At 39.2% G+C, this 72,089-nt stretch overlaps 1 protein-coding gene across 1 annotated transcript; it reads left to right on the top strand.

Annotated features, from left to right (window-relative positions):
* The first annotated feature begins 30,095 nt into the window (after window positions 1-30,095).
* LOC131601619 (uncharacterized) lies at window positions 30,096-55,549 on the top strand. The gene is made up of 2 exons (XM_058873485.1): window positions 30,096-30,614; window positions 32,910-55,549. Exon 2 carries the CDS (start codon window positions 41,302-41,304, stop codon window positions 44,428-44,430), a length of 3,129 nt encoding a protein of 1,042 aa, XP_058729468.1. The 5' UTR covers window positions 30,096-30,614; window positions 32,910-41,301; the 3' UTR covers window positions 44,431-55,549.
* The last annotated feature ends 16,540 nt before the right edge of the window (window positions 55,550-72,089 follow it).

The raw sequence follows: 72,089 nt of genomic DNA, 5'->3' as shown, positions 1-72,089 counted from the left end.
TATAACATCATCTTCATCATTCGTCACAGGCTGGACTCTCACTCTCTGCATCTTCTCTGAACCGAATCACTCTCAAAACATTCACGATTCATCTTCAATGCTCCACCATTTTTCATAATCGACCTTCACTTCATCTCCACTTCTCCACCATTTTCACACACACCTTCCACAATCTCTTCAATCCTCTCTTCCATCCACCATTCTTCATCTTCATCATACATTCTGAACCGCACTCCACTCACTGCAACCTCTCCATTCATTCTCCATAATTCACTTCATTCATCATCTTCACCATTGCTCATATTCACTCTCCACCACTCTTTGCGAATTCAACAATCATCAAAGTCCACTTCTCCTCTTATCATCTTCATCAACCTTCGGCCTCAATCATCAACGATCCTCCATCGCACGTACAACAATAACAAGATCCATCACTCCCCTGCATCGACGATTATTCAATCCGATTGAACTCAAAGAAGATTGAGAAGAAGAATCAATAGCAAGAAAGAGTTCAGAGCCCACATACCGGAGGGATTCCTCGTCGCCATCTTCGCGTAAGCTCCAAATCAAGGTCCAGCGCACTTATGTTGCCAATCGCTCATCAGAAACTCACCTTCAGCGTTCTCAATCCCCAATCTCCATTCGCGAATTCATAAAAGGTCAAAGAGAGTGAGAGAACTGGCCGAAATTTTGAATCGAGTTGAAGCCGAGAGATTCAAATCGGAGACGAACTGAGTTTAGACGCGGAGAACGAACCGGACAGGGTGTGTCCTACTGGTGGCGTTTTTGAAACTTGATCGTAGGGAGAGCCTCGTTCCGGTGTCGCCGTCAAGAGCTCGTGAAGAAGGAGGAGAAATGCTTCAGAACTTGAATCGTCACATTTCACAGAGTAACCCTAAATCCCCTTTACTTTTTTATTTTATTTTTATTATTCTTTTAATCCATTCTTTTAATTTTAATACCAGAAATCTGAATAATCATATGGATCAAGCACACAATTATCTTGGGCTCACGAAATTTGCTAACCTCGCCCCCCTTTTTCCCTTATTTTTAATTTAGGTTTTAATTATATTTTTATCATTTCTATTAGTAATAAAAATGCTGAATTTTCTTATTGTCTTTAGACTTTAATACAAATTTTGTCATATAAAAATCATAAGAAATAAATAGTCCTTTAATTCGATTTTGTACAATATTTTGAATCATTTGTTTTCATGTTTTGTGCTATATTTCCAAGTCATTTCTTTTAGTCAATATTGTACTAATTTTATATCATGCTTACTTGTGGTTTTTACTTGAAATTCTACTTGTATGTTCCCATGGATTTAGGACCTATAATCTTCATGACCATTAGGCTTAGTCTTTCCCTTTAAATCCTAACATTTAGGTATAATCATAACATTAAGCTAGTTGTTCATTTTAGGCTAGTTTTCTTCTCCTTTTTCTTTTCAACTTCAAAACATTAATAAAGGACGACGCGAATCATGCTAATGCCTTTTTTAGTGTGAAAGAAATGATTGAGGCGTAGGCCCCGATGAATGTTCTTTCCCACTTAGCGGAAGAGAAATGATTGAGGCGTAGGCCTCGGTGTATTTCTTAACTGTTATTTAGAGAAACGATTGTGGCGTAGGCCTCGATGTGCATTCTCTAAATATTCAAAAACTGTATTTCATTTAGAGAAACGATTGTGGCGTAGGCCTCGATGTGCATTCTCTAAATGTTCAAAAAACTCTTTTTATGGCATGATTCAAGTCACAAATTAATTTCCCTTAAAAGACACTTAACCAAAAATATTTCAAAATATCTAATAAAGGCTCAGAGCTAAGCAAAGTAAGGAAGTGATGCGAAGCCTTGTAGTGGGTTTTTGTCCATCATGGAATTACACCTAAAAGACACAAACCAATTTTTATATTCTCTCTCTTGCCTCCGAGGCAATCTTTCTCTTGCCTTCAGGGCATTCTCTTTCCTCCTAATCGGACATGTTATTTCCGCTCCATTCCCAGCTTAAGACTCCAGAGGTCGAGCAGCGGAGTGCGAATGTAACTGTTCAACTAAAAAACACAAAACAAACAAAAACTAAAGAGCCGAACTACGGCGCTCTGATTCCTGAAAAGGATACGTAGGCATTAGGTCGCGGGGCCTAAGCGAGCACAGTTATTTAAAAACCTTATTTTCCCCGTGTTTCTTTTCTTTCATTTGCATGCATTCCCTTAGTAATTAAGCTTTAGATTTATACACCCTTAGAATAGAACAAACATAGGTGGATACCATCGAGTACGATGGGCGTGAGGGGTGCTAGTACCTTCCCCTCGCGTAACCGACTCCCGTACCCTATCTCTGGTCGAAAGACCTTTTCTTATCCTTTCTTTATTCCAGGTTTTCTGATATTCCTTTCCCTCTTTGGGATAAATATATTGGTGGCGACTCTGTCTGTTCACATTTTCGCGAGCGTGCGACACTCAAATAGTTATGTTACTTTTGGAGACTGAGCTAAAGGAAGAATCAAGAGCAATATGCAAACTGTCAGTCCAGGTTTCCCTTGCCTTGAAGATGTGTTGCTAGTAGAAGGTCTGACTGCAAATTTGATCAGCATCAATCAACTACGTGATCAAGGTCTTAATGTAAAATTCAACAAGTTTAATTTAAATTTGATATGCATCAATCAACAAGTTACGTTATTTATACATCTCTTAGAGTTTCGTGAAGAAAAGATTGGTATTTTGATCCTGGTTGTTCCAGGCACAAATTGGAGAAAAGACATGTCTTGAAGAGTTAAAACCTTACTCAAAAAGTTATGTTACTTTTGGAGACTGAGCTAAAGGAAGAATCAAGAGCAATATGCAAACTGTCAGTCCGGGTTTCCCTTGCCTTGAAGATGTGTTGCTAGTAGAAGGTCTGACTGCAAATTTGATCAGCATCAATCAACTACGTGATCAAGGTCTTAATGTAAAATTCAACAAGTTTAAATTTAAATTTGATATGCATCAATCAACAAGTTACGTTATTTAGGTGCTTTTATTTTGTTTCTTTAGCCTTTGTATTTGGGTATGTTTTGTTTCTTTATTCTGGATCTATAATGGCTTGATAGCCTTATGGTTTTTTTGCCAATAACAAAGACTATATGTTTTGACATTATGTTTAACATTTGTGTTCTTGGTTGATGTTTGTCTAGTTCTAACTGATTGTGCTGACTCGCCGTGCTTAGTATGTTAACTACAAGCTTAACCAAATTCTGGCAAAAAGAGGGAGTAATGGTGTGTAGTGGAGTTGTGTGACTACTGACTACAAATGTGTGGTGTATGAGTGTTGCACCCCAAAATTTGCCCACTTATTTATTCCCTTATTGGCTTTCACATCACATCCATGTGCATACCTCATGTAGGTCATCCACTCAATGCATTCATTCACATCACAGTTACTGTTCGAAAAAATTGACAAAAAAAGGGAAGCTAAGGCTGAAGAAATTCCTGATTAAAAAAGAATCAGATCTGAGGTCTTATTGAAAAGGATCATTTCCATTGATATACTCCTAAAATCAGAGTCTCGTTCTCTCCGAGTCAAAGCTCTGATTAAAACACACAATCTTCAGGTTCATCAAGATTTCCAAATTAGGGTTTTGCCCAAAGTCAACCCTGTTGACTTTGTGGTCAAAATTTAATCAAGAGATGATTTTTGAATGTGAAATGTGGTTATCCTGAAGAAACATTCATTGGAGCTTCTTTGATTGAAAACTGATTGAGAATTGGATCGGAAACTGATTAATTAGGAAATTCATTTGGAATCAAAAAAATCAGGAAATGTTGACTTTTGGGTCAAAATCAAGGTCAATTATCAAATATCGACTTTTGTGGAAAATCAATCAAAGAAAATAAAAGAAATAAATAAAATCAAGAAAATGTCAAATTTACCAAAAAATGGAAAGTTAGTTGAAATGTGAAAGTTTCCAAAAGAGGAAAGATTCCAACATTTAGTTTTTTTTGAAGAGTTTAAGATTGGGTGAGCAGTCGACTTCATGCCATGACTACACGTGTCACAAAGCATTATTTCAGAAAAGGTTCAACACCAATATTTCTTATTTCATTAAGATGAAAAACTTTGTAGTTGGAATCATTTTCCAAAGATGCTTGGATCAAAAGTTATTGAGGTCTGAAGTTGAACATTCATTGGAACACAAGTTAAGTTGCAAGGCAGATTTCCGGGCAAGCAGTAGGCAATTGATCAAGCACATGGCGTGCCATATTCAAGATGAGTTCTGGAGGGTTATAAGCATATCATGAACTCAAATTTGGTATCAAATTACCCACCTCCATGTCCTATATCCAACAAGACAAAAATTATGAAACTTGGATAAGTGTGGAGCCAGATACGCATTATCAAAGTCACGCCCTGACAAAAGTTATGTGTTGGTTTGGGCATGAGTCAAACTCCAGGTTACGCGGAGGCACATCCACAAACACGTGGTATGCCATATGTAAACCCAATTTTAGATCATTGTGAGTGTCTCCCTGAGTCAAATCTAAGGTCAACATGTTCTCTTCCATGTCCCCTTTCCATTGTTATCCTGAACACAAGATTTGATCAATAAAATAATTGCTTGTGAGGTCTCAAAGTCGTGTCCTGACCAAGTCACGTTTTTTGCCAAAATTCCATGTCTAAGCTAGGGCACGCGCACAACTTACTTGCAAGGTTGACGCCATTAGTTTATGACCATTTTGCTCTTACATCTACATATCCATTTAAGTATTTTCCAACATCAAATTTCCTCAGTTCCATACCCCCTCTAATTTGAGCATGAGTTTGAAGCGAATAGTGGTTCACGGAAAGAAATTCAGACACACAAAGTCAGCATGGCAAGCATTCAGTTTGGCAAGGCATTTGAAGTTGTTGCATACATAAAAGGCATTCAAAATAGTGTCACTACAACAGACATGCACGTACCACATTGAAAGAAAAAGGAAAAAGCTTACCTAAATAAATCAAACAAAAGGTGACATATGAAAGAAGCAAAGGAGGTTTACTACAAGCGAAAAAGAACTTGCTCATTAGGGTTGAATGGGAAATAGGCATGCTACAAATGACCACACATACATACACATGCACCATTGTCTTTAATTGCCATGCATGGTGATATGCCCAAGAAAGTACAAGAGACTGTTACAACAAGTAGAAACACTTATTCATTAAGTTTAAAGCAAAAAATGATATGCTACTACACTACAAGTCCCACTCCTAAGAGTACACACCATGAGCCACTCCCCTCATTCTATATAAGTCCACCATCCTTCACAAACTCGTTTTACACACACACACACACACTCATTTCTTCCATTCTTTCTAAAAGCTCTCTTCTCACTCTCAAAACTCTCTTCTCTTTGCTCTCGTTTCCCTCATCTCCACCACCCACTGCCACCGTAACAAACCTCAACAGACTTTTCCGGCCACCCTAACCGACTACACAAACTAACTCCGGCCACCACACTTCATCATCAATCATCATCGGCCTCCTAAACTTCAGACAAGCTCTCTGATCCTGAAAAATCTTCGCAAGCATCGACGAAGCTCTGAGTTTATTTCTCAGAGCGTGCAGATCTTTGTACATCCTCGAATTTCATCATCATCTTCAAAGAATCAGAGTTGAGTTGCAGAGGATTGAAGTTTTCCGAAGATATCTGCTCAAGAATCTCTCCAGGTAGGATCTAATACTCAGCATCATGATTTATATGAATCTTGCATACCTGGAACTTGTTCATTAGTTGATTCTTTCCTATGGAACTTTGATTTTTGTTTGCAATTTGCTTGAATCTGTTGCTTATTTGCGTGTATGCAAGTTAAACATTCGAGTGTGGAAGATGAATAATCATCATACTGTGGTTAGATCTTGTTTTTGGTAGATATTAGTTATACTTCGGTGTTACAAATGGTTTCGGTTTAATGTTTAGAGGAAGAATTAGATGGATTGGAGCATAAATTTGAACTCAGTGCGAAAAACCGAGTGGACCGGTAGTATCTTTTTCATTTTCTGGGCACGATTTGCTATCGCCGGCGATACGCGCGGCTGAGGAAGATGACCGGAGGCGGAGCTCCGGCATCTGAGTTTTGTTTTTGTTTAGATTCCGTTTGCGTACGTGGCATATTGTTGTTGGTTTGTTTTCCCATTATTTGGAACTTTCGCTTTATTTTAATCATTGGTTGAATGAGTGTCACGCTGTGATTGGATGATGCGTTGTTTTGTCCTTATCCCACTTAAATCTGCATTGACCAATTGATGTTAGTGTGTGGCTCCTTCATGTCACGTTGCTAGCATCTGAGAATTTCATAATAAATACCATAGTATAAAATAAACATGCATGCTGAAGTGAAAAATATAGAATAAAGAGAAAAAGACCGGGCCTCGTGTTCGTTGTGGGCCTTGCACCACTTTTCTTATCTGCACCCATGTAATTGTAGGCCCAATGCGCCACTCAACTAGTTTCAATTCATTTGATTACTGCTACTGCACCCCACTGAATGCTTGCCTTTTAAGTTTGTTCTTAAATTTAGTTCTTTTAATTTTTGCCTAATAAACTAACTTCTTTTTAAATAAAAATAATAAAAATGTTTTTTTACTCAATTAGAATTTTAGGAACGCTTAGTTTTTTTTATTAGAATTTTTTATTGTTGTTTTTTTTAATTTTTGATTGGATGATAATAATAAAAAATACATAGTTTTAGTTTTAATTCTTAAAAGTAGTTTTAGGTTGAATGAAGAATATAAATTTGCTTGTGAATATTTTCATGGTTAGTTTAGATTTTAATTCTTTCTTTTTGTGAATATTTTCATATTTTGAAAAATGTCTAAAATACCCCTAGTTGTTAAAGTTGACTTTAGTCAACTTAAACAACTTTCTTCTTAGTTAATTCCCTTTAGATTTTAGTTTAGATCTTAAATAGGAATTAGAATAACAATTAGGCTAGAAAATAGGTTAGTCTCCCCTCTTTCGTTCTTTTTTCTTTTCAACATTAAAACACTAATAAATAAAGATGCGAATCACACCTTACTAAAAGTGAGAGAGAAATGAGTGGGATTTAATCCCTAATCTGTTTCTCACTCACTTAGTGGGAGATAAATGAGTGGGATTTATTCCCTAATCTGTTTCTCGATCACTATATAATGGCAGAGAAATGAGTGGGATTCATTCCCTAATCTGTTTCTCAATCATTATACATTTTTATGTGATTCAAATCGAAAAATAAATTCCCTTTAAAAAATACCCAACCAAAAACATTCAAAACAGTTAATAAAGGTTCAAATTAAAACAAAATAATGAAGTGGTGCGAAGCCTTGTATTGGGTTTTGTTCATCATGTAGTTACATAAAAAACACAAACCCAATTTCTCTTCTCTTAAGAACATGTTGAGTCCAGTCCAGAATTAGGCGTATAAGTCTCCAAAGGTCGAGCATCTTGGATTGTGACCTTAACCTCTGTTCAACTAAAAAACACAAAACAAATGGAAACTGTTGAGCCGAACTATGGTCGCTCTGATTCCTGAAAAGGATACGTAGGCATTGGGTCGCGGGGCCTAAGCGAGCACACTTGTAAATAATTCCTTCTTTTCCCCGTATTTCTTTTGCATACATTCGCATTTAGGTTTAGACATAGATACACCCTTTAGATAGAAACAAACATAGGTGGATACCATCGAGTACGATGGGCGTGAGGGGTGCTAACACCTTCCCCTTGCGTAACCGACTCCCATACCCTGTTCTCTGGTCGAAAGACCTTGTTCTTATTCTGAGTTAGGTTATCTGGTATTCCTTTCCCTCAATGGGATAAATATATTAGTGGCGACTCTGATTCCATTTTTCGCGGTAGCGATAGCTGGCGACTCTGCTGGGGAATGTAATAGACCTGTGCTCATCCATTCTTAGCGAGTCGATCCTAGCCTTTGTTTGTTCCTTTTCTTTGGGTGTTTTTCTTTGTTTATTTATATGCTTACATCCTATGTATATATGTTTGAAGGATAGAAAAACACTTAGAAAGGGGGGGTTTGAATAAGTGTAGTCTTAAAAACTTGAACGATAAAAATAAATTGCACAGTTATTTTTATCCTGGTTCGTTGTTAACTAAACTACTCCAGTCCACCCCCGCGGAGTGATTTACCTCACCTGAGGATTTAATCCACTAATCGCAACAGATTACAATGGTTTTCCACTTAGTCCGCGACTAAGTCTTCCAGAGTATCCTGATCACAACCTCATCACTCCAGGAACAAATGCTTAGACACAAGCTAAGACTTTCTTAGAGTATCCTGACCACCACGTGATCACTCTAATTACAACTGCTTAGACACAAGCTAAGACTTCCTAGAGTATCCTGATCAACACTTGATCACTCTAGTTACTTACAAATTAATGTAATCAATTCTAAGAGTATTACAATGCTTCTTAAAAACTATAATCACAACAGTGATATTTCTCTTAACGTTTAAGCTTAATCTCACTAATATATTACAACAGCAATGTAGTGAGCTTTGATGAAGATGAAGTTTCTGAGCTTTGACTTGAACAGCGTTTCAGCAAGTTAATATTCACAGAATTTGGTTCAGAGTTGTTCAAGAATTCGTAACCATGCTTCTCATCAGAACTTCATATTTATAGGCGTTTGAGAAGATGACCGTTGAACGCATTTAATGCTTTGCGTGTTCCGTACAGCTTTGCATTTAATGTTTCACGCTTTTGCCAACTACCTCGAGCCTTGTTCACACTGTGTCTACTGACGTTGCCTTTAATAGCTTCCAACGTTCCTTTTGTCAGTCAGCGTAGCCTGCCACCTGTACTTTCTTCTGATCTGACGTTTGAATATAATATTTGAATATCATCAGAGTCAAACATCTTGGTGCATAGCATCTTCTTGTCTTCTGACCTTGAAGTGCTTCTGAGCGTGATACCATGAGAACTTCATTGCTTCTGCTTCTAACCTCAAGTTCTTCTGATGCTTTCATAGACCCATGTTCTGATTCTGCCTTGACCATCTTCTGATGTCTTGCCAGACCATGTTCTGAAGTTGCATGCTGAACCTTCTGAGACAAAGCTTCTGAGCGCTGATTTGTGCATACTCTTTATATATTTCCTGAAATGGAAATTGCAATGTATTAGAGTACCACATTATGTCACACAAAATTCATATCCTTGTTATCATCAAAACTAAGAATATTGATCAGAATAAATCTTGTTCTAACAATCTCCCCCTTTTTGATGATGACAAAAACATATATAAATGATATGAATTTGCGATCAGAAAGAGCAGACGGCTAAAGACAAATTACACAGCTATAAATGATATAAACTAAACGACAAAAGTCAGCATGAATGAGTTAGAACATAAGATGTGTATCAGAACACAAAATATGTATCAGAGCCATATAAGCCATATAGACTATATCAGATCTAATAGACAATGTATTAGAGCAAATAGACAATAATTTGGATCATATTCTACTATCAGAATTTCTGATCATTCTTGCTTCTGATTCTGAAGTTTCCTAGCACTCAGCTTGCTTCAAGAATCCAAGAACTATCTCTGATCATTTCTTCTTGCTTCTGATTCTGAAGCTTCATAGCACTCAGCTTGCTTCAAGAATCCATGAGCTTGATTCATCTTGTTGCTCCTCATGTTGGTCTTGAATCTTTGATTCCTGCAACAACACAACTTAAAAACATATGAAGCTTGCAGCTTCTGTTAGTAAATGTGGGGTCTTTTTACTCGGTAACTGATAATATTAATCAGATCATTTATCATATATTTTCCCCCCCTTGTTGTCATAATCATCAAAAAGCATAAAAGATTCAGATGTAAAGTAAGAGACAAAAGGAAAGAAACATAAATAATCATTGATAAAAAAGCAGAAGTACAGGAGTTATGCCGAATAAGCTTTTCATTGATTAACCAAGTAGGATTACAAAAGATGTATGCTGATACACAAGTGCAATAAGCAACGAAAAATACAAAGACTTAAGAGCTACAACTCTAACTTAGACATAATCCTAGCTAACATATCATGAATCCCTGCGGTCTTCTCAGTTTGTTCAGCCATGAAGGCTTGAAACTCTGCATGCCTGAGCAGCTCCCAAAGAAAGAAGTAAATGAATACAAAAGAGGAACTGAGAACAGTTCACCAGGAGAGAGCGTATTCTCAGATGGGCTTTCCCTTAACATAGAAGTTAAGTCCTTAGGGAACCTTACTTCATCCAATATCTTAAGAAAGTCTTCTTCCTTTGGACAAAGGTTAATAACAGCATCAAGGAAGAAATCTGTCTTGAGAAAAACCTTGGAATGCCATCCTGAGAGATGTTTCTCATCCTGTAACCGATTAACCCTTCCATCCGTTCTATTCAAATAGATCAGCCACTGTTGAGACTTAGTTTCTTCAACTGGTTTAAAGTTTTGATGAAGAGAACTAGGCGAAGGATTCATGATGAATGCTAGATCGATGAAGAGAGAACTAGGGTTATCACAAAAGATATTCATAAACAAAGGAGAGAAAGAAAGCGAGAGCACAAAGATTGATTGAAGAATGCAAGGAAATGGAGAAATAAATAGAGGGAATGTGGGGAAGGAAAACATTCTAGGGAAGGGAAACGTTTGACGGATATAAAAACGTAAAGGACCATAAAAGAAATGATGAATGGCATTTAATGTTATTTGACGCGAGGAGAGATAATAATGACAAAAGACGAGATTAGCACAGTTACCTAAGTAGACGTCCCCTCAACTGCACGCACGCTTGTCCAGGAATAGTGAACACGTGTTTACCATCTGGATAGCCAGTTACAGCTGTTTTGCTTTTAAAGAGATTCTGAATCAACTTAGACAATGAAACGTTAGTAATAACTGAATCACAATTTCTAATTGATTTCAATCAGAACATCTTATAAACAAAAAATCCAATTTCATTTCAGAAGATACTCATACATAAGATCTTCTCGTCTTCTCATTCTGGGCATAAATCCATACTGATATTCTTCAGAATGAACTTAAACCTATCTTCAGCAAGGGGTTTTGTAAAGATATCAGCCCATTGATGGTGTGTATCCACAAAGTTTAAGGATATAACACCCTTCCGAACATAGTCCCTTATGAAATGATGTTTAATCTCAATATGTTTAGCTTTTGAATGTAAAATAGGATTCTTAGATAAACATATAGCAGAAGTATTATCACAGAAAATAGGAATGTTACTCTCATATATCTGGTAATCTTCCAGCTGACTTCTCATCCAGAGTATTTGTGTGCTACAACCAGCAGCAGCAACATATTCTGCTTCTGTTGTTGAGAGGGCAATAGTAGCTTGCTTCTTGCTGTACCATGAGATCAGATGACTTCCAAGAAATTGACAACTTCCAGAAGTGCTCTTTCTTTCTATTCTATCTCCAGCGTAGTCAGCATCACAGAATCCTACTAAGTTGTAATCTTTAGATCTTCTGTAAACTAAACCAACATTAGTAGTACCTTTCAGATACCTTAGAATTCTCTTAACCGCAGTTAAATGAGATTCTCTTGGATCTGATTGGAATCGAGCACACAAACAAACACTAAAATGAATGTCAGGTCTAGAAGTAGTTAGATATAGAAGAGATCCAATCATACCTCTGTACAACTTCTGATCTACCTTCTTACTTACCTCATCCTTACCCAGTACACATGTTGGATGCATAGGAGTTTTGGCTTCTTTGCTTTCAGAAAGATTAAACTTCTTCAGAAGTTCTTTCACATACTTCGTTTGATGAACAAAGGTTCCATCGGAAGTTTGGTTAATTTGAATCCCAAGGAAATACTTGAGTTCTCCCATCATGCTCATTTCAAATTCAGCCTGCATAGACTCAGCAAACTCCTTTCCATGTGTAGCATTAGATGTTCCAAAGATAATATAACATATATTTGACAAATTAAAATATCCTTTTTAAATGTTTTACAAAAGAGAGTAGTGTCCACTTTTCCTCTAGTGAAACCATTTTCCAGAAGGAAAGAACTCAAACGTTCATACCAAGCTCTGGGAGCTTATTTCAATCCGTATAATGATTTCTTTAATTTAAAAACATGATTTGGAGACATGGAGTCTTCAAAACCAGGAGGTTGATGGACATAAACTTCTTCATCTATGTAACCATTTAAGAAGGCACTCTTGACATCCATCTGATAAAGAGTGATGTTGTGTTGAGGGGAAAAAGAAATTAATAGACGAATAGATTCTAACCTGGCCACTGGTGCAAAGGTTTCTGTGTAGTCAATTCCTTCTTGTTGACTATAACCTTGAGCAACCAGTCTGGCTTTGTTTCTTACCACTTCTCCTTTCTCACTTAGCTTGTTTCTGAAAACCCACTTAGTACCGATGATGTTAAATCCTTTTGGTCTAGGAACCAAGTCCCATACATCATTCCTTGTAAACTGATTTAGTTCTTCTTGCATGGCAATTATCGAGTCTGGATCTTCTAGAGCTTGATCAACAGAAGTTGGCTCGATCAAAGAAACAAGACCTAATTGACATTCTGCATTGTTCTTAAGGAATGCCCTTGTTCTGATGGGATCATCTTTCTTCCCAAGGATCACATCTTCTGAGTGAGCTGAAGCAAGTCTAGGTGATCTTCTGATAGTTGGTTCTTCAGAAATCCTAAGATTCTATAAAGATGCAGCAACTTGATCTTCTGATCCATTGCTTCTGAGACTGCCAGCTTCTGCAGCTTTGCTTCTTGGTTCTTCAACTTCTGATATATCAATATCAAAATCTGCAAAATTCTCAAACTGCTTTGGTTTTTCAAGACCAAGCTTATCATCAAATCTGATATTGATTGATTCTTCTACAATCAATGTTTCAGTATTGTATACTCTGTAGCCTTTAGAGCGTTCAGAATATCCAAGAAGGAAACACTTTTGTGCTTTAGAATCAAACTTACCAAGATGATCTTTAGTATTCAGAATAAAACATACACATCCAAAAGGACGGAAATATGAAATATTGGGCTTTCTATTCTTCCACAATTCGTAAGGAGTCTTATTTAGAATAGGTCTGATAGAGATTCTATTCTGAATATAACACGCAGTGTTTATTGCTTCTGCCCAGAAATGCTTAGCCATATTGGTTTCATTGATCATGGTTCTGGCCATTTCTTGTAGAGTCCTATTCTTTCGCTCTACAACTCCATTTTGCTGTGGAGTTCTAGGACAAGAGAAATCATGGGCAATACCATTTTCTTTGAAGAACTCTTCAAAGAATCTGTTCTCAAATTCACCACCATGATCACTTCTGACCTTTATGATCATGCACTCTTTCTCAGATTGAATCTGAGTGCAGAATTCAAGGAACACTGAATAAGACTCATCCTTGTGTTTCAAGAACTTTACCCATGTCCAGCGGCTATAATCATCAACGATGACTAATCCATATTTCTTCCCTCTGACAGATGCTGTTTTGACTGGGCCAAACAGATCAATGTGCAAGAGTTCTAACGGCCTTGAGTTAGAAACAACATTCTTAGACTTGAATGCAGGTCTGGAGAACTTTCCCTTCTGACATGCTTCACAAAGAGCATCTGATTTGTATTTCAGATTTGGGAGTCCTCTGACCAGATTTAGTTTGTTAATCTGAGAAATCTTTCTCAAACTAGCATGACCTAATCTTCTGTGCCAGACCCATTGCTCTTCAGAAACAGACATAAGACAAGTCACCTTCTGCTTCTCAAGATCAGAAAGATCAATCTTATAAATGTTGTTCTTCCTCTTGCCTGTAAATAGGATCGAGCCATCCTTCTCACTTACAGCCTTGCAAGACTTTTGATTGAAGATTATATCATAACCATTGTCACTTAATAGACTTATGGACAATAAGTTATGCGTTAATCCTTCTACAAGAAGTACATTAGTTATGGAAGGAGAGTTACCAAGACTTATGTTTCCAGAGCCAATGATTTTGCCCTTCTGATCTCCTCCAAACTTGACTTCTCCACCTGGTTTAAGCACCAGGTCTTGGAATGTAGACCTTCTTCCCGTCATGTGTCGCGAGCACCCAGAGTCCAGGTACCATGACATTTTGCTTTTTGTCCTCTTTTCCACCAAGGATATCTGCAATAGGAATAATCTTTTCCTTAGGTACCCACAACTTCTTGGGTCCTTTCTTGTTAGTTCTCCTCAAGTTCTGATTGAACTTGGGTTTAGCAAAATATTTAACAGGAGGAACAACATGATATTTCTTATTCTGAGTTCCATGATATTTCTTAGGTTGTGTCACATGCTTCTTGGTGTGTGTTATGTGAAAACTTTATGCATGTGATGTGTGCTTAATATCATGGGAGTGGCCAAATTTAAATTGGTTATACAGAGGCTTGTATGATATTTTCATATCATCCACAGATTCAAGCTTGTATGAGATTTCACCCTCATAACCAATGCCAACTCTCTTGTTTCCAGACACAGCATATATCATAGAAGCTAGCTGACTTCTGCCAATACTTCTAGATAAGAACTTCCTGAAACTTAAATCATATTCTTTCAGAATATGATTCATACTGGGAGTGGATTTTTCTGAATCAGAAGGAGATCCAACATTATTGGATAATTTTAAAACTTTTTCTTTTAATTCAGAATTTTCCAACTCAAGCTTCTTAGTTTCAAATTCAAATTGCTTTTTCAGCTTTTTGTATTTGATACTAAGATGAGCTTTTAATTCAAGTAGCTCTGTTAGACTGGAAACTAACTCTTCTCTAGATAGTTCAGAAAATACCTCTTCATAATCTGATTCTGATGTAGATTCTGATCCATCATCTTCTGTCGCCATCAGCGCAAAGTTTGCCTGCTCTCCTTCAGAGTCTGATCCTGATTCTGATTCAGAATCATCCCATGTTTCCATAAGACCTTTCTTCTTATGAAACTTCTTCTTGGGATTCTCCTTCTGAAGTTTCGGACACTCATTCTTGTAATGTCCAGGCTCATTGCACTCATAGCAGACAACCTTCTTCTTGTCAGATCTTCTGTCACCAGAAGATTCTCCACGTTCAAATCTCTTTGAACTTCTGAAGCCTCTGAACTTCCTTTGTTTTCTCTTCCAGAGTTGGTTTACCCTTCTGGAGATCATGGACAGTTCATATTCTTCTTCAGATTCTGATTCTTCAGGATCTTCTTCTCTAGCCTGAAAAGCGTTAGTGCATTTTTTAACGATAGATTTTAATGCAATAGACTTACCTTTCTTCTGAGGCTCGTTTGCGTCCAGCTCAATTTCATGGCTTCTCAAGGCACTGATAAGCTCTTCCAAAGAAACTTCATTCAGATTCTTCGCAATCTTGAATGCAGTCACCATTGGGCCCCATCTTTTGGGTAAGCTTCTGATAATCTTCTTTACATGATCAGCCTTGGTGTAGCCTTTGTCGAGAACTCTCAATCCAGCTGTCAGAGTTTGAAATCTTGAAAACATCTTTTCAATGTCTTCATCATCCTCCATCTTGAAGGCTTCATACTTCTGGATTAATGCAAGAGCTTTGGTCTCCTTGACTTGAGCATTTCCTTCATGAGTCATCTTCAAGGACTCATATATGTCATGGGCCGTTTCCCTGTTAGATATCTTCTCATACTCAGCATGAGAGATAGCATTCAGCAAAACAGTCCTGCATTTGTGATGATTCTTGAAATCTTTCTTTTGATCATCATTCATTTCGCTTCTCGTGAGCCTTACACCAGTAGCTTTAACAGGATGTTTGTAACCATCCAACAGAAGATCCCATAGATCAGCATCTAGACCAAGAAAGTAACTTTCCAGTTTATCTTTCCAATATTCAAAGTTTTCACCATCGAATATTGGTGGTCTAGTATAACCATTGTTACCATTGTATTGCTCAGCAGAGCCAGATGTAGATGGAGTTGAATTTGTTGGAATTTCACCAGCCATCTTTTACTAAAGCGTTTTTCTCTTCCTGAATCTTTTCTAAACACGGTAAAGTGCTTGCACCTTAGAACCGGCGCTCTGATGCCAATTGAAGGATAGAAAAACACTTAGAAAGGGGGGTTTGAATAAGTGTAGTCTTAAAAACTTGAACGATAAAAATAAATTGCACAGTTATTTTTATCCTGGTTCGTTGTTAACTAAACTACTCCAGTCCACCCCCGCGGAGTGATTTACCTCACCTGAGGATTTAATCCACTAATCGCAACAGATTACAATGGTTTTCCACTTAGTCCGCAACTAAGTCTTCTAGAGTATCCTGATCACAACCTGATCACTCCAGGAACAAATGCTTAGACACAAGCTAAGACTTTCTTAGAGTATCCTGACCACCACGTGATCACTCTAATTACAACTGCTTAGACACAAGCTAAGACTTCCTAGAGTATCCTGATCAACACTTGATCACTCTAGTTACTTACAAATTAATGTAATCAATTCTAAGAGTATTACAATGCTTCTTAAAAGCTATAATCACAACAGTGATATTTCTCTTAACGTTTAAGCTTCATCTCACTAATATATTACAACAGCAATGTAGTGAGCTTTGATGAAGATGAAGTTTCTGAGCTTTGACTTGAACAGCGTTTCAGCAAGTTAATATTCACAGAATTTGGTTCAGAGTTGTTCAAGAATTCGTAACCTTGCTTCTCATCAGAACTTCATATTTATAGGCGTTTGAGAAGATGACCGTTGAACGCATTTAATGCTTTGCGTGTTCCGTACAGCTTTGCATTTAATGTTTCACGCTTTTGTCAACTACCTCGAGCCTTGTTCACACTGTGTCTGCTGACGTTGCCTTTAATAGCTTCCAACGTTCTTTTTGTCAGTCAGCGTAGCCTGCCACCTGTACTTTCTTCTGATCTGATGTTTGAATATAATATTTGAATATCATCAGAGTCAAACAGCTTGGTGCATAGCATCTTCTTGTCTTCTGACCTTGAAGTGCTTCTGAGCGTGATACCATGAGAACTTCAGTGCTTCTGCTTCTGACCTCAAGTTCTTCTGATGCTTTCATAGACCCATGTTCTGATTCTGCCTTGACCATCTTCTGATGTCTTGCCAGACCATGTTCTGATGTTGCATGCTGAACCTTCTGAGACAAAGCTTCTGAGCGCTGATTTGTGCATACTTTTTATATATTTCCTGAAATGGAAATTGCAATGTATTAGAGTACCACATTATCTCACACAAAATTCATATCCTTGTTATCATCAAAACTAAGAATATTGATCAGAACAAATCTTGTTCTAACAATGTTTGCATATCATGTTTATTTCTGTTTGCATATCATATTTACTTTCCGCATGCATCTGGACTAAATTATGGGTCCCCGTGGGGACCACATATTTTCTCTGTTTGCAGGTTGGGTGGGATGTTCTATGAGGTAAAAGGCACAATACCCAGGCCATGAGTGATACCTTAGGAACTAGGAATAGAGTGGCCATGACAGACAGAAGATGTATGTCTGATTGCTCCGATCATGTATCCACGGGCAGAGCTTGGTTGAACGAGGCAATATCGTATGATTGCGCCTACTTTCAATCCTTTGTTGGATTTTTTGACCTACCCAGGCCTAGATTCACCTGTGAGTGGGGAGGGATATACGTGACAGGTACTGTTGGTGACTGTTTTGTTCTGATGGTGACTACTGTTCTTATGGTTTTGTGGTACCTATGTCGGACTTTTGATCCTGTGATGTCCGATCTTGTCCAGAAGCAACATACACTTCTCCTATATGGGGAGGGGCCTTCATTGCATCATACTCATCATAGCATGTTTAATTTCAAAAAAAAAAAAAAGAGAAAAAAGAAAAAAAGGAAAAGAAAAGAAGTAAAAAAAGAAGAAAAAAGAGATTAATCTTCATATGCATGCCATTTTTCAGGGTATTCAAAGTCAACACTTCTCATCAAGAACGGATAACAGTGTGACCGTCAACAAAAAGGCTACAAGACATACCTTCACTTGCAGTTTCTTTCGTGAGGATGCAACACCTTTGGTTCAGTTGAGCACCCTGGTTACTGGGCACAATCTGGATGAGTTCAGAAAGACTTATGGCCACATTCTGCTTATGTTGACTACTCGTATTGATGAGTGGGGTCTCTATACTCTTCTTCAGTTCTATGATTCTGAGTTGCGCTGCTTCACCTTTCAAGACTACCAACTGGCTCCCACCCTTGAAGAGTATGCTAACATTCTCAAGATTAAGGTTCAACGTAAAATCCCTTTTGTATGTGTACCTGAGAAGCCAAAAATGGATCGCATTGCCGGTGCTCTTTATTTGAGCTTGAAGGATGTTACGGACAACTGGAAGCCTAATGGTGGAACCCATGGATTCTATGTAAGATTTCTGATGAAGAAGGCTGAAGCCCTTGCTGTTGAGGAAAAATGGAAAGAATTCAATGCTCTCCTAGCTGTCATGATCTATGGATTAGTGTTGTTCCCGAATATTCTGAACTTTGTTGATCTTACTGCTATTTGTCTTTATGGATCAAAATCCTGTCCCCACTCTGTTGGCCGACACTTATTATGCCATCCATTCTAGGTATGGGAAGAAAGGATCAGTTGGGGGTTGTTTACCACTACTATACGAATGGTTTTCTTCACATTTTCCTAAAAGTGGAGCGTTCGTCACCACAAGAGACTCACATAAATGGCCTCAAAGGATCATGGGGCTTACTGCAAATGACATCGTCTGGTGTCACATTGGAATGGGCATAGAGGAAGTTATAACTAGTTGTGGAAGTTTTAACAACGTTCCCCTCATAGGAACGAAAGGTGTTATCAATTATAACCCGAGGCTCGCGTTACGCCAGTTGGGATTCGTGCTTAAAGACAAGCCTTTGGACAAAGAGATATTCGAATCCATTTGCTTTGAGAAGGGAACTAATCCAGAGGGTTTGGAAAAAGTAAGAAGTGCTTGGAATAGCATCCATACAGATGATCAGACTACCCTAGGTGAGAAGAGGGCCGTTGCGAAACAAGCTTATACAGATTGGGTCAAAGATAGAGTTAAAGATCGCCTTTTGCCTTTCTCGAAGGTTAACCCATTGTACGAGCAACCACCTGAGGTTCTAACTGACACTATGCCTGTTTAGAATTGCATCCAAGTGGATATGGAAAGCACCCAATTGCATGAAAAGAGGTCAGACGCGCAACTAAAACATTATCTTGTGGACCAGAAAAGTGTTGAGTTGACACACGAAACCGAGATGCTGAAATGGGGATCTTCCAGAGTTCGAAAGAGGACAAGAACTGAAAAAGGTGAAAGGGTTACTACTGTTGTTATCGAGGATCACCAGAAGATCATAAAAAAGGCAATAGAAGAGGCAGAAGAGAAACTCAAGCGAGAGTATAGAGAAGACTTGAAGGCTTATAAACTCAAGATAGAAAAGGAGGCTAGAGCTGAAGTGAAGAGTCTGAAAAAGAGACTAGAAGAAGAAACTACCCAAAGGATGGCGGCTGAGATTCAACTTAAGGGTAGCCATCTCCGCACCTCTCGTGTAACAGAAGAGAATGCGAAACTAAGAAACCAGATAGCCGAAATGGGAAGTACGTCTGAGAAAGACTCTCTCCCTGACTGCAAAGGATGTGATACCCTGGTAGCCCACAGTGAGAAGTTAGATAGTCAGTTATTTCAAAAAGATGTGGTAATTCAGAGTCTCCTCAAAGGAAGAGAGAGAGAGAGAGAGGTAACCAAGAAACTGTTCAACAAAACCAAGAAGTGGAGTGATGAACATTTCAGACAAGGAGGGCCTCTATTTTATATTCAGATGGATTGATGTTTGAGTCTGTATGTCTCGACCACCACCAGACTTGTTGGATGGGGTCTTTTATTTCCCTTGTTGAACTATCTTGTTGATGTACGGACTTGCTCAAGTTTAAATTTCTGTTATGAATAAAAAAGAACTAGTTCCCTTGTTTCTCTTGATGCTTATCCTTTGTCACATTGTTAAGCATTCTTGATTAATACTAAAAAAAAATTGGATACTCTGAAAATGGCACCTCACATCATATGCACACATGCACCTCATGGACATCATTCATACATTTATCATGCAGGTGCACCAGATGGTATTCTTATTATGACTGATCAGGTTTTCTCTTTCAGCAATTGCACCTCCACCTACACATCGCTACTACACAAGGGCTAATCAATCACTGCAAATGGATCAGTTAAGGGATGATCTTATCCAGATGAGAGCTCAGGTTACTTCTCAGATGGCTCAGTTCATGGAAGTCATGCAAGGCATGGATGATCGTCAAGAAGAGCTCAGAATCGGGATGGACACAGTTGCTCAGGTTGTTGCGGACCCCCCGCAAAGAAATTCTGCTGATATTCGTGTCAATGGTGAGCCTGTGAATGGAGAACCTGGTGTAATTCCTCTTGCTGCCAATCAAAGTAATCCTCGTGGGCCTCCTCACCCTACTCCTGAGGGACAACCTACACAATAAATCAGAAGGACCGCTGCTATCCCCGTGTTGGAAGAGGACCGACACGAGGATTTGTTTCCTGAAAGTGAATGGGGACTTCCACATGATGCTGGAAGGATGTTTAGAGGTCTGGAGGAAAGGATGAGGGCCATGGAAAGCCAAGGACTAGGGATGGATATCAGTGACTTGGGTTTAGTTCCTGGCGTCCGTGTGCCACCGAAGTTCAAGGTACCTGATTTTGAGAAATACAAGGGGAATACTTGTCCTAAGACACATGTCCGAGCTTACTATCGCAAAATGCATGTGTACTCCGAGGACAAAGGATTGTTGATGCATTTCTTCCAAGATAGCCTGACTGGGGCATCCTTGGAATGGTACATGAGATTGGAGAGGGCTAACATCCGAAGTTGGAGGGACTTAGTTGAGGCCTTCATAAAGCAATATCAGTATAATGTTGACATGGCACCAAATCGCACTCAGTTACAGAATCTAGCCCAGAAAGCTAATGAGTCCTTCAAAGAATATGCGTAGAAATGGCGCGAGTTGGCTGCTAGAGTCCAACCACCTATGCTGGAAAGAGAGATGATGGATATGTTCACCAATACTCTGGAGGGCCAATATTACTCCGCCTGCTCTGCATCCTCGAGTTTCGCCAATTTGGTTATGATTGGTGAACGAATTGAAAGTGGAATTAAGGCTGGTAGAATACAGAATCCAAGTGCTGCTAGTTCCTCCTCTGGGGCTGGTGGAAAGAAGCCATACAATGGATTTGCCAAGAAAAGAGAGGGCGAGACTAGTGCTGCTTACTATGGGGGAGGCGGAAACCAGGCTTATCAACAAGTAGCCGCTGTGACTATACCAAATGTTCCTTTCCAACATCAACAACAAGGGTATCCGCCACGTCAGTATCAACAACGGCCGAAAATGCAAGAAAGGGTTTTTGATCCGATCCCGATGACATATGCACAAGTATTGCCATATCTCCTCGATTTGAAGTTGGTCCAATTAAGGACTCTGGCCACTCCTGCTATGTTGCCTGCTAGTTGGGATGCCAATGCAAGATGTGAGTTCCACTCTGGTTCACCTGGACATAATATTGAAAACTGTAAAGCATTGAAGCATAAAGTCCAGGATCTTCTCGACTCTAAAGCCATCGAGTTTACTCCTACTCAAGGACCTAATGTTGTTCAGAATCCTATGCCTTCCCATGGAGCTCATGCAGCAAATGCCATTGAGGTTGTTGAAGATGCTCACTTGGTCAGAGATGTGATCGAATTGGGCTCTCTATTGCCATTATTGAAGGAGGAATTATTGAGGATGGGTCTATACTCTGGTTGTGGAGAATTCTGTACTGATTGTATGGCCATTTCCTCAGTTTGTGATAAGGTGAAAAGTGGGGTTCAACAGTTGATAGATAGTAAGTATCTACAGTTTGAGCGTGTGCGACGTCCTGAAATGGTTGAAAACAAAGTTAATGTGGCATCCATTTCGTATACTCCTGCCAAGATTCCAATTCCTGCCAGAGCACCTCCTCTGGTTATTACATTGCCTGGTCCCGTCCCGTATACTAGTGAAAGAGCAATCCCATGGAACTATGGGGCAGAAGTTTTCTACCAAGGGGCCAAGTATGAGATCAAGTCACCGATTGAGAAAGAAGATGTGGATAATGTTGTTGGCATTGGAAGAATGACAAAGGGTGGTCGTATTTTCAATCCTCCCCAGAATACTCGCGATGATAATGCAGAAGCTCTAGCTCAAGCTAAAGGGAAAAGAGTGGTAGAAGATACAGTGGATCAGGGGCAAAGCTCTAATTCTGAAGATACTGTGGCTAAAGAGATGAAAGAGTTCCTAAAGATCATCAAGAAAAGTGAGTATAAAGTGGTTGACCAACTGAGTCAAACTCAATCAAAGACTTCAATTTTATAGTTGCTCCTGTGTTCGAAGACACATCGAAATGCTTTATTGAGACTTCTAAGTACTACCTTTGTCCCTCCGGAAATCTCAGTGAATCAACTTGAAGGAGTGGTGTAAAACATCAACGCTGGTAATGGACTGGGATTTACTGATGAAGACTTGCCTTCCGAAGGTAGAAACCACAGTAGAGCTTTGCATATATCAGTGGAGTGTAAAGGGACTATGTTATCACGTGTTCTCGTGGATACTGGATCTTCTTTGAATGTATTACCGAAGTCGTCTTTGATGAGGCTAGATTATTCTGGTGTTGAGATAAGGCCGAGTGAATTGACGGTGAGAGCCTTTGATGGCTCGAAGAGATCAGTGTTCGGGGAAGTTGACTTGCCAATATTGATAGGTCCCCAACTCTTCACCATTACTTTTTTCGTGATGGACATCCACCCATCCTACAGTTGCCTCCTGGGACGTCCATGGATTCATGCTGCTGGGGCCGTGACTTCCACATTGCATCAGAAACTCAAATTTGCGACTCAAGGAAAGATAGTCACCATATGTGGGGAAGAAGAACACGTGGTAAGTCATCTCGCGTCTTTCGGGTATATTGAGGTGGAAGGAGAGGTCCACGAAACACCATGCCAAGCTTTTGAGGTTGTCCAGACTGTCAAGATCCCCTATGTTGACAATAAGAAGTTGGAGGCCCCCATGTCTTCACTAAAGGAAGCTAAAGCTGTGGTTGAATCTGGTCATCCTGAAGGATGGGGCCGAGTCTTGGACTTACCGGTCAAGCAGGATAGGTGTGGGATTGGTTATCAGTTGGGTCAGAGTTCATCTAATGAGGCCCCCATGAAGCCCGGAACCTTCGTTCCGATCAAGTTCTCTAGTGTTGGCATTGTCAAAGATCATGTATGTGCTACTGATGATGATATGGATAGCGATTATGACATCGAGGAATGGATCAAGCCGTGTGTTCCAGGACAGAAGCTTCTCAACTGGTCGTCCGAGGACATCATCTCAATTGCTTTTGATCAAGAGTAATACTGTTTGCTTTTGTTTATCATGCAATAATTCCTGTGTTCTGCCCAAGACACAGTGAACACATGTAGGGCATCATTTGTTGTTTTTCAACGTTAAAATCATTAATAAAAGGACGTTTTTGCATTCAAACATTTTTGTTCCCTGTCTTTCATTTACTTTTTTACTTTTAGGTTTGTTAAATAAAAAAAATGGCAACGTTTCTTATTCATCATCATCCCTTCATTCTAAAATAAAGCATAAATCATAATTCATGCAGATCCATTTCTCCTCCAGATTCTGTTGATAACGATTTTGCTATGCCTCGTTACAACTTCAACAATCCTATCTACATCGCTGAAGAAGGGGATGAAGAAGATTGTGAACTCCCTGATGAGTTGGCCAGATTGTTGAAACAAGAAGAGAAAGTGATCGAGCCACATCAAGAACCAATTGAAACGGTGAATCTTGGCACCGAAGAGATGAGGAGGGAGGTTAAAATAGGGGCTTCTTTGAATGAGGATGTAAAAGAAAAGTTGTTTGGAATGTTGAAGGAGTATTCTGATATCTTCGCTTGTTCTTACGAAGATATGCCTGGATTAGATACTGATATTGTTGTGCACAGGTTACCTCTTAAAGAAGATTCTCCGGGGCGCGATGGACGCTTGTGTTCGATGGTGCTTCTGATGCATTGGGCATTGGTATTGGGGCTGTGCTTACTTCTCCGACAGGTTTTCATATTCCATTCACGGCCAGGATTTGTTTTGATTGTACTAATAATGTAGCTGAATATGAGGCCTGCATATATGGTATTGAGGCTGCCATCGATCTGAGGATTAAAAATCTCGAAGTTTATGGGGATTCTACTTTGGTGATTAGTCAGATCAACGGAGATTGGGAAACACGCCACCCCAACTTGGTTCCTTATAGAGAACATGTTGTGAAACAGGCTCAATATTTCGATGAGATCACTTTTAATCACATCCCTCGAGAGGAAAATCATTTGGCTGATGCTTTAGCCACTTTAGCATCCATTATGATTAAAAGGTTGGATGAGCCCGCGTTCTGTGGCGTTATTGATAACGTGCCTGATGAGAAACCCTGGTTTTATGACATTAAGAAATTTCTGGAGACCCAAGAGTATCCTGAGGGTGCTTCCCTTACGGATAGGAAAACTCTGAAGAGACTATCTTCCAAGTTCTTCCTTGCTGGAGGTGTGTTGTACAAGAGGAATTTTGATTCTGTGTTGCTCCGATGTGTGGATAGACACGAAGCAGCAAAGATCATACAAGAGGTGCATCAAGGGTCCTTTGGTACACATGCGAGTGGACACACCATGGCTAGTAAAATATTGAGAGCAGGTTATTATTGGTCGACCATGGAGCATGATTGTTTCAGCCATGTGGTGGTATGTTACAAATGTCAAGTGTATGCAGATAGGGTTCGTGTACCTCCGGTTCCTCTGAATGTGTTGACATCTCCTTGGCCGTTTGCTATGTGGGGCATCGATATGATTGGAGAAATTCAGTCTACCGCCTCTAATGGACATCGTTTCATCCTTGTTGCTATTGACTACTTCACCAAGTGGGTTGAAGTCGCTTCTTATGCAAATGTCTCCAAGCAAGTGGTGACTCGTTTCATCAAACACAATATAATCTGTCGTTATGGGGTTCCTGAGAAAATTATCACTGATAATGGATCCAACCTCAATAACAAGATGATGAAGGAATTATGCGAGAACTTCAAGATTACGCATCATAATTCCTCCCCGTACAGATCAAAGATGAATGGCGCAGTTGAAGCGGCCAATAAGAATATCAAGAAGATTGTGCAAAAGATGGTGGTCACTTATAAGGATTGGCATGAGATGTTGCCCTTTGCTTTACATGGTTATCGTACCTCGGTGCGTACTTCCACAAGGGCAACTCCCTTCTCATTAGTATATGGCATGGAGGCGATTCTTCCTGTTGATGTCGAGATTCCTTCATTAAGGGTATTGACAGATGTGAAGCTCAGTGAAGCTAATTGGGTTCAGACCAGATTTGATCAACTAAACCTCATTGATGAAAAGAGATTAGCGGCCATATGCCATGGGCAAGCCTATCAAAAGAAGATGAAGAAAGCCTTCGGCAAGAAGATTCGTCCTCGACACTTTCAAGTTGGTAACCTTGTGCTCAAGAAGATCCTGCCTATTCACAATGATCCTAGGGGTAAGTGGACTCCAAATTATGTAGGGCCTTATGTCGTACATGATCCTCTCAACTATGGATGGCAAAGACTTTCCGCTTCCCGTAAATGCAGACGCAGTTAAAAATACTTCGCATAGACCTGATCAAAATAAAATAAAAGAAAAGGAAAAGATCAGGCAAAAGAATGAAAAAGAAATAAAGTACACCCGCTAAGTCGAAAACCCGAAAGGGCGACTTAGGCAAAAAAGGGGGTCCTGGTTGATTGAAAACCCGAAAGGGCGGTCCAGGCAAAAGAGGGACAAAAGCGAATGACTGCGTCGTGCATTAGATCCTTGAGCATAGATAGTCACCACAATTGGAAGATTCAGAAGGAATATTGAGGATCTACAAGGCATAGCAAGATTGGAACCCAATGGAATCTTTTCTTACGTTGCCATGGTTGTAAATACTATTTGTTTTCCTTTTGGTGGCCACCTCTTTAAGGGGGTCACTTCCTGATGTATTCGCCTATGTTGGGCAATTTTTCATTAATGAAAAGATATTTCACTCAAAAATTCCCACCTCGTTTTATTTTTACTGTTTTGTTTGCAAAAACGTCCAGTTATTTTGGTAAGCATTGCATTTCTAACATCGAGGTCTTACAGAAAGAACATGATCTAAAACAGATATAATTGCTTAAGACTTTGAGTACTTGGGATGGTGGACGAGGTCGAGCCATCATACCTGGGGCACATTTGTTTAATTGTTTTGCAGGAATCTTCGATCATTCAGCACAATCAGATGCCAGTACCTACGCTTCAAGGAGTGTCAACCGGGCATCTCTCCCGAGATGGAACCCCAGGGTTTCTTTTCCTCCGAATACTAGAGTTTATTTCTCTTTGGAGCTCTCATCTGTGGCCCAAGTTCTACGCAGTGCTGATTAGATTCCCTTATCCTTCAACAAAGATGTGGGAGTTCAAAGGGGGAGGTGCAATCTTCAAGTTTCCAAACATGATGACGGTAATGTCTCTCAAAAATGCCATCATGCCTCCTTTCTCACAAGTCATCTGGTGCGAGTCATCCCCCTACAGAAGTTACATGTTGGGGTTGGTCAAGAAACCATCTGGTGTGGCCTGGCAAAGTCAGGACATCAAGAAGAATTCCCCACAGAGTTCCCTAGACAAAAGGCTCTCTCCGATGTTCATCCATCCTCTCTTGCATATAGAAATCATTGCATATATAAAAACGCGTAGCATTTCCATAAATATGGAGCATTATACCATGGAAAATCCAGACATGCATCAATGCATAAGCCAAGTTCACATATGTTACATAGACAAATTGATATATCCCCAGAAGAAGTCTCACTTTCTCTCTCCAGTGTGGACTGGATACAAAGTTTTTCTTCGTCAAGATCATTGTCTCTACGGTTATTTCCCATTTGCTGAGCTCAATCGTTTGGGTAACCCATATTTTGTGTGTGGCAATTCGAATGATTGTCACTCTTGTAGGATTACACCCCGTCTTTTGGCATGAGGGAACCATGTAGTTCTTATGCCCCAAGTAACAATACCTCTTTCAAAGTCCAGCGTTTACTGGCATCATATAATAGAGTCTGGTCGTCACCAGTCCTCTCTTTATTCACTCTTTGTGAGTCCCCTTACTGCCTTTTGCACAAGGGATATCTCTTGCTTCTTGCTAGTCTTGTTTTGGTTATTTTCCCGCATGCCGCGTGCATAATAGAGTGCGAATGAGGGTGGGCATCCAACCCATCTCATTTTTCAATCATTTGAAATCCATACTATGTGTCTGGCAATTCGAATGATTGTCACCCTTGAAGGGTTACACCCCGTCTGTTGGCTTGAGGGATTCATGTAATTCTCGTGCTCCGCAAGCACCAATGCCTTCTTGAAAGCCTAGTGTTTATTGGCATCCCCTAATTGATTCTAGTTATCACTAGCCTTTCTTTCAGTTAAGCCCAATGGTTATTGGCACGCCTTCAAATTCAGTGTTCGTCAACATCCCCAATAAGAGTCTAGTCGTTACTAGTCTTCTTCAGTCAAGTCCAATGATTATTGGCATACCTTTTCATATCTAGAGTCACCCTTCAGCTATGTCTCTTTTTGAAGTCTAACTGAGGTTAGCAAATTAGGATCGGATTCCCCTTTGGCTGGTTTCATCCTTATCGAGCCACCCTTCGGCTGTGTCTCTTTTTGAAGTCTAACTGAGGTTAGCAAATTAGGATCGGATTCCCTTTCGGCTGGTTTCATCCTTTATCGAGTCACCCTTCGGCTGTGTCTCTCTTTGAAGTCTAACTAAAGTTAGCAATTTGGTAAGATTCCCCTTCGACTAGTTTCTTCCTTTTGGAGTCGTCCTTCGGCTACGTTTCTTTGTTCAAAGTCTAACTGAGGTTAGCAATTAGGGTTGGATTCCCCTTCGGCTGGTTTCATCCTTTATCGAGTCACCCTTCGGCTGTGTCTCTTTTTGAAGTCTAACTGAGGTTAGCAATTTGGTTAAGATTCCCCTTCGGCTGGTTTCTTCTTTGTTCAAGTCTAACTGAGGTTAGCAATCTGGTTAAGGTCCACCTTCGGCTGGTATCCTTTGATAATACTCAACACTCTTTGCTATATCATAGAATGCAAATTTTGATGGTACTTTTGGGTATTCAATCCACTTACACCTCTCATAACCAAAACTTGTGTCGTTCATACATTCAGGTTCAAGAAGATTGAATAGGGGCAGCTGTTGCACCCCAAAATTTGCCCACTTATTTATTCCCCAATTGGCTTTCACATCACATCCATGTGCATACCTCATGTAGGTCATCCACTCAATGCATTCATTCATATCACAGTTACTGTTCGAGAAAATTGACAAAAAAAGGGGAAGTTAAGGCTAAAGAAATTCCTGATTAAAAAAGAATCAGATCTGAGGTCTTATTGAAAAGGATCATTTCCATTGACATACTCCTAAAATCAGGGTCTCATTCTCTCCGAGTCAAAGCTCTGATTAAAAGACACAATCTTCAGGTTCATCAAGATTCCAAATTAGGGTTTTGCCCAAAGTCAACCCTGTTGACTTTGTGGTCAAAATTTAATCAAGAGATGATTTTTGAATGTGAAATGTGGTTATCCTGAAGAAACATTCGTTGGAGCTTCTTTGATTGAAAAGTTATTGAGAATTGGATCGGAAACTGATTAATTAGGAAATTCATTTGGAATCAGAAAAATCAGGAAATGTTGACTTTTGGGTCAAAATCAAGGTCAATTATCAAATATTGACTTTTGTGGAAAATCAATCAAAGAAAATAAAAGAAATAAATAAAATCAAGAAAATGTCAAATTTACCAAAATTGGCAAGTTAGTTGAAATGTGAAAGTTTCCAAAAGAGGAAAGATTCCAACACTTAGTTTTTTTTTTTTGAAGAGTTTAAGATTGGGTGAGCAGTCAACTTCATGCCATGACTACACGTGTCACAAAGCATTATTTCAGAAAAGGTTCAACACCAATATTTCTCATTTCATGAAGATGAACAACTTTGTAGTTGGAATCATTTTCAAAAGATGCTTGTATCAAAAGTTATTGAGGTCTGAAGTTGAACATTCATTGGAACACAAGTTAAGTTGCAAGGCAGATTTCCGGGCAAGCAGTAGGCAATTGATCAAGCACATGGCGTGCCATTTTCAAGATGAGTTCTGGAGGGTTATAAGCATTTCATGAACTCAAATTTGGTATCAAATTACCCACCTCCATGTCCTATATCCAACAAGACAAAAATTATGAAACTTGGATAAGTGTGGAGCCAGATACGGATTATCAAAGTCACGCCCTGACAAAAGTTATGTGTTGGTTTGGGCATGAGTCAAACTCCAGGTCACGCGCAGGCACATCCACAAACACGTGGTATGCCATATGTAAACCCAATTTTAGATCATTGTGAGTGTCTCCCTGAGTCAAATCTAAGGTCAACATGTTCTCTTCCATGTCCCCTTTCCATTGTTATCCTGAACACAACATTTGATCAATAAAATAATCGCTTGTGAGGTCTCAAAGTCGTGTCCTGACCAAGTCACGTTTTTTGCCAAAATTCCATGTCTAAGCTAGGGCACGCGCACAACTTACTTGCAAGGTTGACACCATTAGTTCATGACCATTTTGCTCTTACATCTACATATCCATCTAAGTATTTTCCAACATCAAATTTCCTCAGTTCCATACCCCCTCTAATTTGTGCATGAGTTTGAAGCGAATAGTGGTTCACGGAAAGAAATTCAGACACACAAAGTCAGCATGGAAAGCATTCAGTTTGGCAAGGCATTTGAAGTTGCTGCATACATTAAAGGCATTCAAAATAGTGTCACTACAACAGCCATGCACGTACCACATTGAAAGAAAAAGGAAAAAGCTTACCTAAATAAATCAAACAAAAGGTGACATATGAAAGAAGCAAAGGAGGTTTACTACAAAAAGGAACTTGCTCATTAAGGTTGAATGGGAAATAGGCATGCTGCAAATGACCACACATACATACACACGCACCATTGTCTTTAATTGCCATGCATGGTGATATGCCCAAGAAAGTACAAGAGACTGTTACTACAAGTAGAAACACTTGTTCATTAAGTTTAAAGCAAAAAATGATATGCTACTACACTACAAGTCCCACTCCTAAGAGTACACACCATGAGCCACTCCCCTCATTCTATATAAGTCCACCATCCTTCACAAACTCGTTTTACACACACACTCTCATTTCTTCCATTCTTTCTAAAAGCTCTCTTCTCACTCTCAAAACTCTCTTCTCTTTGCTCTCGTTTCCCTCATCTCCACCACCCACTGCCACCGTAACAAACCTCAACAGACTTTTCCGGCCACCCTAACCAACTACACAAACTAACTCCGGCCACCACACTTCATCATCAATCATCATTGGCCCCCTAAACTTCAGACAAGCTCTCCGATCCTGAAAAATCTTCGCAAGCATCGACGAAGCTCTGAGTTTATTTCTCAGAGCGTGCGGATCTTTGTACATCCTCGAATTTCATCATCATCTTCAAAGAATCAGAGTTGAGTTGCAGAGAATTGAAGTTTTCCGAAGATATCTGCTCAAGAATCTCTCCAGGTAGGATCTAATACTCAGCATCATGATTTATATGAATTTTGCATACCTGGAACTTGTTCATTAGTTGATTCTTTCCTATGGAACTTTGATTTTTGTTTGCAATTTGCTTGAATCTGTTGCTTATTTGCGTGTATGCAAGTTAAACATTCGAGTGTGGAAGATGAATAATCATCATACTGTGGTTAGATCTTGTTTTTGGTAGATATTAGTTATACTTTGGTGTTACAAATGGTTTCGGTTTAATGTTTAGAGGAAGAATTAGATGGATTGGAGCATAAATTTGAACTCAGTGCGAAAAACCGAGTGGACCGGTAGTATCTTTTTCATTTTCTGGGCACGATTTGCTATCGCCGGCGATACACGCGGCTGAGGAAGATGACCGGAGGCGGAGCTCCGGCATCTGAGTTTTGTTTTTGTTTAGATTCTGTTTGCGTACGTGGCATATTGCTGTTGGTTTGTTTTCCCATTATTTGGAACTTTCGCTTTATTTTAATCATTGGTTGAATGAGTGTCACGCTGTCATTGGATGATGCGCTGTTTTGTCCTTATCCCACTTAAATCTGCATTGACCAATTGATGTTAGTGTGTGGCTCCTTCATGTCACGTTGCTAGCATGTGAGAATTTCATAATAAATACCATAGTATAAAATAAACATGCATGCTGAAGTGAAAAATATAGAATAAAGAGAAAAAGACCGAGCCTCGTGTTCGCTGTGGGCCTTGCGCCACTTTTCTTATCTGCACCCATGTAATTGTAGGCCTAACGCGCCACTCAACTAGTTTCAATTCATTTGATTACTGCTACTGCACCCCACTGAATGATTGCCTTTTAAGTTTGTTCTTAAATTTAGTTCTTTTAATTTTTGCCTAATAAACTAACTTCTTTTTAAATAAAAATAATAAAAATGTTTTTTTACTCAATTAGAATTTTAGGAACGCTTAGTTTTTTTTATTAGAATTTTTAATTGTTGTTTTTTTTAATTCTTGATTGGATGATAATAATAAAAAATACATAGTTTTAGTTTTAAGTCTTAAAGGTAGTTTTAGGTTGAATGAAGAATATAAATTTGCTTGTGAATATTTTCATGGTTAGTTTAGATTTTAATTCTTTCTTTTTGTGAATATTTTCATATTTTGAAAAATGTCTAAAATACCCCTAGTTGTTAAAGTTGACTTTAGTCAACTTAAACAACTTTCTTCTTAGTTAATTCCCTTTAGATTTTAGTTTAGATCTTAAATAGGAATTAGAATAACAATTAGGCTAGAAAATAGGTTAGTCTCCCCTCTTTCGTTCTTTTTTCTTTTCAACATTAAAACACTAATAAATAAAGATGCGAATCACACCTTACTAAAAGTGAGAGAGAAATGAGTGGGATTTATTCCCTAATCTGTTTCTCACTCACTTAGTGGGAGAGAAATGAGTGGAATTTATTCCCTAATCTGTTTCTCGATCACTATATAATGGGAGAGAAATGAGTGAGATTCATTCCCTGATCTGTTTCTCGATCATTATACATTATTATATGATTCAAATCGCAAAATAAATTCCCTTTAAAAAATACCCAACCAAACACATTCAAAACATTTAATAAAGGTTCAAATTAAAACAAAGTAATGAAGTGGTGCGAAGCCTTGTATTGGGTTTTGTTCATCATGTAGTTACATAAAAAACACAAACCCAATTTCTCTTCTCTTAAGAATATGTTGAGTCCAGTCCAGAATTAGGCGTATAAGTCTCCAAAGGTCGAGCATCGTGGATTGTGACCTTAACCTCTGTTCAACTAAAAAACACAAAACAAATGGAAACTTTTGAGCCGAACTACGGTCGCTCTGATTCCTGAAAAGGATATGTAGGCATTGGGTCGTGGGGCCTAAGCGAGCACACTTGTAAATAATTCCTTCTTTTCCCCGTATTTCTTTTGCATTCATTCGCATTCGCTTTTTATCAGACTTAAAAGTCAACTAGTAAATCACCCGTGCTGCCGCACGGGTACATTTATTTGATATTATGTATAATTTATTTCAATATTTATAATGTTAAATGATAAATATAATTGTATAAAAAAAAATGATATTCATGCATTTATATAGGTTAAAATAATTTTGTATCTTGGTTTTATACTCAAATGCATATTGAATGCAATATTTATAAAAAGAATTATGTGAATTTAACTGATCGTGTCCCGTTACAAATGTATTTAATACGATATAGATTTTATTTAAATAAACATGTAAATATTTTATTGATAGTGTCATACCCTAATTTTTGACCCCCCTGAGATGACATATCTTCAGGATTTTCATCAGGTCAAAGCAAGTACCCAGAACAGTCACTTCTTCATCTGGCATTTAATCGAGGATGTTCAAAGACAAGAAAACTCAGGCAAAGGATCAATTAGTAGAAGGATTAGTCTCTAACATAATCATAGGACTCAAGAGCTTCATTTTCTCACCTATGATTGATTAGACACCCAGTCCTCTGAGTACAGATTTACTCAGGTCACCAGGCTAGGGTTTTTAAGCCTATCAAGGACTAAAATCAGGGATCACCTTTGGGAAACCCTAAAAAGCCCCAGGGGATCATTCCAAGACATCAATCATCTTCAAATAGCTCATACACCTCAATTCAAAGTCTACAGTCATTATTTTCATATGGTCGACAATTAGGGTTTTTGACCTAATTCACCAGGATAGTTGACTTTTAATCAGGGCCTGGATCCAAAACTCAAGACATGATTCAAGAACCTCTACTACCTCAATATAACCCATTTACATCACTCATTTGAGGAGAAGATCTTGATTCTACACAAAAGTCCAAATCTCACTTTATATGGAAAAAGTCAACTGTATGGGATCACCTTTGACTTTTAAGATTTTTGGTCAAACCATGACTTTCAAGGATCAATATCATCAATATATGGATAATTAAGTCATTTGACCAAAGAAATTCAAGAAGAATCTTCAAGGAGCAAAAACTCGGGAATTAGGGTTTTTGAGGGCATTGTGGGAACTCAAAATTTCACCTACACAACTCAAAAAACTTCCAACATGAAAGTTGTAGATCTTGCAAAATAAAACAACATCTTACATCGGAACTTTTTTCAAAAGATCAATCATTTAAGAGTTTTGGAAATTTTGAAGTTTTAGGTCATAAACACTTAGAAAATTTTCTAAGTGTTTTAACCTAGTTTTCTTCCAACTTTGGCCTCATTTTTCACAAATTTGCCAAAGGATTCTGAAGAAACTCCAAACTAATGATTTGAAGTAGATGTTTAGGGCTTTCCAAATTGTGTTCAACCTTCTCCAAATTCATTTTGAGCTAGGAGTTATGCTTATTCAAAGTTGGCCTCATGAAGTGAAATTATAGGTCATGCATCATTTTTGAACTTTGCAATTTTGTGCACATGACCTCAATTATGGATGCTACATGACCCATAACACATCTGAAAACATGCCATGCATTCATTTTCACCATGCCATGGTCATTGAGGAAGATTCCTAAAACAAGAACATGTGATTATGTAATGATTACATTTGAGAATTTATGGAAAATTGATGATTCACCCAAGGAATCTTCTCACCAACCAATTAGAGCTCACTTTGTATCTGAAATGTTCCCTAAGATCAGATAGAATCAAAGGATATGGAGCTGGCTCGAAAATGCAATGATCACACTTGGATATTCTTTGAAATTTCTTTATGGCTAAGAAACCAAATTCACTTCACTAAGCAAGCTCACTCTCTCAATCAGTACTGAATCATTTGCCTATAAATAGGAGAGCATACCTCAGTAGAAAAACACACCAAAGCAACCATATTCCTTGCTTTCTCTTTCTCTTCTCATGCTTATTGTTTTTCAAAGTTCTTTGGCAAGAAGAATCGTTTTCTTCAAACCAGAGCTTATCTTTGGAAAGTAAGCATTCTAACATCTCAAGGGGGATCATTTGAGGTGATCCAAGCACCTGGATCACTTCTGTAAGTGAGGGAACGCCATTGTTGCTCTCACTTTGGAGCTGTTGCAGTTGGAGGTCCACAGAGCAATTCAGAAGGCTCCAAGCAAGGTTAAGCATCCAGGCACGTTCCATAGGAGGTAGTGGAGCTATCCAGATGGTCGCAGCTCATCTGTAACTGCAGATTCATCATCCCCCATGTTCACTTGAAGCTCAAATCGAGGGAGGTCCATAGAGCAATTCAGGAGAATTGAAGTTACAATAGGCATTCAGTTAGCATCGCTGAGTCCCAAGGAAGCTTTTGGGATCATTCATACAAGCCCAGGTGCTCTCTAACATCCTCACGACCTCCATTTTCAGAGGTAAGTTTCTTAACTCCACCTATTTAATTTAAGCACTTTTTGTGATAAAGCTCGTTTCTATCTTGTTCAGCATCATCAGAGGATTGAAAACCCTCTATCATCATTCATTTATCTTTAAGTATAGCCATTTAATTTGATTTTTAAATTTTAGGGTTCTTCACGTTTTCTGGTAAATTAGTTAGATATAGTTAATATAAATTTATGTTAGTTACATATCTAGAATCGTGAGTGAATTTAGAGCAAGTTTGGTCTTTATATCGTTACAAATGGTTGAGAATTGAGAGAGTTCAGAAATTCAAATTGTTGGAGCTTGAGGAAGAAGATGACGTGGTGGCGCGCAAATTTCAAACCTGAGGGCCAAGTTTATTTTATCTTGAATGGTTTGTGTTTTACAAACGAATTCATCGTTTGCCCTAGTGGCCTCACATGCGCTCTTAGTCTCCTCATGCCCAAGGTCTGGGGTTCGAATCCCCCTCGCCCCAGACTTTTTGTTTCTTTTATTTTTCCATGATTTACCACTTGTTTGAAAATATAATGAACTGGGTGTGTGTTATAATCACCAAGCGCGCGTTGGCTCAGTGGTGTTGTTTTGGGACTGGTAACATAAAGGGCGTGGGTTCAAACCATGGTGAGACCAAAACATTATTTTTACCACTAATTTCCTTCATTTTTCTCACAACTTCACACAATTAATTCACCTATCAAATTAAATCATTTTCACCTCATTTTTCACACACTTGCTATTTAATATATCTATTTTGTGAATAATCAAAAAAATCATAAAAATATTATTTATTTCATATATTTTTATTAGGTTTAAAATAGTATGTTTTAAGTGTTTTCTTAAATACTTTAAAATATATATTTTCATTTTGTTTTAACCTAATTACTTTGTGAATAATTTTATGATAAAACCCTAATTATTTAGGTCTTAATTAGGCATAGATTTCATCTTTGCCTTAATTAAGTTGACTTTTGTCAATTTACAAAACTGTTTTCAATCTCCGATCAAACAGATGATTCAGGTTTTCAAACAACAAAACCTTATATCATTACAAATCATTTTCAACTGTTTCTCATAAACAGTAAATCATTTTCAAGTGGGCCTCTAATAGAGTATACGTCCCAACACCTTCTTCTCTTCTTAGCTTGTTTTCCAAACTGTATTTTCAAAATCTTCTTTCTGTTTTCAAAACATTCTTCTGGTATTTGAAGGGCATTATTCCCGGTGAAACTCTTCAGATACCTATGTGACCTTTGTCCATCTTCACTTCTTCTGTTTTCAAAAAAATCATTAACTGTTTATCATATATATTCAACTGTTATCCACCAATTACTGTTGAGGCTCTGTACATACTTCTTAAATTACTGTCAAATATAGAACTGTTCATATATTTGTTTAGAACTACATTTGAGTGTAAAACCTAGGACAGTTAAACTATATATATATCATAGGAATATGACCTAGGATTGAGAATGTCTTCCCGGTGAAGGCTCTTTCCTAATTAGAGATATGTAGTTCAAACCCCCAAGATGAATTATTCCCGGTGAAACATCTTGGCAAAAACCTTAGAACCCAAAATAGGACACATCCACCCAAAGAGGAATTATTCCCGGTGAAACCTCTTACCCATTTGCTTAAAGCCAAAATAAGTTCAACACTACATAGCTTTCTCTTGTGCTATAACAAGGACCCTCGATGACCCTCGATTAGCCTCCTCTTGGGCTTTGTACAAGGACCCACAGGCTTCTTAAAAGCATTTCCAGCTTCCTCTTGAGCTTGTATACAAGGACCCATCAGGTTTCTTATAAACATAGGAACAGGTCTTTAGTCACCTTTTAACATACCCTGGTGAGTTTCTACCAATTTAAACCAGACTTTAAACAAGCTAAGTTTGTCTCAATTTTACATTGAGTACACCTTTTGGAATGAGAGACATGGACAGTCTCTGTCACCCTTATCTTCATTAATCTTCCTTAGCAGGGTCTAGGATCCATGTTTTGTTTATCCTCAGTCAGTGTCAGCCTTCATCTTGGGCTTTAAACAAGAAGTCTCATTAGATAATCTTTCTGCCATCATTTTAATAAAACCCCTGGAAAGGGTTAGCCTCCACACACTCTATCATCTTAACAAAAACCCCTGGAAAGGGTTAGCCTCCAAAATCATTCTTTCATCTTAACAAAAACCCCTGGAAAGGGTTAGCCTCCACACACTCTATCATCTTAACAAAAACCCCTGGAAAGGGTTAGCCTCCAAAATCACTTCAAAAACCAAAGATTCATTTCTCTTAGGAGATAATTTCCCCAAAAGAGTCAAAATCCCTGGAAAGGGTTAGCTTCCAAAAATCAGTCTTTTAACAGATAATGTCTCCAGCTGAGTCAAAATCCCTGGAAAGGGTTAGCTTCCAAAAACCAGTCTTTTAATAGATAAATTCTCCAGTAGAGTTAAAATCCAATAAAAAACACTCAGCCTCAACCTTGGGCTTCATACAAGGCACCAAAACAATAAAACTCCCATGTTAATAGTCAGCCTCAACCTTGGGCATTGTACAAGGCAGATAATAGAGTCTCCCCTAGTGAGTCCTTCATTGTTCAGTAGCCACAACCTTGGGCTTTGTACAGGGCAGATAAACCATATTTCATGTGTCAAAGATTCCTAACATCTAGGATCTTTTCCCATAGAGTCATCCATACTCAGTTTATTTAAGAGTCAGCCACAACCTTGGGCTTCATACAAGGCAGAAAATAATATTTCCCCTAGATAGAGTCAGCCTCAATTATGGGCTTTGTACAGAACACCAAATAAAACCCATCAAAATAGATTCTCCCCAAGTAGAGTCAGCCTCAATTCTGGGCTTTGTACAGAACACCAAAAATTCCTTGTAATTAACCCCCAATGGAGTTTTCTCCCAGAGTCAATAAACAATCAATCAATCAAAAAGCCTCAAGCTTGGGCCTCATACAAGCCAGCTAAAAAGTCAAATCTTTTATACAGTAGATAGACATAGCTTATCTCTATAGAAAGATCTTTCCTCTATCTCACCACATTCAAACAAACAAACATTACATATTTCAAATTCAACTAAAGTCTCCCGTTTAGGACTCTGAAAGACATGCTCTGGCACATCCCCAGACTTGTACACTTTCCCTAATTTGGACGAGCATCTTTCTTTCATTTAAGAGATACTAGCATACTTGCAAACACACAAGTAAGGTCACTCTCTTAATGAAATGAATTCAATCATTCTGTCACTCTTTTAAAATGTTTGTGGTGGAATAGTAGAAATACCTCTCTATAAAGATGACTTCATGTCTCTTTACTGTAAATAGAGATTTAATTCAAAGCTTCAACCTTGAGCTTCAAGCAAGGCACCCAAAAATAATTAATAATCAATTAGTTCCCCGAACTACATTAAGCTCTGACTTCCATTAGGGATATGTAGGCATGAGGTTCACAAGGAATCTCAGCGAGCTAATAAAATACCAAAAAATAGTCAGTCAGTCTGTCTGTCTTCCTTTTATTCAATTCAATTCCTTCTCCTAACACAAAGGAGAAACTTTCCCAATAATCATTAGCAGCACAAACACATTTAGACACAGAGAAGGTTCCTGTAGAGTACTACAGATATGTAGGGTGTTTAAACACTTCCCTATGTATAACCGACCTCCCGGACTCCAGAATTTCTAGTCTAGGTGAAATCCCCACACTTAGCAAACTCCTAGGGTTTAGTTGAGATCTTTTTTCCCCTTTCCTACTCGTAGGACAAATAAGAAAGTTCGTGTGATATCGTAGGAAGAACTGAAATAAAATTCATCCCACCACGGGCGCATTCTCCTTCCAAATTTCGCGTGAAGGGTCTAGCGTGCCGTCCTCCCAAGTGAAACGGGGAGGTAAAAAAAACGACACCACAGGAAAAATGGCGAATCTGCTGGGGATATAAGTGTTCAAAACCTTGGTTTTTCATCCAAACCAATGGTTGACCTGTTGCTGGTCCAGCCCCAATGAGGAATTAGGGATGCCAAATTCCCCCTCAAACAAGAGAGGTCCTGCCTAACCTCTGTGTCATATCATGTGTTTGCTGCATTTATATTTGTTTATTTTGTTTATTCTGTATCGGGAAAGGGCTTGATTCCCCCTTGTGGTGAGAAATCCTATACCCGGATTTAAGTGCAACATAAGATAGGATGAAGGATGTCTTACCGGTGAAGACCCTCTAATCTTGGTTCACAATTCTACTCTTGGGATTTGCCTGGCTGGTTGTGATTAACTGCGCCAATGCATTCCAAGACTGATTTGTACCAGGAGGACCTAGAAACACATTAACCCCACTTAAAGCCTTTTTTAGGACGTAGAGCGGTGATTACGAAAGTAATTGTCACGCAGATACTACACTCAGAGAAAACTCTCTTATAGATACCAATCAACGTATCTTTAAGGTTGAGCAAAAACTCTGAGACCCCTAGAACCCGTTCTACAGGTACAAAAATCCTTTTCCTTAGTTTACCATTGGGGCGAAGTTTGCGTTTTGACTTCATGACCACTATACCCTTCAACGCCATGTTTGTTTAAAAACTCTTGTGTGTGCATTCATGCATTCATGCATCATTCATTAATAACAACTAAAAACAAAAAGAGTCTTTTTCGAGTCGTTCTTCAAGGAAACTAAATAACGAACGTTTTGAACTTCATAAGAGAGAAACGGAGAAAGGACTTAAGGATCTATACCATGGATTGCGGAAGAAAGAGAGCTAGGAAATACACCTTCAAGATTCCCCAGGTCGAGGAATTGGGAAAGCTCGGAAAACTGGTGGTCAACCCCCAGGCTTTCAAGGAGAAGTATGGAAAACTCCTGCCTTTGCTCAATACCAACATTGTGGATGGGATCCTTCCCACCTTGGTACAGTTTTACGATCCGATGTATCACTGCTTCACCTTTCCAGATTATTAGCTCATGCCTACGTTGGAGGAGTACTCTCGTCTGATTGGAATACCCGTGTACGCGCAAGATCCGTACTCCGGTTTGGAAAAGAATCCTGACGACATTATCATTGCTGCAACTACTCCTTTGAACGTAGTCGACATCAGAACTCACATGGTGAGTAGAGCAGGAATTCAAGGATTGCCTTCCAAATTCCTGTTTGATCAAGCTCGGTACTTCGTCAGCATCCAAGATATGAGCGCTTTTGAGGAAATCTTGGCTTTGCTTATCTACGGATTGTTTTTGTTCCCTAACATTAACGATTTCGTCGACATCAACGCAATTAAGATTTTCTTAATTGGAAATCCAGTTCCAACCTTGCTTGCGGATGCTTATCACTCTGTGCATTCAAGAAACCTGCAGCGAGGAGGATTAATCACATGCTGCGTACCGTTGTTATACAATTGGTTCATCTCGCATCTGCCAAAGTCTAGCACTTTCTGGAACATGAGGGATGGCCTTTACTGGTCACAGAAAATCATGTCCCTCACTCATACGGACATTGAGTGGTGTAGTCATATCGAATCGTCAACACGGAAAATGTTGAGATTCAAAACATCCTAAGAAGGAAGGATGAGTTACTTGAAGTGCTCGATCGACAAGTGTCACAAACGTCACTTTCTCATCATATCCCTCCTGCTTCCTGGATCATCGATCAGCTCACGTCAGAGAACGCTCAGCTCAAGAAACATAAGAAGATGTTAGAACGTAAAGTCGGCTCTTCGTCAAAGTTTTAGAGTCCTTTCTCTCAATTTCTCTGTATTTCCCTTTTCAAAGTGTGTAAAAACGGCGTTTTCGCTTAATTAATAAAAGTTTGATGTTTCATAACGTAATTATGGTGTTTCCTTGAAAAATATTAACTTAATTGCATATCATACATCGCTTTAGTCGTACGCACTGACACGAGAATTGTCGCAGATCTAATAGTCACTTTCCTTTCTCCAGAAAGAGAGGAGGAGAAGGAGGTGAACCAAGACTTTCAAGCTGTCTCATCCATACAACACTCGTTCAAGTCGCAAGAAAAGAATGGAAGACTTTGAGCAAGAGAATGGAGAACTCAGAGAAGAGGTTAATACTCTCAAAGATGCTATTGAAAGGCTCAATAGTATGGTAGAAGCCCTGGTAGTTGCACACGACTGTGGTTTCCGAGATTGTTTCTACTCCTATTCCTCAGTATACCATGCCACCCAACCGACCTTGGGGCATGCCGTATAACTTTATTCCAGAAGGGTACATACCCCCAGTTTCTGAAGTTCCAAGGGCTACAATAGAGATGCAACCACCGGAGGGTTACAAACCTCTGGAAATTGAAGTTCCAAGAGCAACGGCAATAGGTTTCACACAACAGAATGCTGAGATTCCAAGATCTGCTGTTATGGCTTCTCCTTAGCCCATTATGCATACTTTTCCTCCACAGGGCGGACAAGTATATCATCACGCTCCCAGTGAGGACGCTGGCGTGTATGACAGATTGGACGAGTTCCAGGAACAGTTTCTGCAAATGCAGAAGGAACTCAAGACTCTTCGAGGACAAGATCTATTTGGAAAGAATGCTGCAGACCTCTGTCTGGTTCCAAATGTTAAGATTCCTCACAAATTCAAAGTACCAGAATTCGAGAAGTACAAAGGGAATTCATGCCCACAAAGTCACCTCGTAATGTACGCTCGAAGAATGTCAACTCAGACTGATAATCAACAATTGCTCATTCATTATTTTCAAGACAGCCTGACTGGTGCCGCACTCAAATGGTACATGAACTTGGACAGTTCAGAGATTCGTACTTTTCGAGAACTCGGAGAGGCTTTCGTCAAACAGTATAAGTACAATCTGGATATGGCTCCCGACAGAGATCAACTCCGGGCCATGACTCAAAAGGATAGAGAAAGCTTCAAGGAATACGCTCAGAGATGGCGTGAAGTTGATGCTCAAATCTGTCCATCACTTGAAGAGAAAGAAATGACAAAAATCTATCTCAAAACTTTGAGTCCATTTTACTACGGACGAATGGTTGCAAGTGCACCAAGTGACTTTACCGAGATGGTAAACATGGGTGTACTTTTAGAAGAAGCAGTTCGGGAAGGACGCTTGAACAAAGAACCAGAATCTTCTATTGGTCCAAGGAAGTATGGAAGTTCTTTCCAGAAGAAAAAGGATCAAGATGTTAGCAATGTCTTGCACAAAATCAAGAAGAAATTTCAACCTCAAGTTGCTACAGTAACTCCGGTTGTTAACTCAGCGCCAGCTTATCAACCTCAGGTCTCGCAACAACAAATTCAACAAAGGTCGCAGCAACCTCAGCAGCAGGTTCGACCTCCAAATTACAACAATCGGGCTCCAAGGTATCCTGCCTTTGACCCAGTACCAATGCCGTATGCGAAATTATTTCCAACATTACTGGCAAAAGGACTCATTCAGACAAGGAGTCCTCCAAATCCTACAAACAGTTCCTCACCATGGTATAAGGCTGACCAATCTTGTCCCTATCATCAGGGGGCACCAGGTCACAATATTGAGAACTGTTTCTCTTTCAAGATTGACGTCCAACGATTAGTGAAGAGCGGAATGCTATCCTTCAAAGATACTAATCCAAACGTCCAAGCAAATCCTTTGCCGCAGCATAAAGAAGCTTCAGTGAATTGGATAGATCAACACCCTAACGTCATTCAAATCTACGACATTCGTCAGATAGGGGAAAATCTTGTCAAGATGCACGCTAAACAAGCTGGGTACGGCCATGTACCACCTCACAACTACTTCACATGCGATATTTGTCCAAAGAATAATCAAGGATGTGCCGTAGTTCAAGCTGCATTACAAGAACAAATGGACTTAGGATGGATTCAACATATCCGAGTCAGAATTGAACATGACATCAACATGGTTCAAGGATGTCCAGGAGAATACAAAATCTACAAAGTTGAAGATCTTGAAGGATCGGTAGTCAGGTTCCATAAAACTTTAAATGGACTTGCCTACTTTGGAACAGATTTCCATGCTTACAGTAGATGCAGAATTTGTCGAAGAAATTCACAAGGATGTTTGCGTGTTCGCAACGTCATTCAAAAGCTGATGGATGATAATACCATTACTGTTCTTGCCAACAGAGAAGATGACGAAGTCTTTACCGTATCTCCTCAAATTAATCAAGTTGAACCAATGCAAGTTAAGTACGACAGCAGGAAGACAGCAATTGCTCCATTAGTCATCTACTTACCAGGTCCTGTACCGTATGAGTCCAGCAAGGCTATACCATACAAGTACAATGCTACATTCATTGAAAATGGTAAGGAAATACCATTACCATCTGTTGTCAACATTGCTGATGTCAGTCGAGTCACCAGAAGTGGACGAGTCTTCAACAGAACAACAGAAAATGTGGAGAAACCTTCGGAGGAAGTACCACATAGGCAAGACAATCATCCGACCAATGTTGTTCAAGCGAAAGAAAATGATGAGATCTTGAAGTTAATCCAGAGGAGTGAATACAATATTGTAGATCAATTGCTACATACTCCGTCTAGGATATCTGTTCTCTCCCTACTATTGAGTTCTGAAGCTCATAGGGAAGCTCTACAGAAAGTTTTGGAACAAGCTTTTGTAGAACCTAGTGTCACAATAAGCCAATTCAACAACATCGTTGCCAACATCTCCGCCGGAACTAACCTAAGTTTCTGTGACGAAGATCTTCCTGAAGAAGGAGTGGACCACAATCTTCCACTTCACATCTCCGTTGGCTGCATGGGTAATGTACTCACAGGAGTCCTAATAGACAATGGATCCTCTCTCAACGTCATGCCGAAATCAACATTGTCAAGATTATCTTTCGAAGATTACCCTCTAAGAAAAAGTCATGTCATCGTCAAAGCATTTGATGGATCAAGGAAGTCAGTTTTTGGAGAGGTAGATCTTCCCATAACTATTGGACCTCAAACGCTCAAGATCACTTTCCAAGTTATGGATATTCCAGCACAATACAATTGTTTGCTAGGTCGCCCGTGGATTCATGAGGCTGGGGCAATTACTTCAACACTTCATCAGAAACTGAAGTTCATAAGAAATGACAAATTGGTAACCGTATGTGGAGAACGAGCTCTGATCGTCAGCAACCTGTCATCATTCTCCGACATAGAACCAAAAGAAGTTGTTGGAACTAAATTCCAAGCACTTTCCTTGGACAAAGGAAAGGAGAAAGCAGCGTCTATCTCTTCATACAATGATGCAATCCAAGTTGTAAAGGATGGCACTACCAGTGGTTGGGGGCACATTAATATGCCTACCAACAACAAGAACAGAACAGGAACTGGATTCTTTCCAACATCATCAAAGACTATTCCAGGAATTGAGGTAGTTCTTCCAATTCAAGAAACTTTCCGCAGCGGAGGTTTTCTTCAACCTGTTCAACAAACAGTCAATACCATCGGTACGGAAAACACCGATGAAGAGGAATGGCTATCCTATCTTAACAAAGCAGGATACATATCCCTATCAGAGTCTGAATCACCTTGCTGTTATCCGACTAAATGATCTGAAAGTAAGACTCAACCAAGCAGTGATGAAGTTATTAACAGCTTCACCACCAGAAGTCATGGTTCATCAGAAGAAGTTCCTCCTATCCCCGAAGAAACTTGGGATACATTAGGAAAACCAAGCGGAAAATTTGACTACATGGTGAAATACTCCGCTCCTGAAAGTTCAAGAATCTCTCTTGAAGATATTGTTCCAACTGGATGGAACAGTGATTTTGAGTACCTCTCTCAGCCAAAAGAGATGTATAACCCTTGCTATTCATCATCATCGACTGGTGAAATCATCATTGAGGATGATATCCCCAAGTCACCTCCCGAGGCTACGGATCTAGAGTTCACATATCTAGTCAATGCCATCTTGGGAGAAGAGCAAGACCAAAATACAGAAGAGGATGATCTCGAAAGTGTCTCCGACAACGAGTCTCTCCATTCAGAAGATTGGAAGTTTCCTCAAAAGAAAAACCGACATACTCCACTTAGAAATGGGTATGCTCACACCGCTCAGTCTGCTGAAGTAGAAGAAGATCGTCTGAGTGTTGCAAAGACAGTGGTTGGTAAATCAAGACCTACCACAGGCCAGCTTAAGCCTAAGGTTCCAGATTACTTAGTGCTTAATGGGGTTCGCCACTATTGGACAGCTGTTGAAGTTACAACCGTTGTTCGCACTCCTAAGTAGAAACTTTCACCGTTATTTTATCCTCTCACCATAGCCCAGGGTGAAGAGATGTTTCATAGGGCTTTGCATTTTACTATTTCTTAGGAAAATGTCCCTCTTTGCTTCGCCCAAAGCAATAGAGTTTTGTTTTATAGGGTCTTTGTTTCAAGAAATGACTGTTAATAAATAAAAATGTCATTCTGTTCCGTCGTTAGTTTTTCCTTTTCTTTTTTTCGGAAATTGGTAATCCTAAAAAACACCCTTAAAAAACATCAAAAATTTCATTAACTGTATACACCGAGTCTTCCCTCGTTGTCTAAATAAAACTTATCACACATATGCAGATTAATCATAAAATACCCCGTTGAAGCGTGCGATCGTATGACTTCTCCAAGCTTTGAGTTTCCTGTATTCGAGGCAGAGGAAGAAGAAGACGAAGAAATATCAAAGGAAATTTCACGATTACTTCAACAAAAGGAAGAGGCCATTCAGCCATACAATGAGCCTCTAGAGATCATTAACCTTGGTTCCGATGGAAACAGAAGAGAGGTTAAGATTGGAGCTTCGCTTAGTTCAGAGATCAGAGAGAGTTTGATACAACTACTCAAAGAATTCTCAGATGTCTTCGCTTGGTCTTATCAAGATATGCCAGGGTTGGATACCAGTATAGTGGAGCATCACTTGCCATTAAAAGCATAATGCCCTCCGGTCAAGCAAAAATTGAGAAGAACTCATCCGGAGATGGCCATGAAAATCAAAGAGGAAGTTCAAAAGCAGATCAACGCAGGTTTCCTCGTCACTTCAGAATACCCTCAGTGGTTAGCTAACATTGTTCCCGTTCCTAAGAAAGACGGAAAAGTCCGCATGTGCGTCGACTACAGAGATTTGAACAAAGCTAGCCCTAAGGATGATTTTCCTTTACCACATATTGATATGTTGGTAGACAGTACAGCAAAATCCAAAGTTTTCTCATTAAGGACGGATTTTCAGGATACAACCATATCAAAATGGCACCTGAAGACATGGAGAAGACAGCTTTCATCACCCCCTGGGGCATGTTCTGCTATCGTGTTATGCCTTTTGGACTAAAGAACGCAGGGGCAACTTATCAAAGGGCCATGACTACGCTCTTCCACGACATGATGCATAAAGAAGTGGAAGTCTATGTGGACGACATGATTGCCAAATCAAAAAATGAAGAAGATCACATACAGAATCTGACAAAGTTATTTCAACGCTTACGGAAGTTTCAGCTTCGCCTGAACCCCAACAAGTGCACCTTTGGTGTCTACTCAGGAAAACTCCTTGGTTTCATTGTCAGCAAACGAGGAATTGAAGTAGATCCAGACAAAGTCAAGGCAATTCAAGAAATGCCTTCACCCAGAACCGAGAAACAAGTTAGAGGATTTCTTGGACGTCTGAATTACATCTCGAGATTCATATATCTCATGACTGCAACTTGCGCTCCTATTTTCAAACTTCTACGGAAAAATCAAAGTTCCGTCTGGACAGACGATTGTCAGAAAGCGTTCGACAGCATTAAAGAATATCTGCTCGAACCACCCATTTTGTCTCCTCCAGTGGAAGGAAGACCTTTGATAATGTACTTAACCGTCTTAGAAGACTCCATGGGTTGTGTCCTTGGACAGCAAGACGAGACGAGAAGAAAAGAGCATGCCATTTACTACCTAAGCAAGAAATTCACTGACTGTGAATCCCGCTACTCCATGCTCGAGAAGACGTGTTGTGCTTTGGCCTGGGCTGCCAAGCGTCTCCGCCAGTACATGATTCGACATACTACTTGTTTGATCTCTCATATGGATCCAATCAAGTACATCTTTGAGAAGCCTGCTTTAACTGGGAGAATTTCCCGTTGGCAGATGTTGTTATCAGAATATGACATTGAGTATCACGCACAGAAAGCCGTGAAAGGAAGCATTTTAGCTGAGCACCTGGCTCACCATCCACTCAATGGTCATGAATCAACCAGTTTTGATTTTCCGGACGAGGACGTCATGTACCTCAAGATGAAAGATTGCGACGAGCCACTACCAGACGAAGGACCTGAGATAGGATCCCAGTGGGGCTTAATCTTTGACGGAGTTGTCAATGCTTACGGACGAGGAATTGGGGCAATCATTGTTACACCTCAGGGTACCCATATTCCATTTACTGCCAGATTAACTTTCAAGTGCACAAACAATGAGGCCGAATATGATGCTTGCATCATGGGTCTCGAAGAAGTCGTGGATCTAAGAATCAAACACTTGGATGTATACGGAGATTCTGCTTTGGTCATCAATCAAATCAAAGGAGAATGGGAAACACGCCAACCAGGGCTAATTCCTTACAAATACTACGCGAGAAGATTGTTACCATTCTTCGACAGGGTAGATTTTCATCACATTCCTCGCGAAGAAAACAACTTGGCTGATGCATTAGCCACACTCTCTTCCATGATTAGGATAAATCATTGGAATGACATTCCTCGGATCGATGTTATGCGCCTGGATAGGCCCGCTCATGTTTTCATAATAGAAGCAATCATTGACGACAAACCGTGGTATCACGACATCAAAAACTTTCTTCCAAAGCAAGAGTACCCTCTTGGGGCGTCAAAAGAAAGATAGAAAGACTTTGAGAATGTTAGCTTGTAGATTCTTCCTGAATGAAGATGTTCTGTACAAGAGAAACTTCGACATGGTTCTGCTCAGATGCGTTGACAGAAAAGAAGCAGAAGTACTCATGAGAAAAATACATGAAGGTTCATTTGGTACTCACACCAATGGACACACCATGACAAGGAAAATATTGAGAGCAGGATATTATTGGTTGACGATGGAGTCAGATTGCTACCAGTATGCAAAGAGGTGTTACAAATGTCAGATCTACGCCGATAGAATTCATGTGCCACCATCTCTTCTCAACATACTCTCTTCCCCTTGGCCTTTCTCCATGTGGGGAATCGACATGACTGGAATGATCGAGCCAAAAGCGTCCAACGGACATTGCTTCATCTTGGTAGCTATAGACTATTTCACCAAATGGGTTGAAGCAGCTTCATATGCAAACGTTACAAGACAAGTTGTCGTCAGGTTTATCAAGAATCACATCATCTGTCGCTACGGCATTCCTAGCAAGATAATCACTGACAATGGGTCAAATTTGAATAACAAAATGATGAAGGAGCTTTGTGAAGAATTCAAGATTGAGCATCACAACTCATCTCCTTACAGACCAAAGATGAATGGAGCTGTAGAAGCAGCTAACAAAAACACCAAGAAAATCGTTCAGAAGATGGTCATTACTTACAAAGATTGGCATGAAATGCTCCCGTATGCTCTTCATGGTTACCGTACATCAGTACGTACGTCGACTGGAGCAACTCCTTTCTCCCTTGTATATGGCATGGAGGCAGTCCTACCTATAGAGGTTGAGATTCCATCAATGAGAGTCTTGATGGAGGCAAAATTAACAAAAGCCGAGTGGTGTCAAAGCAGATTCGATGAATTGAACTTAATCGAAGAAAAGCGCATGACAGCTTTATGCCACGGTCAGCTATATCAACAAAGAATGAAGAAAGCTTTCGACAAAAGGGTGCGACCTCGCACAATCAAAGAAGGCAACCTTGTACTCAAAAAGATTCAATCTTTTCTCACAGATTCAAGAGGGAAATGGACTCCCAATTATGACGGCCCCTACGTGGTCAAGAGAGCTTTCTTAGGAGGAGCCTTAATACTCACGACTATGGATGGAGAAGAATTCACCCGTCTTGTGAACGTCGACGCAGTCAAGAAATACTTCGCCTAAATAATTAAAAGAACAGCTCGCTAAGTTGAAAACTCGCAAAGAGCAGCTTAGGCAAAAAAGAGCGTCTCGGTGAATCGAAAACCCGAAAGGGCGATTCAGGCAAAAGTTAGAGACATAAAAAAAAATAATAATCAATCCCGGTAAACTTAAAACCCGAAAGGGGTAGTTTACGCAAAAGTTAGGGATATATGGCAAGTAACTGTGTTCAGGACAAACTTGATCATTCAAAAATCCATAGCGGAGTATTCATCAGCAGTAGGTCATCTTCTACGAAGCACGAATACGGCGCAACTCGGAGTGGAAGGGAAAGATAACGGTCGTCACGTTTCATCGTAGCCCCTTTTCCAGAAAAATTACCAATTTCCAACTTTGTAAATACTCCATGGAATCAAGCATTTGGCTGATTACCATTCCATAAATAATAATTTGAGCCTTGTGCCTTTCTTTGCAAATCGAGTCTTTTTCAGTTTCTTGAGATGCATTTTAAGTTTAAACAGTCATTTTCTTGAAACAAATGTTTTCATAAAATAAAAATGAATTTACTTGCAAAAATAGAGGTGAAATTTTCTTTCTAAGGTTTACAAACAATAGGAAGAATGCAAACAGCTACTCCAAGAACGGTTGAGACTCCGGGAACCAAGATTTCCCCATGAGGTCGCTTTGCGAACATCTCCCGATGACGGATCTTCACTTCTATTCATATCACTCACTTCGGACAGCGGACAACTAATAACCAGGTATTCCCAACAGAGTTCGAACTACAAGAAGAGGACATCTTCTGATCAACAAGATTCAAGTCATATCATAGGATTTTACATCCGCGACAATTCTATTCACTTTCACTTTACCTTTTATATTTGTCATAATATTCATGCATACATTATAACTGCATAGTCGAGCCAGGTTTTGATAGTGTTAATACCCAAACTACTTGGACATATACTCGAGATTCCCCTGCAAAGTTGTGAAAGGGTTTTCTTCTTCATGAAGAAGGTTCATACACCCAAATTTCCCAAGCAAGTCAACAAATGGTAGTCTCCCTCAAAGAGATAGTTTGTTCACTTTTGGAATTCCCCAACTGAGACTCTCCTGCAGAGCGACACTCGACAATCTTCTTCAAATAAGATAGTTTGTTTCGCATTTTGGAATTCCCCACAGGGTCGATGAGCGTTTCTCTTTTCCAAGAAGTGTGGATTCCCCGACATAATTGATAAGTGGTAGTTTTTCCTCCTGGAAAACAGTTTGGTATTTCCCCAGCAGGGTCAAGAGATGCCACTCTTCGTCAAAGGAAACAGTTTGGTATTTCCCCAGCAGGGTCAAGAGATGCCACTCTTCATCAAAGAAAATAATTGGCAATCTCCCCAGCAGATCGACAAATGATCCCCACCGAAGTCAGTGAATGGCAGTCTCTTTCGGCAAAAGACAGTTCACTCACTTTTTCGGACAAAAATAACGAATAGCAGCCTTCTTCATGAAGATAGTTCGTTTTGCTTAAAGATTCCTCAACAAAGTCAGCAAATGGCAGTCTCTTTCATCAGAAGACAGTTTGCTCACTTTCTTTCACGACAGGATCAACAAATGGCAGTCTCTCCCAGTAGAAGACGGTTTGTTCCCCTAGCAATTGGCAAATGGCAGTCTTTCCCCAAGGAAAGACAGTTTGTCTGTTAAACATTCAAGAGATCGACAAATGGCAGTTTCTTTAAACAGTTTGTCTGTTTCTGGGATGTTTCATCCCCTTCAGAGTTGACAAATGGCAGTTTTCCTCCTAGGAAAACAGTTTGTTAATTCCCCTCAGAGTCGACAAATGGCAGTTTTCCTCTTAAGGAAACAGTTTGTTGATTCCCCGGCATAAGTCGACAAATGGCAGTTTTTTCCTCTTAAGGAAAACAGTTTGTTGATTCCCTGGCATAAGTCGGTGAATGTTGGTTTTCACCCCGAAAACAGTTCGTCCGCTTTCAAACAAAGTCATTAGCCCCTCAAAAGATCATGAGGCCATATGACATTCTTTCAAAGACGTCAAGTCAAAAGGGAAGATGGTGAAGTTTCTCTACTACCATCAAATGGCGTCTCATCTCCAAGTGCTGATGAGAAGTTTGGTGAGGAAACAAACCTTTGAAGTTTCTCTACTACCATCAAATGGCGTCTCATCTCCAAGTGCTGATGAGAAGTTTGGTGAGGAAACAAACCTTTGAAGTTTCTCTACTACCATCAAATGGCGTCTCATCTCCAAGTGCTGATGAGAAGTTTGATGAGGAAACAAACCTTTGGAAATTTTCTCTTTATCTGAGATATTGTCCAAACACGGCTGAGACCAGTTTCGAGATATGGACATCCGAAACAAGGGGAGGTTGTTTACCTTTTTCTAAGTGTCAACACTTAGTTAAAGAAGATGGATTGAGCATTTTACACTGCTATCCATTCGCCAGAATCCGCATCAAGTATTTCATGCAAGGATCTTATCAATTACAACATCTCAGGAGCGCCCAAAATTCGGGCATTCTTTGATATTTAAGTCTCTTTCACGCAGGAGAGATCGAGATATCAATCTCTCTCCCTCCAGATAAAAGAAACTTAAATAGGGGCATCTGTCATACCCTAATTTTTGACCCCCCTGAGATGACATATCTTCAGGATTTTCATCAGGTCAAAGCAAGTACCCAGAACAGTCACTTCTTCATCTGGCATTTAATCGAGGATGTTCAAAGACAAGAAAACTCAGGCAAAGGATCAATCAGTAGAAAGATTAGTCTCTAACATAATCATAGGACTCAAGAGCTTCATTTTCTCACCTATGATTGATTAGACACCCAGTCCTCTGAGTACAGATTTACTCAGGTCACCAGGCTAGGGTTTTTAAGCCTATCAAGGACTAAAATCAGGGATCACCTTTGGGAAACCCTAAAAAGCCCCAGGGGATCATTCCAAGACATCAATCATCTTCAAATAACTCATATAACAAGATCCACTGGACATCACACCTCAATTCAAAGTCTATAGTCATTATTTTCATATGGTCGACAATTAGGGTTTTTGACCTAATTCACCAGGATAGTTGACTTTTAATCAGGGCATGGATCCAAAACTCAAGACATGATTCAAGAACCTCTACTACCTCAATATAACCTATTTATATCACTCATTTGAGGAGAAGATCTTGATTCTACACAAAAGTCCAAATCTCACTTTATCTGGAAAAAGTCAACTGTATGGGATCACCTTTGACTTTTAAGATTTTTGGTCAAACCATGACTTTCAAGGATCAATATCATCAATATATGGATAATTAAGTCATTTTACCAAAGAAATTCAAGAAGAATCTTCAAGGAGCAAAAAGTCGGGAATTAGGGTTTTTGAGGGCATTGTGGGAACTCAAAATTTCACCTACACAACTCAAAAAACTTCCAACATGAAAGTTGTAGATCTTGCAAAATAAAATAACATCTTACAATGGAACTTTTTTCAAAAATCAATCATTTAAGAGTTTTGGAAATTTTGAAGTTTTAGGTCATAAACACTTAGAAAATTTTCTAAGTGTTTTAACCTAGTTTTCTTCCAACTTTGGCCTCATTTTTCACAAATTTGCCAAAGGATTCTGAAGAAACTCCAAACTAATGATTTGAAGTAGATGTTTAGGGCTTTCCAAATTGTGTTCAACCTTCTCCAAATTCATTTTGAGCTAGGAGTTATGCTTGTTCAAAGTTGGCCTCATGAAGTGAAATTATAGGTCATGCATCATTTTTGAACTTTGCAATTTTGTGCACATGACCTCAATTATGGATGCTACACGACCCATAACACATCTGAAAACATGCCTTGCATTCATTTTCACCATGCCATGGTCATTGAGGAAGATTCCTAAAACAAGAACATGTGATTATGTAATGATTACATTTGAGAATTTATGGAAAATTGATGAATCACCCAAGGAATCTTCTCACCATCCAATTAGAGCTCACTTTGTATCTGAAATGTTCCCTAAGATCATATAGAATCAAAGGATAGGGAGCTGGCTCGAAAATGCAATGATCACACTTGGATATTCTTTGAAATTTCTTCATGGCTAAGAATCCAAATTCACTTCACTAAGCAAGCTCACTCTCTCAATCAGTACTGAATCATTTGCCTATAAATAGGAGAGTATACCTCAGTAGTAAAACACACCAAAGCAACCAAATTCCTTGCTTTCTCTTTCTCTTCTCATGCTTATTGTTTTTCAAAGTTCTTTGGCAAGAAGAATCGTTTTCTTCAAACCAGAGCTTATCTTTGGAAAGTAAGCATTCTAACATCTCAAGGGGGATCATTTGAGGTGATCCAAGCACCTGGATCACTTCTGTAAGTGAGGGAATGCCATTGTTGCTCTCACTTTGGAGCTGTTGCAGTTGGAGGTCCACAGAGCAATTCAGAAGGCTCCAAGCAAGGTTAAGCATCCAGGCACGTTCCATAGGAGGTAGTGGAGCTATCCAGATGGTCGGAGCTCATCTGTAACTGCAGATTCATCATCCCCCATGTTCACTTGAAGCTCAAATCGAGTGAGGTCCATAGAGCAATTCAGGAGAATTGAAGTTACAATAGGCATTCAGTTAGCATCGCTGAGTCCCAAGGAAGCTTTTGGGATCATTCATACAAGCCCAGGTGCTCTCTAACATCCTCACGACCTCCATTTTCAGAGGTAAGTTTCTGAACTCCACCTCTTTAATTTAAGCACTTTTTGTGATAAAGCTCGATTCAATCTTGTTCAGCATCATCAGAGGATTGAAAACCCTCTATCATCATTCATTTATCTTTAAGTATAGCCATTTAATTTGATTTTTAAATTTTAGGGTTCTTCACGTTTTCTAGTAAATTAGTTAGATATAGTTAATATAAATTTATGTTAGTTACATATCTAGAATCGTGAGTGAATTTAGAGCAAGTTTGGTCTTTATATCGTTGCAAATGGTTGAGAATTGAGAGAGTTCAGAAATTCAAATTGTTGGAGCTTGAGGAAGAAGATGACAATGGTGGTGGCGCGCAAATTTCAAACCTGAGGGCCAAGTTTATTTTATCTTGAATGGTTTGTGTTTTACAAACGAATTCATCGTTTGCCCTAGTGGCCTCACATGCGCTCTTAGTCTCCTCATGCCCAAGGTCTGGGGTTCGAATCCCCCTCGCCCCATACTTTTTGTTTCTTTTATTTTTCCATGATTTACCACTTGTTTGAAAATATAATGAACTGGGTGTGTGTTATAATCACCAAGCGCGCGTTGGCTCAGTGGTGTTGTTTTGGGACTGGTAACATAAAGGGCGTGGGTTCAACCCATGGTGAGACCAAAACATTATATCATTACAAAACTGTTTTCAATCTCCGATCAAACAGATGATTCAGGTTTTCAAACAACAAAACCTTATATCATTACAAATCTTTTTTTACTGTTTCTCATAAACAGTAAATCATTTTCAAGTGGGCCTCTAATAGAGTATAAGTCCCAACACCTTCTTCTCTTCTTAGCTTGTTTTCAAAACTGTATTTTCAAAATCTTCTTTCTGTTTTCAAAACATTCTTCTGGTATTTGAAGGGCATTATTCCCGGTGAAACTCTTCAGATACCTATGTGACCTTTGTCCATCTTCACTTCTTCTGTTTTCAAAAAAACCATTAACTGTTTATCATATATATTCAACTGTTATCCACCAATTACTGTTGAGGCTCTGTACATACTTCTTCAATGGCCTCCACTCCATCCAGGTTAGGCTTTACAAGCTTTCAATTTACAGTCTTTATTTAAATTACTGTCAAATATAGAACTGTTCATATATTTGTTTAGAACTACGTTTGAGTGTAAAACCTAGGACAGTTAAACTATATATATATTATAGGAATATGACCTAGGATTGAGAATGTCTTCCCGGTGAAGGCTCTTTCCTAATTAGAGATCTGTAGTTCAAACCCCCAAGATGAATTATTCCCGGTGAAACATCTTGGCAAAAACCTTAGAACCCAAAATAGGACACATCCACCCAAAGAGGAATTATTCCCGGTGAAACCTCTTACCCATTTTCTTAAAGCCAAAATAAGTTCAAAACTACATAGCTTTCTCTTGTGCTATAACAAGGACCCTCGATGACCCTCGATTAGCCTCCTCTTGGGCTTTGTACAAGGACCCACAGGCTTCTTAAAAGCATTTCCAGCTTCCTCTTGAGCTTGTATACAAGGACCCATCAGGTTTCTTATAAACATAGGAACAGGTCTTTAGTCACCTTTTAACATACCCTGGTGAGTTTCTTCCAATTTAAACCAGACTTTAAACAAGCTAACTTTGTCTCAATTTTACATTGAGTACACCTTTTGGAATGAGAGACATGGACAGTCTCTGTCACCCTTATCTTCATTAATCTTCCTTAGCAGAGTCTAGGATCCATGTTTTGTTTATCCTCAGTCAGTGTCAGCCTTCATCTTGGGCTTTAAACAAGAAGTCTCATTAGATAATCTTTCTGCCATCATTTTAATAAAACCCCTGGAAAGGGTTAGCCTCCACACACTCTATCATCTTAACAAAAACCCCTGGAAAGGGTTAGCCTCCAAAATCATTCTTTCATCTTAACAAAAACCCCTGGAAAGGGTTAGCCTCCACACACTCTATCATCTTAACAAAAACCCCTAGAAAGGGTTAGCCTCCAAAATCATTCTTTCATCTTAACAAAAACCCCTGGAAAGGGTTAGCCTCCAAAATCACTTCAAAAACCAAAGATTCATTTCTCTTAGGAGATAATTTCCCCAAAAGAGTCAAAATCCCTGGAAAGGGTTAGCTTCCAAAAATCAGTCTTTTAACAGATAATGTCTCCAGCTGAGTCAAAATCCCTGGAAAGGGTTAGCTTCCAAAAATCAGTCTTTTAATAGATAAATTCTCCAGTAGAGTTAAAATCCAATAAAAAACACTCAGCCTCAACCTTGGGCTTCATACAAGGCACCAAAACAATAAAACTCCCCTGTTAATAGTCAGCCTCAACCTTGGGCATTGTACAAGGCAGATAATAGAGTCTCCCCTAGTGAGTCCTTCATTGTTCAGTAGCCACAACCTTGGGCTTTGTACAAGGCAGATAAACCATATTTCATGCGTCAAAGATTCCTAACATCTAGGATCTTTTCCCATAGAGTCATCCATACTCAGTTTATTTAAGAGTCAGCCACAACCTTGGGCTTCATACAAGGCAGAAAATAATATTTCCCCTAGTTAGAGTCAGCCTCAATTCTGGGCTTTGTACAGAACACCAAATAAAACCCATCAAAATAGATTCTCCCCAAATAGAGTCAGCCTCAATTCTGGGCTTTGTACAGAACACCAAAAATTCCTTGTAATTAACCCCCAATGGAGTTTTCTCCCAGAGTCAATAAACAATCAATCAATCAAAAAGCCTCAAGCTTGGGCCTCATACAAGCCAGCTAAAAAGTCAAATCTTTTATACAGTAGATAGACATAGCTTATCTCTATAGAGAGATCTTTCCTCTATCTCACCACATTCAAACAAACAAACATTACATATTTCAATTTCAATCAAAGTCTCCCATTTAGGACTCTGAAAGACATGCTCTGGCACATCCCCAGACTTGTACACTTTCCCTAATTTGGACGAGCATCTTTCTTTCATTTAAGAGATACTAGCATACTTGGAAACACACAAGTAAGGTCACTCTCTTAATGAAATGAATTCAATCATTCTGTCACTCTTTTAAAATGTTTGTGGTGGAATAGTAGAAATACCTCTCTATAAAGATGACTTCATGTCTCTTTACTGTAAACAGAGATTTAATTCAAAGCTTCAACCTTGAGCTTCAAGCAAGGCACCCAAAAATAATTAATAATCAATTAGTTCCCCGAACTACATTAAGCTCTGACTTCCATTAGGGATATGTAGGCATGAGTGTGGACCTCCGTTTTTTATCCCGGGCCATACCTCTGTTCTGGAGAGATACGTGAACTGACTCTTTTTTATCGCTTAATGCTTTCGCATTTTTGAAAATTCACAGAGTCGCCACCGACCTTTTATTTTATCCAATTAAGGAAAGGTTTATAAAAGAAACAAGAAAAAGACCTTTAAGAAATTCTGGGTAAGGGGGTAGGTTATACAAAGGGAAGGTGTTAGCACCCTTTGTATCCATGGTTATCCATGGGCTCTTAAGTTTGCTTAGCTCACTTGTTTTTCGATCACTTTTCAATTGCTTTAGAATTCTCATATGTGGTTTCAAATACTTTTGTAAATTGAATTTTGTAATGATCCGTGTGTGGATGTATACAAAATGCTTGTTTATCTTTCGAAAGATGTTTTGAAAGAACTTTAACTTTGTAATAATCCGTGTTTGGATGTATACAAAGTATTGTCTTTTTGGAAAGTTTTGTTTTGAAAAACAACAGTGTATGAGAATTTTGTTTGTTTTGATTTGAGCAAGCAAACTAGGAGGTCTACCCTGAGTTGTAAGGTCTTTATCCTATTTCCTTTAAAAATCTATCCTTTCACCGGATATAAACGCAAGGTTCGATTTTGTACTCAAAATAGTAGAATTTTGACTTTGATTTTGAAAAGAATGAGAAGGGATTACCTTAAGAGGTGCAAGTGTGATTGTGATTGGATTCAGATATTTTTATCTTTGAAGTTAGTGATCTAACGGTTCAATTTTATCTTTGAGATACACGCAGTTTATATGTGCGGGAAATTAAAATGCGGAAATGTAAAGTGCGGAAAGTAAATCTACGCTATTACATCGATTGTGCAGGAAATGTAAACTAGCCTATTTACATGAATTTGACATCCTATACATTTATCTAGGAATTTAAATTGCAAGAAAAATAAAAGGCATGTTTTTTTGGATTTTTTATGATTGATTTTAATTATGATTAATGCATGATTAATTAAATTAAAATAAAGAAAAAAAGATGAAAATAGATTTAAACCTAGAAATTAAGTTTAAAATATGTACAAAATATTTGTCAATTAATTTTAAAACAAAACTAATTTTTTTGGAATTTTTGAAATTGATTTGAAATTGATTTAAGCTAATTAAAACATAATTATACAAATAATTATACAAATAATTAAAACCTAAAGAGAAAATTATTCAAAATATGTACAAAATTAGTTTATAATATATAAACAATATTTAACATATAGAACAATTTTTTTATGATTTTTTGATTGGTTAGAATAATTAAAAAGCAAATATATAAATATATACTAATTAATTATACAAAATATTGAAATTTTGAAAGAAAATAAAATATTTTTATTTCAGAAAATAATATATTATTTTAGAAGTCTAAAAATATTTTTTTTGTATTTTTCGGATTTTTAAAACTATTTTTAAATAATTTAATAAAGAAATTAAAATAAAAATAGAAAATAAAAGGATACTGATCAGGTGTGGAAATTAAATAAGGTCCATGGGATAGGTCCTCATTCTGATGCGTTGGATGGATAATAAATGAAATCAGATGGCTCAGATTGTGAGGGTCCACCAATTATGACGCGCCTGCAAACACTGAAACCAAGGGTTAAGTTTAAAAAAAACGCGCGCTTGCTGTCCAATGAGGTGAGGACACCTCATCATCTTCAACCTCTCGCAAGGACTTTTAATAGCGCTTTCTTATCAAAAGCGCTGTAATAGATGAAGCTTAAACCTGGAAAATAACGAATAGGGGTTAGACATAAAAGAAATTTGGCGCGACCTATCCATTCGACTCGTCTGATCCATACGAACTCAATGGTACTACTTAGAACCTCTAATTTTGCCTATTTCAGAAAGCCCTAATTTTGAGATTATGAACCCTAGAATGGTAACTTCGTGTGTAGGCGTCTAAAACTCAATTAAAGTTCCAGAAATGATCTACACACCACACCAAGTTCAAATATATGTCTACATCGTGCTAGATATGCTTGTGTTATGAGATACAAGTCAGTTTTAGTTTGAGCAAATCGTGACCTGTGTAGCTCGATTCAGTGAGGTTTAAGACTTGCAATTGATTGGAATAGTTTCAGTGAAGCTCAGAGATGATGTTTGAATGCTTAGTTTGTATTGAAATTGACTGAAATTAAAAATTCGAATTTGAAATTTCTTTCAAAAGTTTAAGTGGTTACAAGCATGGTACAAGCATAAGAATGGCTCTGATTTCTGTCTCCCTATTACTGAAGTGTTATAGCCTTTATATAGACTATGTTGTGCTTAGAACTGAAGCCAAGAAGCATTTAGTTGCCTTTGTGGAATTCTTGATTTTTTTATATTAAAAACCTTTGAATTATTGACCAAGTCTTCTTCTCTTCAATGCTCTTGCCTTGCTCTTCAATTCTCTGCAGAAAATCAGAGATTCCTTGGGTGAGTCATGCTTGGATTGTAAGCTACCCATTATCCATTCATTTTCCTTTTAATTTAATCTTAAAATAAGATAAAATTAAGCAAAAAATGGAAGAAAAAAAAAAAGGTGTGGGCCTTGTCTTGGTCGTGGGATGCCCATAATATTATGGAAATGATGTTTGAACCATGAAAACTTGGCCCCATTTGGAAAAAATACATTTTTGAGCAATGTTGATTTCATGCATTTTCCAAAATTTAGCCAACTTCAACAAGGTGTAAATCCCTCAATTTTTGTCATATGAAGGAGTTCTTGCACTTTTTGGAAACCTCAAAGAGTCCTCTAACCAATGTCTTTGGTCTCATGTCAAAATGATTTTTGATGCTCCTTGTGTGTCCTTTTGAAAAAAGTGTCTTTTTGTTGACTTTGAAAATGACCTGTAATGTCTTTGGTCATATTTTTCAAATGGTGAATGCAATGACCATGGGATCAATTGCATTTGAAATATAATTGAATTTCCTTCAAAATGAGCTTTGGTTTGAATTTTTTGGATGAAGGATGAGAGAGTTATGACCAGTCAAAGTTGAGTTGACTTTTCAGGCAAAAACCCTAATTTTGAATCTTAGAGTTTTGTTGAATTTTGATCTTTCCTTGATGAATTATGATCATCCAATGATCAAATAATGAATCCTTTGACAAAATATGGACTTTGACAAAAAAATTCATTTTTGACTGTCTGTTGACTTTTTGGTCAAACGGGTCGTCTGTTGACTGTTTGAGCTGCTGACAGTGCGTCTGAGTGAATTGAAGTTTGAAAATTTGTATGATGGTACTTTGAGATATATGGATGTGTATGAAATCCATTTGAGCTCTCAAAAACTTGTTTCTCCTGTAAAAACAAGAAAACCCTAGTCAGGGACTGTTTATGTAGGAGACAGTTAAGCGTACCTGATTTTTGTGCAGTGTTGAGTCTCTGCTAATCGCGTGATATTCAGAAGACTTCTAGAACAAAAATCTTGGAATTTTGAATTGTGAAAGATTGATTTGATTGATGGTACAAAACACTGAGAATTGTACTGCCAGCAGTTTGGCTGTCAACTGACTGTTCAGGTATTGACGTAGCAGTTAGAGTGAAAAATCAACAGTCAAAGTTAATTTTCTTTTTTGTTGTTTTTGTTTCTGTTTTATGTGAAAAATGAAAGTTTATTTACATGACTTGTTAAAACATAGACATAATAAATAACTAATATACTGTTACCAGTACAGTCTGAGTTTCCTGATTCTGCGCCTGCAAAAAGATTTAACTCTGTACCAATTGTGTCAGTACCATTTATCTGTAAATAAATAAATAGCATGTGTGAAGTAATAAACAGTATTTGGCGTTTGCGTAAGAATAAATTCAACTGCAAGCCAAATTACTGTATAAGAAAAATTCTAAAAACTAAGTATTTCATATGTCAGGATATTTGTTGAAATAAAAATCCATGATTATATGAGACTCTTAATTTTCAGATTGGAGTTTTCTTGAAAAAAGATGCGGGCAAATTTTGGGGTATAACAGTTGCCCCTATTCAATCTTCTTAAACCTGAAGAGATTGTCTGAAATCTGAAGGTAGAAGATGATTGAATATTTAGATGCCCTGAAAATTTGCACTTACCTTGATCAGAAGAGATGTTGGAAGTTGCATTTGAATGTCGTCTGCGAAACGTTGTTGGCAGATTGAAACATTACCTGAGATGGGCTTTCAGATGCCACTTGGTGAATGGGTTGATGGTTTGTTCATCAGAATGAATTCATTGATTATATCTTGATGAAGAATTTGAAAGTCTTTGTGTTGACTGTTTCGGAACCGTCCAAGATTACCGCTTTAAGTCTTGGAGGATAATCGTTATGGAACTTGTCCAAAGTTTTTCTGATTTAGCTTTTGGAAATCGATCATTGTGAACCGTCTGAGGTATCAGCTTTAGATCTTTGATAGCAGATCGTTCTGGAACCGTCTGAGGTATCGCTTTAGATCTTTGATGCTAGATCGTTCTGGAACCGTCTGAGGTATCGCTTTAGATCTGCAATGTTAGATCGTTCTGGAACCGTCTGAGGTATCGTTTTAGATCTGCAATGCTAGATCGTTCTGGAACCGTCTGAGGTACCGCTTTAGATCTGCAATGTTAGATCGTTCTGGAACCGTCTGAGGTATCGCTTTTGATCTGCAATGTTAGATCGTTCTGGAACCGTCTGAGGTATCGCTTTAGATCTTTGATGCTAGATCGTTCTAGAACCGTCTGAGGTATCGCTTTAGATCTTTGATGCTAGATCGTTCTGGAACCGTCTGAGGTATCGCTTTAGATCTGCGATGTCTGTTTTTGAGTTGGTAAGTGATCAGAATGAATCTTCGGCTTGATTATATCTGAGAGAACCGTTCATGGAATTCAGGTGAACACTGCATGTGATTGAGAACATCTTTGTTGAAGATATTCGTCTACCTGAAAAATCAAGTTAGTGATATGCAATGTTTATGATGCATATAATGTGAGCTATTCTCGAGCTAAAGGAGAAATAGGCATGTTATGTTATGTATGAATATGCGTATGAAAATGCGCATGATGCATGATGTATGATGTATGAATATGATGTATGAATGTGATGTATGAATGTGAATATGTGATGTATGAATGTGAGATGTATGATTATGAATGTGAATGTGAATGTGTGATGTATGAATGTGAGATGTATGAATATGAATGTGAATGTGAATGTGTGATGTATGAATGTGAATATGTGATGTATGAATGTGAGATGTATGAATATGAATGTGAAGCTTCTATTTGGGAAAATAAATTTCCGCCAGTCATCTGGATATGACTATATTGTGATCGTTGATGATCTTTTGTCTTGTTTGAGTACCCTCGGCTGGGGAAATTCTTTGAGAACCACGGTACTCTGTTGAATGACCTTTGACTATCGCTTGGGAATGAAAGGTAGCTGGAAGTTCTGATACCCTTTCAAATGGGAATGAGGAAGATGCATAATCCTCCGATGCACTATCTGACCAAGTCCGGGTGCGGGGATCACACCTTCTGAAGATAGCAATCTGGAACCACCCTGCTGGGGTATAAGACTTCTTTTAAAGAGAAAATCTTTTTGAGGAATTTGCTGAGAAATGTGTTTCTCTTGGGGATTTTCTTCTGATGGAATGATGTCCAGATAATTGGGACATTTCCTAAATGCTATTCCTGTTTTTCCTGGTAAACATCAATCATATTCAAATGCACATGTTCATTCAAAATTATCATTGGGACGCTTACGTATTTAAAACAGAAAAAGTGAAAATGGTGATTTTTGAGCCTAAGCTGCCTTGATTTTTGAAAAAGAGCCATGATAGGCTGATTAGCACAGGGAGACAACAATCCTAGAAGTAGGAAATTGTCAGAAAGTTTTGGAAAATATTTATAAAGATAAATAGCTATGTGAAAATGATCCAGTCAAGTTTCAATTCTGCTATTGCCAATCTGTCTTCGAGTATCTCATCCCTCACTTGTTGGAAGAAAGTGATTGGACTGGTCGGTGTCTTTGAGGTGTTGAATCTTGACGGTGAGTAGGCAGCTGAACGGAACATAGTTGTATGCTTCATTCCCTAACTTTTGCCTAGGCTGCCTTTTCAGGTTTTCAGCCTACCGGGATAGTATTTGTTTAGTCTCTAATTTTTGCCTGGACCGCCCTTTCGGGTTTTCAATCCACCGAGACGCTCTTTTTTTGCCTAAGTTGCCCTTTCAGGTTTTCAACTTAGCGAGCTGTTTTTTTCTTTTTAAGCGAAGTATTTTTTGACTATGTCAGCATTCACAGGGTGTGGGAAATCCTCGCCATCCATGGTGGTAAGCAACATGGCTCCGCCGGAGAATATTTTCTTGATTATGAATGGTCCCTCGTAGGTGGGAGTCCATTTGCCTCTGGGGTCACCTTGTGGTAAGATGATGCGTTTGACAACCAAGCCACCAGTTTGGTATGCTTGACTTTTGACTTTTTTGTTGAAGGCTTTGAGCATACGCTTTTGGTATAGCTGACCATGACAAATAGCTGCGAGCCTTTTCTCATCAATCAAGTTTATCTGGTCCAACCGTGTTTGAATCCAATCGTCTTCGTCTAGATTGGCTTCTTTCATAATCCTTAGGGAAGGAATCTGAATTTCAATTGGAAGAACTGCCTCCATACCATAGACTAAGGAGAATGGAGTTGCCCCTGTTGAAGTACGCGCAGATGTGCGATAACCATGAAGAGCAAAAGGTAACATCTCATGCCAGTCTTTGTAGGTTACTGTCTTTTTTTGTATGATTTTCTTGATGTTCTTGTTGGCAGCTTCCACCGCGCCGTTCATCTTTGGTCGATATGGAGAAGAATTATGATGTTTGATCTTGAACTGTGTGCAAAGTTCAGTAATCATTCTGTTGTTTAGATTTGTGCCATTGTCCGTGATAATCCGTTCAGGGATGCCGTACCGACAAATGAGATTGTATTTGATGAACCGGGCCACCACATTCTTGGTGACAGAAGCAAATGAAGCTGCTTCTACCCACTTTGTGAAGTAGTCAATAGCGACCAAGATAAAGCGATGTCCGTTGGAGGCAGTAGGTTTGATTTCTCCAATCATATCAATACCCCACATTACAAAAGGCCAAGGAGCCGTCAGGACACTTAATGGAACTGGAGGTACATGTACTTTGTCAGCGTATATCTGGCATTTGTGACATGTTCGGGAGTGATGATGGCAGTCTGTTTCCATGGTAGACCAGTAATAACCTGCTCTCAGGATCTTTTTAGCCATTGTATGTCCACTGGAATGAGTACCGAAGGTACCATTGTGTATTTCTTCCATGATCTGTTCTGCTTCCTTCTTGTTTACACAGCGAAGTAAAGTCGAGTCATGGTTGCGTTTGTATAAGGTTCCATTGCTTAGAAAGAATTTGGTAGCAAATCTCCTTAGAAACTTTCTGTCGTTAATGGATGCCCCTTCAGGGTACTCCTGAGCTTCGAGATATCTTTTTACTTCATGGAACCATGGTTTTTCCTTGGTTCCCTCGGCATTGATCTCATTGCAATAGGATGGTTCATCTTGCCTGTAAATGGTGATCATAGGCGCCTCGTTGTCCCACCTGACTTTGAACATGGATGACATGGTAGCTAAAGCATCAGCTAGTTGATTTTCCTCGCGTGGGATGTGTTCGAAAGTGATTTCTTCGAAGTAAAGAATCAAACTCAGCACATATTATTTGTAAGGAATTAGATTCGGGTGCTTCGTGTCCCATTCCCCTTTTACTTGGTAGATTACCAAGGCCGAGTCTCCGTAGACTTCCAGGAATTTGATTCTTAGATCGATGGCAGCTTTAAGACCCAGAATACAGGCTTCGTATTCGGCTATATTGTTAGTGCAATTGAAGCATAATCTGGCAGTGAATGGTGTATAACCTCCTGCGGGGGAAATGATCACAGCTCCGATGCCATTGCCAAGTGCATTAGAAGCTCCGTCAAAAACCATAGTCCACTGGGATCCTGGCTTGGGTCCTTCTTCTGGTCCTGGTTGTTTGTAGTCATTGACTAGCATAATGTCTTCGTCTAGGAAGTCAAAGTTCAATGCTTGATAATCATCCACTGCTTGATGAGCCAGATGATCAGCTACCACACTTCCTTTGATTGCTTTTTGTGAAGTGTATTGAATGTCATATTCTGTTAAGATCATTTGCCCTCTCGCTATTCTTCCAGAGAGAGCAGGTTTTTCGAACACGTATTTGATGGGATCCATCTTGGAGATTAGGAAAGTGGTGTGATTTAGCATGTACTATCTTAGCCGGCGAGCTGCCCAAGCTAAGGCACAACAAGTTTTTTCGAGTAGTGAGTATCTTGTTTCACAATCGGTAAACTTTTTGCTAAGATAGTAGATTGCGTGCTCCTTTCGGCCGGATTCGTCATGTTGTCCTAGTACACACCCCACTGAGTCTTCTAACACAGTTAGGTACATTATCAGAGGCCTGCCTTCCACGGGTGGCAACAAGATTGGAGGTTTTTGGAGATATTCTTTGATTTTGTCAAAGGCTAACTGGCATTTGTCATTCCACCTTTCCACTTGATCTTTCTTCAACAGTTTGAAGATCGGCACACAAGTAGTAGTCATGTGGGCAATAAATCGGGCGATGTAATTTAGACGTCCCAAGAATCCTTTGACTTGTTTCTCAGTACGAGGTATAGGCATTTCTTGAATGGCTTTAACCTTGGCGGGATCAACCTCAATACCTTTGCTGCTGACGATGAAACCTAAGAGTTTACCGGATCTTACTCCAAAGGTACACTTATTTGGGTTCAGTCGCAACTTGTATTTCTTGAGTCTGTCAAACAACTTGTGTAAATGACCCAGATGTTCTTCCTCGGTGTTGGATTTTGCAATCATGTCATCGACATACACCTCTATTTCTTGATGAATCATATCATGAAATAGCGCTACCATTGCACGTTGATAGGTTGCTCCTGCATTTTTCAGACCAAAGGGCATTACTTTGTAACAAAAGGTTCCCCAGGGTGTTGTGAAGGTTGTTTTTTCCATGTCTTCGGGTGCCATCTTGATTTGATTGTACCCTGAGAATCCGTCCATAAAGGAGAATACCTTGCATTGTGCGGTATTGTCAACCAGTACATCGATGTGTGGTAGAGGGAAATCATCTTTGGGGCTTGCCCGGTTCAGATCTCTGTAGTCCACGCACATTCTGACTTTCCCGTCTTTTTTAGGTACAGGCACGATGTTAGCTATCCAAGGAGGATAGCTTACAACTTTTAGGAATCCGGCATTGAACTGTTTTTCAACCTCGTCTTTGATCTTTTTTGACATATCAGGTCTACTCCTTCGTAGTTTCTGTTTGACTGGAATGCTACCTTCTTTGATTGGCAGGCGATGAACTACAATGTCTGTGTCAAGGCCTGGCATATCTTCATAGGACCAGGCGAATATCTCGACGTAGTCTCGCAGCATTTGAATCAGTCTTTGCTTGATGCTGTGTTCTAAATCAGCCCCTATTTTGACTTCTTTCTTTTCTTCGTTGCTGCCCAAGTTGATGACCTCAATTGGCTCCTCGTGAGGCTGTATGGCCTTGTCTTCTTGTTCTAGCAGCCTTGCAAATTCTCTTGGCACTTCACAATCTTCCTCACTTTCGTCCTCAGTTTGGTAGATCGGACTTTCAAAGTCATGACAGGCAATAGCAGAATCGTTGTTGACTGGATCCAGAGTGTATGTGAATCTGCATGTTAGTTATGTGAGTGTGTGTGAAGAAAAAACATAGCTATTTGAAAGCGAAGAAAGAAAGAAAAAGGATCATAAAATTTAAATATGCAAGCGTCCCATGATTTTATTGAATGCGCATGATCATGATATGATAAGCCCTTATAGAAGGACCAGTGTGCTAAGGCACACGGCTTTCAAGCTCATGGTTCGATTGTTCAGGAACCATTTTTATCTTTGCACAATATACACAAATAAAACAGGAAATGGCATTTAATCCTGGTCAAAGGAGATCACATCCTCAGATTTCCAGTTGTTCAATCCACTGTTGTGAGCAGGGAGTATCCAGCTGTTCCAGTTGTTCAATCCACTGTTGTAAGTAGGGAGTATCCAGTTGTTCCAGTTGCAGTTGTCTTTTTCATCTTCCACAGCATTGATTTCATTAGTGGGAAAATGAGCCGGTGATCCTTCGGGATAAGGGATATACTCTGCTGGATACGAGAGCCCAGGCTGAGATATCTCTGTTGGCTGAGCGAGATGCTCGATAAGGCCGTCCCATGCAGTCGGGATGATGCTTTGAATAGAGACTTGTGCATCCTGATGAGGAGTGTATTCTGACAGAAAGCAACCCTCGTTATTTGGTATTTCCCTGGCTTCTTCGAAAGCGAAATTGTCATCGTAATGTTCATCCCATCCAATTGGGACAATGTCCTCCATAGCAATTTGTGAGCTCGGAGGAGCGGAATATTTCACCATATAGTCATATTTGCCGCTGGGTTCTCCTAGCGTGTCCCATACTTCTTTGGGTGGATTTTGATATTGCTCAGTGACGGGATTTGTGAAACTTTTGTCATTTTCAATTTGATCACCCCATCCAGTCGGGGTAATGTCTTCCATAGCAATATAAGAATTCTGAGGTGCGGCATACTGATAGTTATACCCGCCATTTGGTTCTCCCACAGCATCCCACATTCCAATGGAAATGGGTGGAATCTCATCTGGATATGGCTGAATGATATGGTTCAAGAACACTCCTTCATCTTCAATAGCGTTTACTTCTTGGCTGACGAAGTGTGACATTAATCCTCCAGAACGAGGACCTTGATCATTCTTTTGATTTTCACTATCATAGCCCAGGCCTAGCTTGTCAGACTTGTAGGGTATATCGGGAAGCTGTCCCCATACTGTGCAATCACCCTGTTCAATCATGGCTTTGGCATCTTTGAGGGAAGCCATAGTTGTAGTTGGAGTAGCAGGAATATGCTTGGTGGTAGAGACATCTGGGGAGACCACCTCAAATGATTGGCATGGAGTTTCGATGAATTCGTCCTCCAACTCAACATATTTGGAATTGCTTAGGTGACTAACCACATATTCCTCTTCGCCATAGACTGTGACAATCTTTCCTTTTACTGGATATTTTAACTTCTGATGCAGGGTAGAAGTTACAGCGTTTGCCCCGTGTATCCAAGGACGTCCAAGTAAACAGGAGTATGCTGGGTGAATTTCCATTACGTAAAAGATAGAATCAAAGATCTGAGAACCCACTCTGATTGGGAGATTCACTTTTCCGTATACCGTTCTAGTTGACCCGTCAAAGGCTCTTACCACAACATCACTTGGTTGTAACACAATTCCTTCGAAGTCAAGCTTTTCTAGTACTGTTTTCGGTAACACGTTCAAAGAAGAACCGTTATCTACTAGCACATGAGATAGAGTGGTGCCATTACATTCAATGGAGATATGTAAGGCTTTGTTGTGATTTTTTTCAGCAGGGGTTAGATCCACATCGGAGAAACCGAGACCATTGCTCACGGTTAGATTGGCAACACAATTTTCAAATTGGTCGACTGAGATCTCCTGAGGCACATGCGCAGCTTTGAGGAACTTCATCAGAGCTTTGGCATGAGCTTCTGAATATTTTAGCAGAGATAGCATTGAGATTTTTGAAGCGGTGTGCCCCAGTTGCTCAACAATATTGTAATCACTTTTGCAGATGATTTTCAATATTTCCTCCATTTCTTGCTTTGATGGATCCTCAGCAGTGATCTCCACCGGGGTTTGAACTTGTTCAACTTGTGGCTCTTTGCCTCGAGCGCTGACATTTTGATTAGGAACTGGGACTCGGACTGGACCAGCAGCAACATTTGGAGAAATTTCTGGTGAAAAGATTATTCCACTTCTCGTGATCTTGCTGGTACCCACAATATTACCCATAGTTGGAGTAGTTAACTTTGCGGTCTCTTCAGTCGAGGTACTCTGCTTAACTCCATGAACGTAAACATTAGTGTCATATCCCCATGGGACAGCTTTGTCTGAGGAGTATGGAAATGGAGTTGGACTAGTAATGACTACTGATGCCACTTTGAATGTAGCAGAAATTTTGAATGGAGCCTTGGTAGAGATTTTGAATGGTAAGCTGGAGATCACTGAGGCATCCTCTATTCTCATCCCATTTGCGAAGACTTCGCACAACACGTCCATAGAAGGGAGACTTTCACAACCATTGGGCAGGCAGGAGCAGTAAAAGCAGTCGGGGTCACACCCTGGAAAGTAACCAGCTCGGATTAGCTTTCCTTTGACTTCGCAGAGTGGAGTTGATAATTCGTTCACATCATAGATGTAAACAGTGTCCAGGATAGCGTTAACAGTTTTGTCATGCTTTGGCATAGGTGCAGTAATGACATTTGGAGTTTCTGGAGGATCGAACTCAATTTCACCAGCATCTATCATATCTTGTATTTTATTTTTCAGGGCCCAGCAGTGATCTGCGTCATGTCCTAGACAGTTTGAGTGATAGGCACATGTTGCATCAGGGCGATAATTTGGAGAGGAAGTGTTGACTTTCTTTGGAGGACCTCTTAAGGTGATCAGATCTGCTTTTAGCAAGTGCTGCAATGCCTGAGAGATTGGCATGTTGATTCTGGTGAAATTCCTTCTTGGTGCATCTGGTCGATGCGTATATTTTGGCTGTTGATCTTTTTGAGGTGCAGATGCGGAGATCAGAACTGCCCCTACAGATTGATGCTGCTTACATTTGCGACTTTTCTGAATTTGTGTTGCATTGACCTCATTTCTCCCGCTGATGGGCCTTTTTGTAGTACCAGAGGAGGAACCTATTTGAATTTTTCCATTTTGAATGCCACTTTCGACACGTTCTCCGGTCAATATCAGGTCAGTGAAACCTGATGATGAGCTTCCCAGCAAATGGCTATAGAAAGGGCCAGTTAAAGTGCCCATGAACATGTCGACTAGTTCGCGATCAGATAAGGGTGGTTGAACCCTTCCAGCCATATCTCTCCACTTTTGTGCATATCCTTTGAAACTTTCTTTTGGTCCCATAGACATGCCTCTTAATTGAGTACGGGTTGGTGCAAGATCAGCATTGTATTGGTACTGTTTGTAAAAAGCAGCAGCTAATTCTTCCCAAGTATGAACCTTGGTATTTTCCAGCTGGTAGTACCATTCGAGTTGTGTACCCGACAGACTTTCTTGGAAGAAGTGAATCCACAATTTGTTATCTGTTGTATGAGGTTGTATCTTCCTCACATAGGATCTCAAATGTAGTTTCGGGCAAGAAACTCCATCATATTTTGCAAAGACAGGAACTTTGAATTTTGGAGGAATAACAACATCCGAGATGAGCCCCAGATCATTGAAATCTAAGCCAGGTACTTTTTGTATCTCCATAGCTTTCATACGGTCTTCCAGCTGTTGGTATTTTTCATCATCCGGTTCGTCCCTAGAATGATCATCTTCTTCGTTTGAAGAGAGAGAGGGTTTAGCAGAACCCTGGTTGCTTTGATTGTCTTCTTGTTCATCATCACCGACTGTTTCAGGGATCGGTGGCTTTTTGAACTTTTTGACTGGGATTTTGATCTTCCTTTTCAGGTGACTCAAGCCTCCAGATCCTTTGGGCTTCTTTTTCTTCTTGATTATCAGGGCTTTCAATTCTTGTTGCCCCTTTGCCAGTTCCAGAATTGCCATTTGAACTTGGGCATTCTGTGCTTCGAGATTCTTGATGCTCATTTCAGATTCCATCTCTTCTGACTGAAATAAACAACGTGAAGATGAGAGATCCGTCATGTGAACCTGTTATGCAATGTGTATGACTGGATGCCATGTGTATGCAATGTATGAAATGTATATGCAATGCATATGAATGCAATGTATGAAATGTATATGCAATGCATGAAGTGAAATGTGTGTGCAATGTTTTCAAGGATCTTAGAGTTTAGATTTGTTAAAGAAGAAACAAACGTTAGTTAATCAATTTATTTCTTTTTTTTTCTTCTTTTTTCTTTGCCTCATTTGGGCTTACAAGACAAAAATAAAGTAAATGATCCTTCAGGTCTCCCGCGGACGCTTTCTCTTTGCCCCCAGGAATGTGTTGATCTGCTTGTGAATACAAGATTACACTCAAAGATGTTTTTGATTTATGGCAAACTCAAATGAGCTTTCAAACAACAAGGAGGAATCAGAAAAGCAAAGCATTTGATCACTCATGAAAGCACAAGGTGATCCACTATGCATATAAGTCGACTCAACACAAGCTGGACATGAAAAATGCAGAAAATCAGCAGTTAGGTCGACCTACTGTCAACCTAGGTCGACCTAAAATGAAGGAAAATCCATATACCTCTGCTAGGTCGACTCACAGACCATTTAGGTCGACTAAAAATGAAGAAATCTTCATATCAGTCTGCTAGGTCGACCTACATGGCAACTAGGTCGACCTAATCTGTGAAAATGTCCCCAGAATGCATCAGAAGAGGATTCTGGTCTACCTACTCCTTCAACAGGTCGACCTAACTGGGAGCAAAATTCTGCAAGCTCTGTTAGGTCGACCTAAGCACTACAAGTGGTCGACCTAACTGATCAAGAAAGCTCAAAAATCAGTTTTTCTTGGTTCTAACTGTTATGCAATCCTATATATTGTGCAAGGGTAATTATTCAAGGAACACCAACGACTGAAAGATACACAAACGCTTCTCATCTTCGTTCTTCATCATCTCCAACACAATTACACATAATCATTCTTGCGTTGCGGGTTAGTGATGAGTTCGATAACGTCCATGGAACGGAATTGAAGATTCCTAGTGGGTGAAGGTTTGTGGGGTTTGTTGGTGAATAAAATCTGCGGGTTTTGTCCTCCACGACGGGTGGTTCTTGGGGGTTTTTATCAAGAGGCGTTCATTGAGGATTCGGCTGAGTGTAACGATTGAGGAACGGGGAGTTCAAGGAATCAAGACACTGCAGAAGGGAATCGAAGTGAAGCTCTTGGATAACCTTGATCTTGCTCAAGATTAAGGGGGAAGAAGATTCAAAGGATCGACATAATTGGTTTATCGTTTATCGCTTTGTTATATTCTTTGTATATACTACTTTCAACATTAATGAAAGATTACCCAATTTCAATTTGGAATTGGGGGCAGACGTAGTCGTAGCGAGGACGATCGACGAACTGCCTAAACAAATATCGTGTTCTTGTCGCTTTTACTTTCTCTTTTACTTTCTGTTCATAATTGGTTATAAGTGCAAAATTGATCAACGATTCAAGTGTTAAAATTGTGAATTAAGGTACTGCACAAACATCACAATTTAGCACAACTTGAATC

This window comes from Vicia villosa, linkage group LG5 (assembly GCF_029867415.1).
Source record: "Vicia villosa cultivar HV-30 ecotype Madison, WI linkage group LG5, Vvil1.0, whole genome shotgun sequence".
In the NCBI taxonomy this organism is placed as follows: domain Eukaryota; kingdom Viridiplantae; phylum Streptophyta; class Magnoliopsida; order Fabales; family Fabaceae; genus Vicia; species Vicia villosa.
This window is presented reverse-complemented; position numbering and strand designations above follow the sequence as displayed.

Coding starts and splice junctions, on each gene's coding strand:
- LOC131601619 (XM_058873485.1), top strand. CDS start 41,302: ATGCATACTTTTCCTCCACAGGGCGGACAAGTATATCATCACGCTCCC.